General features: G+C 46.5%; 1 protein-coding gene across 10 annotated transcripts; it reads left to right on the top strand.

Moving 5' to 3' along the window:
* Positions 1 to 26,792: 26,792 nt before the first annotated feature.
* On the top strand, positions 26,793 to 70,122 carry Rgs8 (regulator of G protein signaling 8). Of its 10 annotated transcripts, none has more exons than XM_057770674.1 (7): positions 26,942 to 27,005; positions 38,711 to 38,784; positions 40,646 to 40,774; positions 43,124 to 43,225; positions 44,096 to 44,160; positions 63,359 to 63,525; positions 65,083 to 70,121. In XM_057770674.1, the coding sequence occupies exons 3-7, from the start codon at positions 40,749 to 40,751 to the stop codon at positions 65,263 to 65,265; spliced, it is 543 nt and encodes a 180-aa protein (XP_057626657.1). In that variant the 5' UTR covers positions 26,942 to 27,005; positions 38,711 to 38,784; positions 40,646 to 40,748; the 3' UTR covers positions 65,266 to 70,121. The 10 variants fall into 10 exon arrangements, with proteins under 10 accessions (XP_057626655.1, XP_057626657.1, XP_057626656.1 ...); XM_057770676.1 differs by lacking the exon at positions 26,942 to 27,005 and adding an exon at positions 37,696 to 37,741; XM_057770677.1 differs by lacking the exon at positions 26,942 to 27,005 and adding an exon at positions 38,060 to 38,372.
* The last annotated feature ends 1,067 nt before the right edge of the window (positions 70,123 to 71,189 follow it).

The following is a 71,189-nucleotide window of genomic DNA, read 5'->3' as shown; positions in this document are numbered from 1 at the left end:
GGGCGAAGCAGCCATTTCCTTATTCCGTCCGTCAGACTAAATGAACCAGAAAGATGCTAAAAATCCTGGATGAAGACAAGCCTGGCTATTTCCATGTCCAGTACAAATGCAGATCATGACAGGCAAGGAGAGGGTGATGTGGTGTTGGGCAGTAACCGGGCTGTGGAGTTTGCTCTGGAGGCCAGGGAAGGACTGTCTCGAATGAGACATTTAACCAGCAACCTAAGCGTGAGTGGGAGTGGTGAGATTGCGTGCGGGAAGATGAAGGGGAGGAAAGGTAGGAAAGTCTTCTTATAGGAACTGGCATTTGCACTGCCTCAGAAGTCGAGCTGGTGTGGTAGAAAATGTCTCTGTATGTGAAAATTAAGATGAACATAAGGCATAGGTCAAAATGTGAGCAGGACCTATCTCTGGGAAATGGGATTAGGTGTATTTCTAATTTCCTTGTTTGTGTGTGTGTTTTTACACAGCTTGCTTGTGTAGTTCTTTTTTAATAAATAAAAGTTACCTTTAAAAAGTAACCATGGCTAGAGATGCAGTTCAGTTGGTAGAGGGCTTACCTAGCATGAACAAGTAAAAGCTTTGGTTTGGTCCCCAGTACAGCATAAACCTGGCATGGTAATGCAAGCCTATGATACTAGCACTGTCTCGAAAAAAGTTCATAAAAGGAGGAGGGGACACACACACACATGCACATACACACACATGCACACACACACGCACACACATACACTTACATATATATATATATATATATATATATATATATATATATATATAGAGAGAGAGAGAGAGAGAGAGAGAGAGAGAGAGCACGCGCGAGAGATTGACCCAAAAAGACTTCCTGGCCAAGCCAGGGTTGGAATGTATGCTGTAGGGGAGAGGTGATATTTCCAGGCAGAGGAAGTGGCTTGGACAACAGCGTGTATGTTTAAATAACTGCTAGTTGCTAATGGCTTGTTATAGCTACAGCATGCCCATGGGGGTTGGGTGGGAGATGTGACAGGAAAGTGGGCAAGAGAGCAAATCCCAGAGGCCGTGTGTCAGCAGGAAGTTTCATGTTCGTTCCATGGTCAATGTAGAGTGAATTGATCAGATCTGTCTTCTACAGATGTCCTGTGGTGATAGTGTGAGGTATGTGAGACAGCTGTTCTCACCGAGGGGAGTGACACGGAGCAGGCTGGGGAACTGTCCTCCTTCCCTCCCTCCCTCCCTCCCTCCCTCCCTCCCTCCCTCCCTCCCTCCCTCTCTCCCTTCCTTCCTCCCTCCCTCCCTCCCTTCCTCCCTCGCTCCCTCCCTTCCTCGCTCCCTCCCTTCTTTCCTTTTCCTTAGAAAATAAAGCCAAAAAACAATACACAGCTTACATTTTTTTAAAAAAAATTATTTATTTATTTATTTGGGAGATAGAGAAAAAGAGAGAGAGAGAGGTGCAGTCAGAGGATGATTGTTGGGAGTTGGTCCTCTGCTTCTACTATGCTATGTGGGGCCTGCGGAGCTAGCTCAGGCCATGAGACTTTGTGGCAGACATCTTTGAGACAAGTTCTTTGTCTGCTGAGCCACCTCACCAGTCCTTCTGCTTCTTTTTTTTTTTAAGGCAGCAAATTCAAGAATGTGACCTGAGACTTAGTCTTAGTTGCTTTCTGATTAAATATTAAATTTAAATGATTTGTATGACCACTTTGATGTCAAATAATGGGGGCAAGAGGCATCCTTTATATTTCAACCCCCATTCTAGAGAATCACAGGCCATCAGCCCCTTCTGTGCTGGAGTCCTATGTGCATCTTCAGACCAAGAGAGCACGTCTACTTCCTACCTTAGGGCAAGATCAAAATGAGGTAATTCCTGCAGCGTGATTGACATTCTGAGACACAAACAGCTGAGCCAGACACCATCCGCATTATTCGCCACCAACTTTTTTATGCAAGTTTTAATTTTGTCTGTTCATTTCAACCAACTCTGAGGTCTCCATGACTACAATAGAGGAACAGAAGGAAAAGAATGCTTCTGTGTTGGAACACCCTAAATGGTATTGTTTATTATGAAATGTGGATATTTTAAAGGATGCCCACAGCTTTAAAAGGTGTAAATGCTATTCATATGGTGTTCTAAGCCTCAGGCATTTTTATGTTCAAGCTGTGGGTGATATGGGAACACACTGAGAAGATGTGTCAATAAGGGCTCTCAGAGGAGACACGGGATGGATGGAGCTGGAATCAAACACAAATGGAGAAAAAGTTTTGTATTTTCTTAGCTGCCAGAGTCACGAGGTCAAGTGTGGTCAAAGGACTGATGTAAAAAAAGTAACAGCAACCTGAGTAAAACAGTCAAGAAAAAAAATTCATAACACCTTTTGGGGCTTTTATGGGAGTATGGCTAACCTTCCCAGCTGATCACTAAGACACGATGGCAGCCCGGCCACGTCCTTTTCCAAAGGGAGCAGATGCGCCTGAGGCTTTTGGAGTTAGAGCTAAAGTCCAGCTCTTCCACTTACTGTCTGGGTTTAGATGCTGTCAGTAGAACACGAATCCACTTGCAAAGGGACTATAGGGGGATGCCAGATGTATTCATCAGGTTCCCAGAATTTAATAACCTCCCCCAAACGGCAGACATTACTGTTGCTCATCCTCTACGACCATAGAGACCTTGCGTGCGCCTCCGCAAGAATTCTGATTTCTGAAGAAGTATTAGGATAGGGCTGGGATTTTCTGTGTTCAAGGAACTGAGATCCCAGCTTCGGAACGGGGTTTGGACGGCTTGGCATCACACCCAGTATCTGAGGCCATTGTATTTATACGGATGCCAACGCTCAGGCTTTCCGCAGGCAAGGGTAAGGAGACAGGCGTTCACCACTGAGCTGGGCAGTTCCCCAGCACGGGTGGGAGCAATGCTGACTGGCGCTGGCCCACTGACCATTGTCTGGATGTTTGTCAGTGGCGTGGGCCCCCAGCCGTTTTTCATTCCTCCTTTCCTACCTCCTGGGTCCTGCCCTAGTCAGGTGCTCCGCTTCCACTCAGGTACCCAGACTGTGTCCTATTTTATTCTCCGCTAAGGAGAGCAAACCGCAGCAAGGTGAAGCGCTTGCTGACAAAGCAGGGCCTGTGCCATTTGGAAGAGGACTCTTGAAATCTGGAAGAATGACATTTTAATGACAGAGTGATGGACAACAGATTAATGCTTGGGGTTAGAGGACTCCGCCAGTCACCGTGACTAGAATACAACAGCTGCACTGTCGACTAAGAAGGTCATTCCTTCCCAGAAATAGTTTTTAATTTATCTGGAGGGCATAAAACGTCAGGGCAGTGTTTAGTAGAGGGGCTAACCTCTTCCCATTCCTCCTCCTCCTTGTCCTCTTCATCTTTTATCCCTCTCTCTCTTTCCTTTCCTTTCCTTTCCTTTCCTTTCCTTTCCTTTCCTTTCCTTTCCTTTCCTTTCCTTTCCTTTTCTTTCCTTTCCTTTCCTTTTCTTTTTCTTCATTTTTTTTTCTTTTTTTGAGGCAGGATCTCACGCAACCCAATGTAATTCCATTGGAGATGGGGTGGGAAGGTTATGGGGAGGAGGACAAAACATAATCCGTAAAATGAAAACACAGCAGGGAAGCATCTTCCCACAGACTTAGCTGATTTGTTACAACAGGGTATAAAGAGTAGCGCTACGATGCAACATTAAAAAAAATTAATCACTTTTAGATGAGTACATGCCTTTAATTTCAGCACTCTGGAGGCTGTGGTAGGAGGATTGTAAAGTTTGAGTTCAGCCTGTACTATAGAGTAAGACTCCATCTTAAACAATATAAAACAAAGAACAAAACCTCAAAAATCTATGGATGCACGTCAAGGACACTGGCTGTTTTCCTGGTCCTCCATTCCCCCAGATCTTCCAATAACTACACCTTGATTTTCCTTTGGGACACACAATCTTCCCATGTGTGTGATCCTGTGGAACTTCTGGCTTTCACCCTATTGGTGAGGGAGAGATCCCTGATTTAGGGCCTGGGGTAGCTGAATCTGGTACGGGAGAGATGAGATCACCAGTATTTTATTATTCATGCATAGTCACAGCCTTGAGGAGGAGGATGCTGCAGGCCGCACAGGGTCATGAGGCAGGGGCGGGATGGAGCCGGGGCTAGGGAATAGCATGAGCATGAAGGGGCCCGAGGAAGCAGACTTTGTAGATGAAGAGGGTGAAGTGTGCCTGTGACATGCCAGGGTGTGGTTGGATTATGTAAATCATGTCACAGGCCACCAGGGAGGTGACACCCACTCTCAGGGACAGGCACAACTGTCCTAGTTTACTTGATGAGGGGGGCTGTTTATTTGCAGGTATGGCGAGAATTTGAGTTTAGCTTGCTTAAATCCTTATTTTGTTCCTTAGATGGCATTGAAATGCCATGGTTTATTTTGAAACAGGGTTTCTGTACCTATCTCTGACTCTCCTGGGACTCTCTTTGAGGGTCAGGTTGGCCCCGAAACTCACAGAGATCCTCCTGCCTCTGCCTCCCTGAGTGCTGGGCTTAAATGTGTGCACCATGATGCATGCCTGACTCTAGGCCTTATTAAATATTTTTACTTGTGAATCATAGTTCTGTGTCTCCCACTGTGAAGAGAACAAACCAAACATGCTTCTTTTCTTTTCTTGTAAATAGGAATGGGGGAAATGGGGGGGGGCAGTGACTGCATTGTATTAATCCAGACAGGGCTTCAGAAATTGCCTAGAGTCTCCCCTTGTCCTGCTTTTCTGAGCATCCCGCCTTTCTTTAGAATATGGGAAACGTGTGATTGGTTAAGTTGTCTGGAGCAACAAGCAGAACACTGAGTTGTTGCGCATTTGTTTGACATACCGGCTCTGATGGAGAATTTCAAAATACTTTTTAAAATTTGTTCTTTAGGGACTTCATACACATATACAATGCATTTTGATTGTATCTTCCCCCCATTTACCCTCCCCTGTCTCCCAGAACTCCACCTCAAAGTATCATCTTCCCATCTTCATCATTTCTTCTTTTTCTCCTCCTTCTCCTTCATTTCTTCCTCCTTTACCTCCTCTTCCTAATGTTTAGTAACTCATTAAGTCCAATTATTGTTACCGGCATGGGTATGGGGCCATACCCACAAAGACAATTAAATCTTATTATCAACTGCTAATAGTTCCTTAGCTAAGGATGGGGCTTTGGGAGCCCCTCCCCCATTTGTGCCAGATTGCTGACTAGTTTGATCTTGTAGGGTCTTATGTGGGTAGCCACAGGTGCTGTGAGGTCAGGAGTGCCACAGCCTTGTTGTGTCTAGAAGACAACACTTTAAGCACTCCTCTCCACTCTCCAGCTCTTACATGTTTTTCTGTGCCCTCACCCCTGGCATTCTATGAGTCTTGGTGGTGGTGGGTTAATAGGGATGCCCCATTTAGGGCTAAGTACTCAACACTCACGTATTCTCAGCTCTTTGACCAGTTATGAGTTTTTGTATTAGCTGCTGTTCAGTGCAAAATAGAAATCTGGTCAAAGTTGAGATAAACACAAGTCTATGGCTATAAATATTTAGAAGGCAGTTCAAACATTTCAAAAAGAAGCAGTAGTAGGTCCCCTCCCAGGACCAGGCTTTTTGACCAGGTTTTCAGTATCAGACATGTTTCCTCCTGGAGAGCTGGCCTCAAACCTAAGCATTTGGTTACCCTCATACACTCGTTCCACTATTGTACTGATGGGCAGATCTTGCCTATCAGCTCACTGTTATATATTATTGTATACTGGGTAAGACTGTTGATGACTTTTCACCCCCAGAAGCCTGCACTGTGAATGAAGACCAGCCTGCAGGGAAGAAGTTTCCCGTCATTTTCAGCTCCTTTCCTCTATGCAGTGCAACCAAGCATGTAGTATCTTCAGCAATAGGTTCTTACCATGTAGCTATGGTGGGCAATGAAGGGCAGTGGTAATATTCTGTGTTGTTTGGCCGGGGTGTGTGTGGCTCTGTGACCTCCCTGACTAATTAGTTATATAACATACTTTGTACTGAGCTTTTTATTTAATAACTAAGCCATGCCTTCTGGGAGCAGCACTGTCCACCCATGCACGGTACCTATATTCAGATGCCATCTTTATATATGTAATCTTTGTATATTATATGTTAAAATTAAATTACAAAATAGTGGGTTTTCATAAGGATTTCCAACATGTCATTAGTTTTAATTAACCCAGGCCCATCCCTCTCTCTCCCAATAGTTTGCGTTATTCCCACTTTACAGATGAAGGAGATGGAGGCAAAGAGGTACCAAGATCACATAAGCAAAGACGGGAAAGTTAAAACAATTAGAAGTAGCTTTGTAATCATGAACAGCTCTGCATCCCTTTTCTTAAAAACGGTAAATGGAGACAGACTCTTAAAAATCCCAAAGGCCCCCTAGAAAGAGGAGGATCAGTTTGATACACTGTCCTTCACCATTTGATACATTGTCTTTCACTGTTTGATACATTGTCCTTTATTGTTTGATACATTGTCCCTCACTGTTTGATACATTGTCTTTCACTATTTGATACATTGTCCTTTATTGTTCGATACATTGTCCCTCACTGTTTGATACATTGTCTTTCACTATTTGATACATTGTCCTTCAGTGTTTGATACATTGTCCTCCACTATTTGATACATTGTCTCTCACTGTTTGATACATTGTCTTTCACTGGCAACACCTGTTCTTCCCATTGGATACTCATGGCCCTGTGGAGTCGCTTGCAACCTACCCAGAGCTAGGGGATCTCATTCCTTGAGTTCTGAAGACTATTACGAGTGAGCCACCTCATCTACGTGGAAGCTATAAGCAGAAAATGAAAGGCTGTTATCTTTAGTAGGCTCTGGTATTTGGGGAAGAGGTTTCTGGCTTGAGAGGGAAGGCTACGTGCATGTGTGCACTTCACAGCTCAGGTGATTCAGCCCTTCCTGCCGGTCATGACTTAGGCCTGGGCTTTGGTGGCCAGATAACCAGACGGAAGGGGAAAGGGGAGTTAGAGCAGAGAGCGCGGGTTTTCCCGTCCACAAGTAAGGTCCTGAAAATGGAGAACGTGAAAGCAGGATGGATAATGTTCTAAAAAGGATTTTGATCTGCACACCTAAATAAAAGCACATGTATAGAAACAGGAAGAAAACCAAGAGGCAGAAGAGCCTCTGAAAGCGAAGATGGAAAAGAGATGTTGCAGAAACAGAAACTGCCCTGCAGTGGTGAGTTTCTGGGACAAAGGTGGCTTTACCTGGGCGTCTCAAATAGACACTTCTTTCTCTTCTATTTCCTGCCTCCTCAGAGCTGAGAGCTGCTTCAGAAGGGAGCGTCACTGAAATAGATAGACCCCAGGAGCAGCAATGTCTCCTCAGAGCTGAGAGCTGCTTCAGAAGGGAGTATTACTGAAATAGATAGATAGACCCTAGGAGCAGCAATGTCTCCTTAGATGGTCAGAGGTCACCATCACGTCCATGGTTAAGGAGGGAGTATCTTCCTACAGACGCAGCAGATCTGGACTATAGGGTTACAAGGGGCGTTTGCCCCAAGTCCTACTCCCCAGGAGACCCACACTCCTTCTCTCCACTTTGAGGTCAGTGGCTCTTGGCAGGGTCTAAGGGCTTCAGCGCAGAGGCTGTAGCAGAAAGACACACTCCAAAGTCATAGCTATTAATTATACTGTCAGTTAATCAATGGCCTCAAGTCCCTTGTCAGAACCATTATTTCATCTCAGGAATGGGTGGGGCCCAAGTCTGCCTCTGTCAAGAGGGCAACTTCTTTGCACCAGGGTTAACAGTAGCTGAGTTCTAGGTCTATCTTTCCTCCAAGAATTTGCTTAATGGGCACAATAAGACCCTGTTCTGCCCCTTGCTACCTTGGAGGGAGCAGGAAGGAATGCTGTCAGGTCATATCATAAGGGATGAGGCTGAGGGGAAGCCATGGAAGGAAGCAGATGCTTTCCTGCTCTTGGGCTGCTCTTCATCCTATGGGTTGCTGCTGCTTAGCCTGCTGGCTAAGAGCCCATGTTGCTCAGGCTTAATTCCAGCTACACTGGTTCAAGCCATGTGACCATACACAGTTCCTAACTTCTCTGTGCCTTTGCTTTCTTATCTGCTTAGTGACAGACGTAGCTCCAGAGCTGTGATGGCTGAGGAAAACAATCTGGTTGTCTTAGTTACTTTTCTGTTGCTGTGATAAAACACCGTGACCAAGACAACATATAGAAGAAAGAGTTTATTTGGGGCTTACAGTTCTAGTAAGAATCCATGATGGTGGAATGGGAGAAGCTGGTGGCAGGTGGCTGGAACCGCAGCTGAGAGCTCACTTTTCAAACCACAAGCAGGAGGCAGAGCAAACACCAGAGGACATGGTGTGTCTTTTGAGATCTCAAAGCCTGTTCCCAGTGACATACTTCCTCCAGCAAGGCCACACCTCCTAGGTCACCACATATGACTACCAACTGGAGATCAAGTATTCAGGTGCCTGAGATTAATGGGGGACATTTCATTGAAATCACCACACCCTGAAAAACAAAAAAGCTAAGTGCCATGTTGGCATATGGAAAGTACCTAATGTGTGATATTTCTCATGATGACTAGTTGTCTTTAGCACCTCTTCCCTTGGACTTTTCCTGACCACACCACAGGGATCCTCTGGCCCCAGGTTGGGCATCTTTGAATGCTTCTCTAGTGGTGAGATGGCAAGTGGGGTGGCAAGGAGCAGGAAAAGGGATAAGGATGGCTTGGCAGATGTTAATACACAATCTTGACTCTCTGGGCACGCTCTACCCTGTTTTGTGCTTGGGTTATATTCAAAGGCACATTCCTGTGGCCAACATTCTTAGAAAGCTGGCTTGAGCCATGCTTGGCTCCAAGAATTTTCGTGGGCAAGAGGCCACATTCCTCAGCTGGACCTGCTCCAAGCAAAGTGAAGTGAAACAAGATGCCTTGGGCTCTCCAGTGTCTGTTTCTGAGGCCTTTTGGAAAGACCATCTTTCAGGTACCCTTCTTTTCTTCTTCCTATCAACACCTTGGTTGAGAAAAAGAACTAAAATCAATTCATCCTGAGGTGTGAGGTGTAGTCTGCCTTTGGGTGTGACTACTTCAAGGGAATTTAGATTAGGACACGAATGGATTTTTATGTACTGACATTAACTGTAGGAGTCAGCCCATGGGGAAAGGCATTCCTGGAGGCTCAGGACATTCTGGAATATCCTACTTAGGTGATTAATCACCTTCTGCACCCTGGTCTTCAAATCTCTTCTCTGAAGCTTCCCTAGCTCCAGTTGAGGGCACCAGTTGAGCAAGAGACTGTTCTCGGGATGCAGGGGAACCGAATCTGGCACTAGGGAGACCCCAGCATCTGCCGCTCCTCACTCAACCTGCTCCCAAACCCTTCATGTACAGGAGAAGCTGCTGAAGTAGGAGGCTGTTGACGCCCCCATGCAGGGTGGTGAGAGGAATTCTGTACCTCTGAAATCTGCTGTCATAGAAGGTCTGACAATTCCCCAATACAGAGCATTCTTTCAAAAGGAACTTCGCCTTACGCATATTGTTTTATTTATGCTTGTATATACTCTAAATATGTACTCCTATCTTAGTATTGATGATTTGAGTATTATGGGATCAATGTCAAGGCTCTCTTTTGTCTACTTACTTACCTCAATGCTAAAGCAGCTTTTGCTTTTTAAATAATTATTATAGTGGTGGTTTTATATGTCAACCTAACTGGGAATGCCCAATTAGCTGGAGAATCATAATTTCTATGGTCTGTGGATTAGTTACTTCTTGTCTTTATGATAAAATGCTTGACAAAATGTAATGTAAGGGAGGGAGCTTTATTTTGACTAATGGTTTGTGGGGAAAGCCCATTGGACTGGAAAAGGATGTTAGCAAGAGCAGTTCAGAGCTGTGGTAGTGGGTGCTTGCTCATATTTGCGTAGATTAGGAAGGAGGGAGAGGGCAGGAAACAAGGGTTCCCCAATGTGGCTCACTTCCTTCAGGTAGGCCTCACCCCTAAAGGTCTACTGTCTCTCAAAATGCAGTCAGCTGGAGACCAAAGATCCAAGTGCAGGGTTCTGTGGGGGACACTCCACATCTGAAGCAGAGTATTCTGTCTGGATGCTCTGGATGAGATTAGCATGTGGGCTGATAGTCGATTAGAGAACTCGCCCTTGTTTGAGGAGATGGTACACACCTTCAGTCCCAGAACTCAGGAGGCAGAGGCAGGCAGATCTCTGACTTCTTCAAGGCCAGCTTGGTCTACACAGTAAGGCTATGTCACAAATAAACAAGAAAACAAAACAAAATGGAGGTAGAGATGCAAAGCCTTTATCCTAGTCCCTTGTGGGTCTAAGTGAGCGATGTTTTTGAGCAAGAACAGTTTTCTTCCTCCCTCCTGCCCTCATTTCTGTCTTTCCTATTTTCCTTCCTTTCCCCCTATGCTTTCTTTTTGTTGGTTTTTTTTTTTTTTTTTTTTTGAGACAGGGTCTCATGTAGCCTAGGCTGGCTTTGAACACTGATCCTCTTACCTCTGCCTTCCAAAAGTTGGATTTCAGGCATGTGGCTCCACACTCAGCAACAAAATGATGCCACCACAGTTACTGGAGGAATGACTCTGAGTTCTACAGGATCAGAAGCCACTTGTATCACATGGGTGTTTGGGTGACACAGCACTCTCTGGACTCAGTTACATCTCCAGGGAAATTTCAGTTGTAAACTCTTTGTATGCTCTCCTCCTGTGGTGGTTTGAATAAGAATGACCCCCATAGGCTCACATATATGAATGCTCAGCCACCTGAGAGAGACACAATTTGAGAAGGATTAGGAGGTGTGGCTTGGTTGGCACAGGTGTGGCCTTGTTGGAGGAAGTGTGTTCACTGGGGGTAGGTTTTGAGGTTTCAAAAGCCCAAGCCAAGCCTAGTAGTTCTCTTTCTTCCTGCTGCCTGTAGATCCGGATATAGAACTCTTGGCTTCATCTCCAGCACCATGTCTACCGACTCACCACCATGCTCCACGTCATGATGATAATGGACTAAGCCTCTGAAACTGTAAGCCAGTCCCAATTAAATACCATCTTTTATAAGAGTTGCCGTGGCCATGGTGTTTCTTCACAGCAACAGAGCACCGACTAAGACACCTCCAGAGAGGATGGCAAGCTCGTCCACAGTGAAGATGATCTCACTCATTACATCTCCTGGGAGACCAAGTGCTGTGTCTTGCCGTTTGTTGATGTTCAATAAATATTTGTTAAACAAATGATGTAATCTGTAGCTTAACTCCCACAAAGTTTTATTTCAAAGTAGCTTTTCCCAACACCCAGCCCACTCGGTGACAACCACAATGCTCCCCCCCCCACTTCTCCGTGAGAGTGTGCTGAGGGAATGCAAACAAAAAACTAATTAGGAAGCTGAGTGGACTCTGAGATGCGCTCGCATAGGTGAATGTAGGGCAGAGGCAAATTTAAATGATTTGCAGAATCATCCGAGGTTATTATCCATGACCCTACACTGTCCCAGTTTTTTTTTTTTTCAGATAATCAGGTTATAATTGGTATTGGTTCTGTATTCCTCTTTAGAACAGAGGGAGAAGGTGTGAGGATGCTATGAGCATGAAATAGGAGAAAACATAACCATACAAACTCAAAAATTGTTGTGAGTTGACACAAAACCAAGAGATGCTATTTTTCTTAGCTGAAGTCTATGCAAATATTTCCTTTGGCCCCACTCCACATTAGAGGTGCATTAGGGCGAGGCCACCCTTCTGTCTACTGTCTCATCTCGGGTATTGGTTGGCGGCAGGATTTTAAGGACATTAGCAGTTTGGTATCTCCAGTATGTATTCTTTCAAGTTAACACAAGTTTCCCAGCTTTCGCAGGGAAGGTCTTGGTTTTTAGCTTTTGCTATTACACAGAATTTGAGTGGCAGGAGAAAATACTTCTTTCCTTTCAGAGAGAGTTGGAGGAAGATAGAGGATCTTTGCATAATCTGGGTTAGAACACAGGCTTGGGACTGTACCTGTTACAAGTCAGGTCACTAAGAACACCCTGTCTTGACCAGGTTGCAGATTGTCCTAAGAGGATCAAAAGGACAACTAGTTGGATGTTTGAGTGAATGGAAAGATGAGCACGACCCAAGTGCCCTGCCCTTCTGTCGCTTGCCTACATATTCCAGTGACCCGCTGGCTGTGCTCTCCACAGAGGTGGCTCGCTGGGCTATATACTTCTGTGCACTGTGATGTAAGGACAGTAGCAATGAACTCATTTGGTTAAAATTGAAGAGCTGAGTTTCTAATCTCTTTCAGCATGTTGAATCATCTCTTAGTGACCCATGCATCTGACTTGGAACGCCCATCTTTGCTATCAATGAGGGGTTCAACAACAAAGTTAAGGAACTGACTTGTGAGCTGGGGAGACAGCTTTGGTTGGTCAGATGCTTGTTTGCGTTTGGATCTCTAGCACCTCATGAACTCTGTGTAGTGGGAGACATGCCTCTGGAACCCCAGAACTTTGAAAGAATTCATAGGCCAGTCAGTCAGCAGAGCCAAATCATGAGCTCCAGGTATAGGGGACTGTCTGTATCAAAATATAAAGTGTGTGTGTGTGTGTGACTGAGGAAGACAACAGACATTGACATCAGGCTTTTACACCTACATATAAACAGATATTACACACACACACATACACATACACACACACACTTCTCGCCCCGGTGTGGTACTAAATTTTAGCACTTGGGAGACTGAGGTAAGACGATCAGGAGCTCATCTTTGACTACACAGTAGATTTGAGGCCAATTTGGGCTACGTGAGATATTTTCTCAAATGCTGTGTTTTACATTTCTGTAGGAAGTTATCTTAATGATCTCCTATTTGTCAGATTAGCTGGGTTGGGGCCTCTTCCTCTGAGACACTAAGATAAATATTTAAAGAATTCATTTATGTTTGAGATAGAATTTTATTATGTAATCTTTGTTGGCTTGGAATTCAATCTGTAGACCAGGCTGGCCTCCAACTCACAGAGATCCACCTGCTTCTGCCTTCTGGAATGTTGGGAGTAACACAAATTATTCAAATCTGAGAAATACACAGAACATTAAGGAAGATCTGAGGGCACCCTAGGAACCACCCCCCCCAATGGTCCATCATGTACTTTAAGGGACACATAGCTGCAATGATCCCAAAGGTCGATTGGACATGAACATAGTACAATGAGCTGATAACTTGAATTTGCTTTCCCTGCAGCTGACACCTTGTTGACTAATGGAGCTTCTTAAAATGCTTCTGCTGTGCGGTTCCAATTCTGCTCAAAGATAAACAATGCTTGTCTATGGCCAATCAATTCAAATGGCCCCTGCCTTTTGCTACTGGTTTCACTTGTTTGCTGTGGGGCAGAGCTACCCCCAGGTGAAAAGGCCTAAATACCATGTTTTGACAAGGAAAATTCAATGTTTTTAGGATGGATTTGTTATGATGATATACAGTGATATTCATTCATTAAAATTGAGGAGCTTAAGCTGAGTCAGGTTTGCCACAGTTAAGGTGAGCCTGGGATAGATAGTAAGTTCCATGCTAGATAGGGCTGTAGTGTCTCAACAGGACAGACAAAAATACCATATATATAATATGGCATGTGGTAAATGCACACGTAGAAACACTTGTAAACGGAGGTGCCTGCAAAGAATGCTGGGCTAGGATTTGGAAAAGTTGACCCTGGATCCCATTACTCATTATGAAGCCTCAAATAGTTATTTCTTTCTGGTGTATCAATTTTCTCCAAAGACAGTAGTACTCTGGTTGTTTCCATCAAACCGAACGATTGTTGAGTCTTTTTAAATGCAAAATCCAGAATTCAAATAACTCTCAAATACATTTCGCCAAGAAACAGATAGAGATTCCATCAGCTTGTGGGTGCGTGTTTGGCTCCGTGCACTTACTGAACCGAGAAAGTAAAGAAAAGCTCCGGATTTCCCGAAGACTCCCAGCATCTCAGCTATTTCATCAAAGTTCCGAGGATTAGAGAATGGGCAATCCAACCTGCACCCTTGAAGCCAGGTGTCGCTTGGAACTCTTCCCGGGACCACACTTTCTTTCCTCGAGAGAAAATCCAAGAAAGATACTCTTGCTTACTTTTGGGAGGAATGTTGAGAAGTCAGGAATTGCTGGGCTCACGGAGACATAAAGGAACAAAGTAACAACACACCCGGTAGAGGAGGCTGGGCGGATGTTTGGGGGGGTCAGGTTGGGGTGAGTGGTCACACCTGCTTCTTTCCATTTTCCAGGGCAAATGGCTTCAGCTGCTTCCCGGCAACAGCAGTTTCATAAAAAGCTTTTGAAAAGGTGTCAGCCAATAGCAGGGAGGGACCCGGCCTAACAGCTGGGGCCCTCCCCCCTCCTGGCTGGAGGAGAGAATTGGCAAGCGGCAGATGGAGGCCTTTCTCCCCTCGGCGAGCTCCCGGGGCTCTGCTGCTGTGCCCCCAAGATTCAGGATCGCAGGCAGAGGCAAACCCTTCACAGGTTTTCCCTTGAGTGCCCTCCGCCCCCCACATCCCCGCTGGCTTGCAGTCTCTTAGGTGGGGTGTGAGGCACCAGATCTCATCCAGAGCCTAAGGGTTTTGCTTAAATGTTAAATTTGCCTCGAGAGTCTTCGCATGTGACATTAATCAACAGCCGAGCTGTGCCGGCCCTGCTGGAGTAGAGCATTCATTAGAGTCCCCAAGGGACCCCTTTCTTTAGATCTGGGAACTTTTTGCGGCAGGAATAGAGATATCGGCTCTGCCAGGAAGGCCCCAGGCTTGTGGCACTCCTAGGGCCACTCCTGGGCTTTCCCCGAATGTTTCCCGGGACTCCGAAACCCCATGGCCATCCCCAGGGTTCTGTGACTCTCTCTGGATTCCTATGAACCCTGCAGCAACCAAGTCTCTTGGGGAGCCGCAGCCCTGGGATCTGCATGGAAGTTTCTGAGGACACAGCCATATGGCGCATGTCTAGACTGCTTTGTGAAGTGTTTTCAACTTTCCCTGTGGCAAGTGTCAGTCCCTGGGGGCTGGGAGTGAGGAGAGTCCTGGGTCCCCTGCCAAGAATGCTTGGCACCCCTATCTAATCTCTGCTCTCAGGAAGGAGCTGTTTCCAGAAACCCTTGCTTTCGTCTCTCGGCCCCACCCCCTTCCCCACACACCAAGTCTTTCTTGTCTTCCAAATACAGACCGGTGCCAGGAAAAAAAGCCCTTTCGCGGTGGCTGCCTGGCCAACTTTTCTAATCCCAGGTGGGAGGAACAATGTGAATGAAGGCTTTGGTGGCCTGCGCTGTGAACCCTCTGGCCCGGGGATGGAGATCTGAAACTACAGCCTGAGAGGTGGCTTCTGATACAAAGATGAATCAACGGGCGCGGTTTAGAAACTCCTCGACTATAACCAGCCTTCTGCTTTAACCTTTTCAGAATTATTAAAAAAGAAACGAAAAGCGAAACTAACCTAATTTCTTCCAGGTAGTTTCATTTTTTTTTTTGCCACACCCACCTCCTTTCACAGACATAAGTAAACCTCAGCATAGGTTGACATTTGCACGCTCACTACAGAGATTTGTGTGCATTGATCTAAACACGTTTAAATCCTATTTTATGCATTCAGAAACTGAGGCAAAGCAGGGTTGGGACACTTGCCTAAAGAAACACTACTTTTTTGTTTGTTTTTTGAAGCAAAGTCTCACTTGCAACCCAGGCTGGTCTAAAACTGGATAGCCCAAGGTGACCTCGGACTCACCCTGGTTCTCCTGAGCTCAGGGACCACAGGCATCAGCTGCCACAGCTGACCCTCACACCAGCCGGTCACCCCCACTGTGGGTTTTGCATGGCTCTAGTTTTCTCCCTTCTCTTCAATTGATTTTACATTTTTCTTAATCCTGCTCACTAATAAACCCTATGACCGAGTGACAGGGAAGAAGAGAGGCAGAAGCATTCCAGTCTGTTCGCCTTTGACAACCTTCTGCCATCCTAGTGTTCATTCGAGTCACCCTTCCCCCGGGGTTACCGGTGTCACAATGGATTCTCTGGTGTGTGGTCACCACATTAAAGCTCGGCTAGTTACCTTCCTTTCTCCCAGTTCACTTCAAATCATTTTAATTAGCACACAAATGGCTTCCAGCGGCAAAGACTTGTATCCCCACTACAGTTATGACATCCTATCTACGGAAGGTTGCATGTGCATTTGCTACAGCATTACATTTTCAGGAGGATTGACCCTGGGAGGGGTTGTCACCAACCTTACCTCAGTACAGGCTCACAAGGGGGCAAGACTTCTTGGCTATGGGAATCTTAAATGTGTGTGTGTGTGGGGGGGGGGGGTTGGGGGGAGGGAGAGGTTTAGATTTGGGAAGATGGAGTCTTTTACTTTTGTCTTTCCACAATGATGGAGTCATGTTCTGGAACCTTTGGAAGGCTTTTCTCATGTGGTCTGCCCTCTCTGGTATCTGAGTTTTGATTCCAGTTGCCAGTGAGAGTTCAGTCTTGCTCAGATATCTATTGTAATAGCTGAAGGGGTTCTATTCTTTCTCCAAGACCGGGGAGAAATTGTTTTATAAGGAAATCGGCTCCTGTATGGGTTCTTATTTATTTCTCAAGAGGAGAGGCTGACTTCAGGGGCTGCCTCCTACCAAGTTAGAAATTGCCTGAAGAGTCTTGTATTATCCTTTGAGAATTCTGTACATGTAAACAATGGAATATGATCATATTCATGTTCCAGTTTCCAACTGCAGCTCCCCTCATATCCCCTCAGCACCTCCTCCTAATCTCATGTCTTTTTCTTCCTCTCTCTCTTCTCCTTTTCCTTCTTTTTCCTCCTTTTCTGATGCTTCCTTTTCTTCTTTCTAATTTGCTAAATCCAGTTAGTGCTGCCCGTATATATGTGGGTGTGGGACCATTCACTGGAGCATGGGAAACCTACCAGTGGCCACACCCTCAAAGGGAGAAAAAGAGATTCCCCTCCTCTCAGTAGCCTCAGTAAGGGGCAGAGCTAGCTTGATCTGGGGTTGGTTTTGTGCGGCGGAAACATCGGGTGTGAGTTCGTGAGTGTGACAGCCATGTCAGGCCAGAAGACAGCATCTCATAGCATCCCTCCCCAGTCTCTAGCTTTCACATTCTTTCTGCCTTCCCATCTGTGATGTTCCCTGCGTAACAGGGGTATGGGCAGGTGGGTTGATGTGAGATTTCTCTCTGTATGCTGTGAATATCATTGGTTAATAAAGAAGCTTCTCTGGGCCTATTGCAGTGCAGAATAGGGCAAGGTGGGAATTCTCAGCAGATAGAGAAGGAGAGAGTAGGCGGAGTCAAAGAGAAGCCATGTAGTTGCAGGAGGAGAAAGACACCTGTGCGCAGGTACTGATAAATCACAAGCCGTGTGGTAAAATATAAAATAATGAAGATGGGTTAATTTAAGATGTAGGAGCTAGCTAGAAATATGCTTAAGCTACTGGCCAAACAATATTGCAATTAATACAGTTTCTGTGTGATTATTTTGGGTCTGGGAAGCTGGGAATGAACAAGCAATCTTTGACAACAGTGGGTGTTGGTGTTTGTCTAGGGGACTGTCAAATTGGTTCCTGGCACAAACAAACACTGAAATGACCAAGTAAGACAGAAGACCAAGCTACAGAGGAAGGAAAAAATATCAACTCTATACAAAGAAACTCTCTTCCTGCTGCCTGTGGATTCAGATGTAGAACTCTCAGCTACTTCTCCAGGACCATGCCAGCCTGCATGCCCCCATTCTCCCCACCATGATGACAATGGACTAACACTGTGAAGCTGTAAGCCAGCACCAGTTAAATTCTTTCCTTTCTAAGAGTTACCATGGTCATGGTGTCTCTTCACAGCAGTTGAACACTGACTAAGATAGGAAGTAATAATAGCTTGAGCTACAGAGTTGAGATTCCATCTCAGAAAACAATAGCAACAAAAAAATCAACAAAAATCAAAGCAAAACTGGAGAAGAAGCTGTTTTACATTTCTGGGAAATGCACACTATGGCTCTCTGGCTCAATATATCCACTTCCTGTGATGCTGACGCTCAAAGCCTGCTCCAGAGTTAACAGAACAAGCCAGTGTAAAGACCCTCCTGAGACCTACTTATCAACATCACCTCTGATTATAGTCCCTTGGCATTCTAAGGATTGATGATGGATGCAGTGATGTGGTCTAATTTCCCAATATAAACTCCTTATGAGCATCAGAGAAAAAGTTAGCACTGACTACAGAAAAATTAAAGAACCCTTTCCCCTGCAAAGCACATGTGTGTTTCATCATAACAATTTTTATGCACGAATGTGAGTAAATAGTTACCCTTCATTGTGCTATCTTTTATTCTTTTGGCATTAAAATTATCTTTATTTTATAAAATGATAGCAGTAGTAAATAGGATTTTTATTGTTTTTGTTTGGAAATGAAAGATTGTGTTCTGTGTTACTAAGTGAGAATTAAGAAAATTTTGCTGGGCTATAACATAAAAATATGGAAATTTTATGGCACAAAGTGCCTCCCAAGCTGTGTTTATTAATTGGAATATGTATGATAGGTAACTGAACAATACACATATAAAAGAAAAAAATTAATCACTTTGAAGAAAAGAATTGATCAATATTTTAGAGGACATAGTCACAAATAAATTTTCTAGTATAGACTGGGTTTCTTTAGGTTCCTGTGTCAAATTACATTTTTGATATTTAGAAAGGAAGCTGATGTGTATAATAAATTAAACATAGTTGGTAGGTGACAGAGCCTTAATGGAAACATTTCAGGGTCAGTGTGGGAGACAGTTCTATGAATAGGCCAAGGACTGCCGTGTCAATCATCTTTAGCACCTGCTAACACCCCAGTGATGGTCTTCCTGAATCACATGTCTTTTGTTCACTTTGCCTTAATTTATCTCAGGTGAAGCTTCCAGCTGGCAGGTGAGGAATGGAACACAGAATTATAAAAATGGAAACAAATCCATAGATAAGTGAGCGAAGATGGAGGTCCAAGAAGCCTAGGATTTGTTCAAAGATGAGAACTGGGAACTGATTGCATATTTTAAACATTTGTGCCTATCTGCCAGCAGGTGTAGAACCTGGTGTCTTACTCACTGGCCTATTGCTGGGAAGAAACACCATGACCATGGCAACTCTTAAAATAGAATGCATTTAATTGGGGCTTGCTTATAGTTTCAGAGGTTTAGTCCTTTATCATCATGGTGGGGAGCATGGCAGTCCGCAGGCAGGTGCTGGATCAGTAGCAGAAGGCTATGTCCTGATCTGTAAGGCAAAGGGGGAGGAAGACAGACAGAGAGGGGAGCAAGGGAAGGAGGGAGGGAGAAACAGAGAGAGAGAGAGAGAGAGACAGACAGACAGACAGACAGACAGACATACTGGGCCTGGCATGGGCTTTTGAAACCTCAAGCCCACCACCAGTGACATACTTCCTCCAACAAGGCTTCACCTTCTAGTCCTTCTAACCCTACCAAACAGTTCCACTCCTTGGAGACTAAGCATTCAAATATCTGAGCCCGTGGGGCTGTCCTTATTCAAACCACCACACCTGACGAGGAACAGAGTATCCTTTCATCACTGAGATTTTGATAAGACAAGGAGAGCAGGGTGAAACTAGAGATTTGGTTCTTGTCTTCATGGAATGTTTAGTTTAGTGGGGGTGCCAGAGACAAGAAAACAGGCAATAAAGGACAGTATGTCCACACTTGAGGATGGCTTTGTTCTCTGTGGGGCCCAAAACGGTGAGCCTATCTCCACCTTGTCTGAAGGTCAGAGAGTCTGAGGTTGCTCAAAATTGTTGACAACAACCAGGGCTACACATCCTGACCTAGGGTGCGGTTTCTTGGTCCTTTTGACATTAAGATGGCCCACACAGGTAGATCCACTCCCCACTAACCAAGGGTTAGGAAATGTAAGCATACTTCTGCTTCTTTTGAAATAGGAGGTTTGACCTTGGGAGTGACTGCCTACAGGATACTTGGTCTAGGGTAGGTTCACCGCCTGAACAACAGAAGGCTAATAACTTGATGTCTCAAAGTATTGAAGCAAGTAACAAGTAGAACTGAAGTTCTAGTTGTCCTTTGTGTCGTGTTAACACAGTCTTTTTCTTCTTCCCCCTGTTGTATTGGAGTATAAAGGTGTATGGAAAGTTAAACATGGGTGAGTTTCTGTATTCACTGGAACTCCTTCAGGGTACTAGCCTATGTTTTCTGTTTTATTACTTTCACTTGCGTCTTCACCCTCTGTGCTTATTTTCTAATCCTCATTCCCCTACCCTGGTAAGTGGTGTTTTTGTTGAAGCTGGTCTCCGACAGTTCTCCCACACAGTATTTGTTTATAGTACTAGGTCAAAGGTAGGGTGTCAAGGGGGAGTGTGGATGTGTAGAGGGGGTATTATCTGAACACATTCATTCTCATCAGGACCCTGTGAGGACCACATGGGACCCCCATTTTACAGGGAAGGACAGCCATGTGGTGCAGAGAGACTGCATTATTTTAGGTCACAGAACCTGTGAGTGACTGATCTAGCATTTACACTTAGACTCCAGGGTCCATCCTCTCCGTCATGCCCATCTGTTGCCTATGGAAACAGGAAAGGGAGAAATAAAGGCTGGAAACAGGGTTCCTGGATAGATACTTTAAGTTCTATTTGCTCCAAACAACCTTAAAATATAATATTTAAACCCACAGGTAATGCAAGCACACGAGTGTGCCATGTGCACATGCCCCCATGTGAACCCCTGCTTATAGATGCTCAGGTACTGCTTAGGTTGGACTCTCATGGATTTCTGCACTAATGGGTCCATCTGAAGAGCTCAGAGGGCTTTTGTTGTTGATGTTCTTTTGACTATGAACTATTTCTTTCTATCTGTCTATTGATCAGTCCATTCTATTTTCTTTCTATATGGAACTTTCTGGCTCTTTTGTGTCTTAGGATTGGGCTATTTTGGTTAGATTTCTGCTGTTTCTTTTCTCTCTTTTCTCCAGTTGGCAGGCTCTGCTTTCTCGTGGTCAGACATACTCTTCTTGAAAAGAAGGTGGCCTCCTCCTTTTCTCCGCTCAGTCCTTAGGCATTAATTGTGTTTCCCATCATAGCTTACTGTGTGGGACGAAATCGTTCTCAGATGTGGCTAGTTGATTAGAGCTAGAGCCATTTTTACTAGCTCTGCCTGGGAAGGGAAGAGAAGGAAAAACAACCTAAGGAGTTGTTTAAAGGCAAGTGCAGACACTCACCTTGTATGTGGGGAGAGGGAGATGGAGACTTTAATCTACCAAAAAGCAGAGGCCATCTGCTTTCTGATTTTGTTTCTTAGCAGCCTTCTGCGTTTCTGCATGGTTAGTGTTCATTGCCCTTACCTGAAGGCAGAAACGGCTCTTAACCTAAATTCAGAAATGTCTTTACTAAAGCCGTTGCTGCCGTAACAAATCATTATACACACATGCACATACACACGCACACACACACACATACATGTGCAAGCATGCGCGTGTGTGCGCGTGCACGCGCACATACACGTAGCAGCAACTTGACACAAATTTATTATCACACAGGTCCATTAGCTGGAGGTTTCTTAGGAGTCCTAATGGGCTAACATTAAGGTGTTGATTGTGTTGGTTCCTTCCTGTGGCTTCAGGAGAGATCTGTTTTCCTGCTCTTTTTGCTCCTTGGGAGGCATTCACTTCCCTGTGCTTCCAGACCTCACATCTTGTGACTTCGAGGTGGTTTTCCAGCTTTTCAACTATATTCCTTGGCTCTTGGCTTCTTCCTCCATTTCAAAGCCAGAAAAGAGGGGTCAGGTCTCTCTTATGGGCTGACTCTCTCCTACCCTTCATCTGTTTCGTCTCTCACCTTCCCTTCTGTTCCGTTCTTCCACTTAAAAACAGATTTATTTTCATTTTATTTGGGTGTGTATGCGCGCATGTGTGCATGTGTGCATGTGTGCATGTGCTTGTGTGTGTATGCGTGCCCTTGCTTGCGGGAGCCCCTGGAGAGGGTGACAGATTCCCCTGCAGCTGGAGTAAAGGCTGTGATCTGCTGGCACGGGTGGTGGGAAGACAACTCGGGGTCCTCTGCAGGAGCAGTAAAGGTTCTTCAGTGCTGATACAACTCCCTGTTCTTTCACTCCTAAAAACGTATGTTATGGGGCTGGTCAGGTGGCTCAGTGGGTAAAGGTGGATGCTACCAAGCCTGGGAACGTGAGCTGGCTCCTAGGAACCCATGTAGGAGAAGGAAGAAACTGACTTCTGTAAGTTGCTCTCTGACCTTCCCATGCGCCCTGTGGCATACACACCTCACCCCAAACAAATAAAAATATAATAAAAAAAGAATGTATGTTCCTGGAATATGTTAGAACGTCACTGGCCCAGACAATCCAGGATTGGATTCCCATCTCTAGGCCTTTCACCTTCGTCAAATCGGCTAAAGTCCCTTTAGCTATGCTTCACAAATCCCAGAGATTAGCCTGGGGTATCACTGGAGCATCTTCTCCCACCATTCACACCTTGGTACCTACCTTCGCCAGCCCGATTATATTCTGCCTTGGTTTCTCACCTTCCTCCCTAGGTCCTCTGTCATTCTCATGTTTATTTAGTTTTTTTCTTAAAAATAAAGTTTTATTTTGGGGGCGGATATTCATGTAACTGGCACAGCAGGGGACATTAGTAATAAAAATGAGGGCTGAGTTGGTAGAATGTTTGCTTAGCATTCACGAAGCTCTGGATCCCACCCCCAATGCTGCATAAACCCCATGTGCGGCGCACAGGCCTAAAATCCCAGCACTTGGGTGGTGGGGGGGTGAAGGCAGAGGCGTTAGAAGTTCAAGGTCATCCTTGGTTATAAAGTGAATTAGAGCCTGGGATATCATGGCATCTGTACTCAGCTTACGATTGGATGGAAGAATTTAATTTAAAAAAAAAAACCCCAATGCATTAGAGCATGCTTCTTATATATCAAGCCTCTGTAATGTCCCCCTTTACTGCTCAACTCTTCTTATGCTCAGAATAAATATTGTAACTGCAAATAGAAAAGGCTACATCTGCAGATGACTGTGTATATCACTTAGGAAAACACTTGTGAGTCTATGTAAGTTCATCACGACTGCTGTTTCTTTTATTCCTCTTTACCCAGAAAGGGTGAGATTTCTTGAGCAGGGATGTTCCTCCAGCCTTTAACTTTGATTCTTTCCTTCCTTCCTTCCTTCCTTCCTTCCTTCCTTCCTTCCTTCCTTCCTTCCTTCCTTCCTTCCTTCCTTCCTCCCTCCCTCCCTCCCTCCCTCTTTCCCTCCTTCCCTCTCTCCCTCTTCTCTTTCTTTTTATTTGAGACAGGGTTTCTCTGTGTTGCTCTGGCTGTCCTGGAACTCGCTTTGTAGACCAGGCTGGCCTTGAACTCACAGAGATATCTGCCTGCCTCTACCTCCCCAACTGCTGGGATTAAAGATCTATGCCACCACCTCCCAGCTTGATTCCTTTATTTCTTGTTGGTTTAGTCTCTGTAGGCAACAGTTCCTTCTCCCTCCAAAAACCCCACCTTAATATTGCCTGCCCTTAAAGCTAAACTTCTTCTTACTCCACAGTCTCTGTTCTTGATTCAATTTATTCCAACATATATAGAGTTCTTACATATTCCAGGAACTTATCTGGTGCTGGGGATACAAACATGAAAGAGTTCTGTTCTTTAAAGCAAAATCTGTTTTTGTGGCTTTGAGAAGCTGGTCACATTCTGCTATTTGACCCCTTTTCGTTTCATTTTTTTAATGAGCCTTCCCAATCCATTCACCGCACAGATCCTACCATTGTTGAGCTATTCCTTCTCTCAGTCTTATAGGGCACCTGGCTGAATCCAGTGTCCCCTACAGAAATGACATTCTGGCAAGGCACTCGCAGCACTGGGAGACAGGGGCAGGTAGATCTCTGTGAGTTCAGAGGCCAGGGTGGTCTATGTATTGAGTTCCAGGACAACCGAGGCTGCAAAATAGATATTCCATCTCAAAACAAATAAACAAGCAAACAAACAAAAACAACAACAAAATGATATTCTGCTTCTGTGACAGAGTAAAAATCTGTTGTGTAATAATACTCTTGAATCTGATGTCCTCATGCAAGACCTGCATAATTTCCAGCATCTCTAGGAATCTGTTTGATTATTTTTCTTTTCTCTTCCTTCATTTCTTTTTCTTTCTTTCTTTCTTTCTTTCTTTCTTTCTTTCTTTCTTGTCAAGATTTCTCTGTGTAACAGCCATAGCTGCCCTAGAACTAGCTCTTGTAGACCAGACTGACCTCGAACTCACAGAAATTCACCTTCCTCTGCCTCCTGATACCTGGGATTAACGGTATGTGCCACCACTGCCTCTCATGCAGTATTTTTAATGTAAGTAATAAAAGTGTTTTGAGAATTTCTGGGATGGTAGTTATTTCCTCCCAACTCAAGGAAAGGAAAAACACTGTTTGAATCCTGCTGGACCAAGAGAGAGAGGAGAAAAGTCATTTCCTCCCAAAAGGTTGGTCTTTAGTCTCCTCAATCCAAGAAGGTTCAAGAAGACAGGTGCAGGGAGCAGAGGGATCATCTGATGACCCTGGGGTCCAGGTGAGATGCGATGAACCTCCTAGCTGGCTCCTCAAACACGTTTACTTTCCGTGGGTGCAGCTCTTAATGGACATGCTCGTTTCATACTCTTAATGAGGCCGTTATTTCCCCTGGGGAGACTCAGAGCTAGAGAGGCAAATTCTTAGCCTCCATCCCAGCTCTACTGAATTGGAAACCTGGGGTGTTCTCTCAATTCGTATTACAGTAAACACTTGAGGAGGATGTTTTTCATCTTGAGCTTGAGATCTCTTGCTCCAAGCCAAGGTTCAGGGGCCCACCGAGAGCTTCAATTCACGGTTACTCGTGTGCGTCTCCTCACCGACTTGACTCTGCTCTCTCTTCAGTGTTTGGCTCTTGTCAGCGTCCATCTTTTCTGACTGCTTCATTCGCCCCACTTTCTCTCTATCAAACAGGTTTTTTTCTCTTCAATCTTCGCTTGGCTTTTATTTCCCTTAAATGGGTAATTTCTTCCGGATCTTCCCTGAACCCCTCCCTCTCTTCTCACATTGGTCAAGGGATTCTATTTATGGTCGCCAACTCTTGGTTTCCAGTAGAGAGCTCCTGCTTTTCCATCTCCTCCCATCTTCTACCCTGATAGAGTTCAACTGGTCCAGCCCCAACCAAGCACAGTGCAGGGTTTACCAGGCTGAGGCTGCTCTTCTGCCTGGGTCTCTCAGCAGGCTCTGTACTTCACCCAGGCCATTCCTTAGCCTTGGGTTCTCCATCTCAGCCATTTTTGTGGATCAAAATCCACCTGCAGCCATTAGTGTGCAGGAAGGAGTTAGCAGGTCGTCTCAGAGAGTCTCCTTGACTTTCCAGTCGGAGGCCTTCTGCCTCAACTCCCTCACGTTTCCTTAGTGATTTGAGTACTTAACTCATTTATGTACACATTAGCTACCCGAATCACTGTCCCTTCCTCCTATCATCTGGCATGACAAGGATCTCCAGTCCCTCAGCAGCCCCTGAAGCACATAGCAGGTTCTCCACAGTGGTTGTTCTATTGACCTGTGTTGAAATGGAGCAATGTTTTAGGCGGCAGCAACTTGACCATATGAGCATCTACGGAGACAGGAGCCTGACGGGTTGTGGGAGAGGGGTTCATCTCTAGGGTCAGTGCTGGTCCCATCCTTAGGAGAGAAGTTTGATTGAGGAGTGGTAGCCTGTGGAAGGAAGGATGGTTTCTTACACATCCAAATCAGTCACTTTTCGCCCTCTACATCCTGCCATCTCCCTCCCGAGAAAGCCCTTGTTTGAGATCTCTTTTTCCCTTCATTAGCTGTGCATATTGGAGTATTTCCCAACTGCAGCTTCCCCTGGTCTTTTCTCCTTCCACTGTTTATTTCCCTGTCACCCTCTCTCCTTGGCTGTGGTTGTAAACAGAGCCAGCGACTGTCAGCCTGAAGCTTGTGCAGTGAACCCGTTGCATGAACACTCTAGGATCCTGTGAAGGGCCCTCCCTGCTGCTCAAAAGCAGCTCTGGGCACTGACCCAAGTGAAGCAGAAGGTTGTGCTCCTGGCCATCAGAATGGAACTTTACAGACAAGCATCACGTGGCACATCCTCGCTACTCTTCTAACCCTGGCTCTTGATCCTGTTCTTGACAGCAGAAGCCCCTGGTACCCAACCCATTGTGCACATGGTAGGGGAGCAGTCCGGCTGGTCTCTGCGTAGGGTGACAAAGGACCCTGAACATTTCCTGCCTAATCCCTACCTGTATCTGATATTTTCCTTATCTTTAGGAAAGTTGGAGTAGTGCTTGACACGAATTGCCTGCCCATTCTAAATCCTATGTCTAAATGGCTTTTCTAACTATGGGAGGGGAGATGGACAAGCTTGACGCTAAGTCAGGAATGTGGGACTGTGTTTCCCCCTTCCCCACATCACCAAGCATGCTCGTGTCTTGGTGTGACCGTCAGCAAAAGCAGACCACCCTCTCTCTCCCTCGTTGGTGCCCTCAGTCACACCCTTATGCTTTCTGCTCCTGACTGAACTTCGCAGGGCCACCAGCCCTTCGGAGGTAGTTGCCTGTGTTCAAACCATCAGCAGAGAGCCACACAGGCATTGCCATCCTGCTGGAGCCTGCGGTCCTCCCCCAACTGCGTGGCTGCGCATCATCTGTCAGAGTGCCCCTCTCCCCTCCCTCTGCCTCCCCGCCCCCTCCCCTGCGCTCGCTCGCTGGCTTGCTTGCCTGCTTGCTTGCTCTTTCCCTTTTCATGAGATGCAAAGCCTGGCGCCGAGCAGAGCGCTCCCGAGCAGCATGTTGCAGGAGCTCTTCTAGGGGCCCGAGGTGAGGCGGCCACGGTCCACCACCCTCACCCATGTACCAGGAGAGGGCTGACTCTGTCATTCAGCGCTTCACTGAGCCATGCCCAGTTGGAGCCGACACCAGCCACATCTTCCCAGCTGCGCTGCCCACCACCAGACAGGTAAGAGAGAGCGGCTGTTTCTCCAATGGCGTGATGGGTCCCTGGACACCAGCGTGATGAGTCTTACCGGGAGACGCAGGACAGACAACAGAGAGCAGAAAGGCACTTTTGTCGTAGTCTCCACTTATCCTGTATCGGAGCATCCTCGGAGCAGGGCAAGCCTGCCACACTGGTCCAGAACAAGGATACGGGAATAGCCTCTTCTTTCTAGTTAGTAAAGGATGAGCTGTAAATGCTCTTTCTTTTTCTTTTCTTTCTTCTTTGGCTTTCTATCTGTCTCTATCTCAACTCCTCAGGACCCGTGAAGTCTGCTTTCTGGCAGACAGGCATCCTGTTTCTGGCCTCAGATTTTTAGGGGTCCCTGAAAATATTGTCAGTTGATGTCAGCACGGTGCCACAGGCTCCTTATTTTTAGTTCCATTCATGTCTTGCTCAGCCGCTGCTTGGAACTGGGGTCTCCAGCACAGCAGCTTGACTGCACATAGCATCTGTCTTGTTTCTAGTCAGCCAAGCAGGTCCGCTAGGCTCTGCTGGTGACTAACACTAGGGACACATTCCAATGCAAAGGGACTCACAATGACAATGAGTTGGAGGGAGATTAAAATGCACCTGAGGCTACCAATGCTTAAGTGGCAAGTGAAGGGTACATATCCCAGCTACAAGAGACGATAGGTCCCTGGCACGGTGGCTGGTGATTTTTTTCCGGAGGGGGGGGGTTTGTGCTGGGGGAATGAGGTTGTTAGTTTTTCTTTCTGTGTTAGAACTGCTTGTCATCCATGCACTGTCTGTGTACTGAAGACCGGGCCACCCATGGTTCAGGTCCCAGTGTGCTCTGACTTGGGGAGGCCTCTATCTGCAGCAGTGCAGAAATGCTTAGCCTAGCCTACAATGTGGCTTACTTTGGGGCCACTTGTTCTAACAGACTTGGAAATCTTTAGGGTTTTCTTAGAGGATATAGGAATTTCTGGAAGACAGGGAAATGTTTGCGAGGTCATATTAGTGATTCGGAAAAGTTAAACCTCAACAGGCAACATTATCATTGTGCTGATGGGGGCTGTCATTATTCTTTGGGAAACCACGGCCACCCATGTAGTCGTCTAGTCTTTATTAACTGCTGTCTGTCTGCTCACTCTCAGCTTGATTTTATTCCTATTAATTCTTTTTAATGTAGTGTTCGGATTAGCCATTTTCCTCTTGCTGGGATAAGATGCCTGACAAAGGCAACTTGATTTGTTTAGGCTCACGGTGAGGGTGCTGTCCATCATGGTAAGGAGAACATGGCAGCAGGGATATGAAGCAGCTGGTCCTACTGTGTCTGCAGCAGATAGCAGAGGGAGATGAATGTGAGCGGTCAGCTCATTGCCTCCTTTTTATTCTGTCTGGGACACCAGCCCGGAAAGATGCCACCTACAGTCAGAGTCAGTCTTTCTGCCTCAGTTTACCCAATCCAGACATGCCCAGTGGTTTTTCTCCTAGATGATTGTAGGTCTTGTGAAGTTGACAATATCACTTATCACAAATGGGACAGGAAAACCTGTGCAGGTTCTGTTTATTAACCCCTCATTAATGGTGGCAAAGTCTTTTTCTCATGGGTCAGTGCACTCTGACCTGGAGATGGGTCCTAGCCACAATAGCAGTCTTAGGCATGGCAGGTACTCACGGCAGGTGCTCAAGAGTATGGCTGATTGCCTAAGCAGAACATGCTTTACGAAAACCCTTCTTCCCCAGATTGTGGCTCTCAATGATGGGCCAACAGGTGGACATGCAGAGAATGTGCTGGAAGGATGGCCATCCTGGATTGTAGCCTTCCTAGAGCCATTGGCTGAATTTCCTGGAACCTTCACTGAGCAGCTTCACTTTGATAACCAGGAAAATGGGGATAATTGCAAGTGCCCACTTATTCCTGAAGGTTTTTTTTTTTTGCAAGATTGACTTAAAATGGATAAGAAAAATCAGCCTCCTGTGAAGAAGATGTACTGAGAAACTTTGCTAGGGACTTCCTGTTTATTATGCAGTTTAACCTCCACTTTCTCAGGACAAGCCAGGGTCCAATGAGGCTAAAGCCACCTGTGAAGTTGAGAAGAGAAGTGTTTTTGTTTGTTTTGGTTTTTGTTTGTTGTTTGTTTTTGAGACAGGGTTCTTCTGTAGCTTTAGAGCCTGTCCTGGAACTACCTCTTATAGACTAGAGATCTGCCCGCCTCTGCCTCCTGAGTGCTGGAATTAAAGGTGTGCACCACTACCGCCTGGCTGTGAAGTCACTTCTTAAATCTTGACCGTACTGCACAAGTGAAAGGTTTGTTGTCACATTGTAGCTGCAAATATTTTTCTAATTTTCTTTTTCCTGCTGTTGGGATTGAACCCAAGACCTCATTCACCCTGGCCCGATGAGCTACATCCCTAAAGGTAGAACATTTTTCCGAGTCCTATCATAGACTCTCTGTTTTGTAGTTTTTCATACCTTCTTCATTTAAACACCTACACCCCTGGAGATGTTGACAAGGCCCCATCGCTCTCTCTACCACTTCTAGGTTAAGGTTTCTACCATCTAGAAATACCAGCACTCTCCGCAGGGTCTTTGACCATGCTTTCTGATGCAGTTCTTTTGAAATGTTCAATAAGATGTTCTAGGAGAAGGAGTGTCTTGGAAAAGCTGAGTGGCTTAAGGATTCCTTTATCTGTCAGGACAAAGAGACAGTGAGGATCTGCCTAGCACCCCTGTTCCTCAAGGGGCACCCACACAGCCCTGTCCCTCCTCCCGCCTCCAGGACTAACACTAATGTGAGCCGGGCTTCTACCTGGAATCGAGGTATCTCAGGGAGATGAGTGTTCTACTCATTTCTCAGAAGGCTCTGGATTCAGGACCACACCCAGAGGGAGAACCTTTCCAGGGGCCCAGCCTGCACAGCGCTATTTTCTGTGGCTACAGCTGCAGCAAACCCCATTCCACATCCCAGGCCCAATGGCTGTGGATTCCCCGTCTGCTGATTCAGGTGGTTAGCTAGGACGATACTGGGAGGGGAGACAGGAAAGGCATTGCCTGAAGCCAGTAACACAGAGGCTTAGAAAGAGTTTTACTTTATATTCGTGTGTGTGTGTGTGTGTGTGTGTGTAAACCTCTTCTGCCCACAGCTGTGGACCCCAATGGCGAATGGGGATGCTTTTGTTACTGTCTAAGCAGGGGAAGAAATCGATATTCTGGGACCAATAGACAGGAGTACAGAGTCACATTTCGCCTGTGGCAGCGCCTCTTGCCCATAGGCCTTGAAAGCCAGGTCCCCCTGTGTCCTCATCCCGGGCCCTACTGCCCTTCCTACTACTGCAGCCCCCACCTCTGTCCCTACTTGGTGCTGGGCCTCTGCCTTGTCTGCTGTGATGCTTATCATGAGGCTTCATGCTTTCTCGGGAATGAGTAATTTCCAATCCAGTCTGCTTTGACATTTCTATGAAATCTTATACAGTGATATAAGAAGTTGGCCTTGCCTTAGTAACTTTAATTTCAGAGGGTTTTTTTTTTTTTTTAGATCCTAAGGAAAGGTGAATAGGTAGAATTAGAACTTGAAGCCATATCACTGATGCCTGGAAAGCCTGTGTCATTTTCGTGACTCCATGTTGGCCAGCACCCTGATCCAGACTAAGACATGGTCTTACTCGCCTTCCTACTCACAGGCTCAGGCATGTTTGACACTAGAGTATTTTTATTGGTGTCAGGTACCATGCTAAATTTGGGGGAGGGCATAGAGATGGAAATATCTTTGTCTATGTAATGCCATGCATGGGATATAGCGTGCCGTAAAAGAGATTCTTAAATGTCAGTTTAATGGAGGAATAAGGCATAAGTAATACATTTCTGTGTCCTGGATGTACTTGGGGTCATATAAGAATAAGAGAATTACAGGTAATGAGTTAGACAGATATTCCCTGGATCCTCAAGGATATGGAATGCACTTGCTACCCTAGGTGCATAAGGCAGTCTTCCTGAAGTTCAACTTGAAGGATGAGTTGGGTTTAGGCAAGTCGAAAGAATTCTAGGCAGATGGAATGGAACAAATAAGGTCCAGGGACACAGAGCTCTGTGCTCCAGAGTGTGAGTACTGGAGGGTGTGTGGGAGGGGGGAGTGTGAAGCTTAAGGCAGGGGAGTGATGGGCAGTTCTCAAGGGAGACAAGTCCCGGGTCTGAAGGAGTTTGTGTGTAAGTTCTTTATAAAGCTTGAACTTTATGCTTAAATTATGGTGGCTTATAAGTTGGGAGAAAAAGGGACATAACCATATTTGGGACTTAAACATATGATTATGGCTTCAAAACAGAGCTGTGTTTAAGGCCACAGACTGGGATGCACAGAGCAGATGCCGTGAGAACATCAGCTGGGCCCGTGAGGACATGAGTCAGGGTAGCGGTAGTAGGGATGCAAGGCACGAAATAGATTTGAAAACTATGGAAGAAATTTAATCAGCATGATTTGATAATTGGTTAAAGACAGGAGCTGAGAGAAAAGGAGTTACCTCTAATTACTTCTCTATTTTTGGCTTGACTTACTCAGTAGATGGTGGTATCAAAACCCGATCTCACCATTGCCGGGGGGAGCCAAGGGCTATGGGGGTGAGAGAGGGTGGCGGAAGAGGATGGTGGCTAAAATAGGTCAGGAAAGGAGGATGCAGTGTGCTTGGGTTTTAGGTATATATTTGTATTGTTGTGTCTGTGGTCTGCCTGAGGACGCTGTCTGGTAATCCACAGGTTATAGGAATCGGCATGGCTGAGAGAGGGGCCGGAGTTGGAGAAATGGCCAGTGTGCCAAAAGGCAGTGAGGATGAGATTAGCCAGGCAGTCTGCCAAAGCTGCAGGGCAGGAAGTCATGGTTAAAAGGTGGCATTTATGGGATGGGCTGGAGCAGCTAGCCAGAGAGCCAAGGAGAAGGGCGGTCACAAGATCATCAAATATCCAGCCAGTGTCCACATCTTCCTAATTGTCTCATCAAATTTTTATCATTTTTGACTGGAATCAGGACCAGATATAAGATCTGTGTATTGCAGAAACAACAACAACAACAACAACAACAAAACAACAACAACAACAAAAAAAAACACTGACAACCATTGTCCAAGAGATGGGATTGTATAACCACGTCTCCCAATTTTATGTCATTTCCTCCGTGTTCCTCGTTCCCCAAGAAGCATTTGCAGGCTTAGGTACCAAAGCCTCCATGGTTCAATTTTAAAATTCCATTCTAGACACAGTTAGAAAGAGTAATGCAAAGACAAGAGAATAAAAAGAGTAGAAAGAAGAAAAGTGTGTGGTGCGTAGCTAGGTGATAAATGGAAGCCCAGGAGGGACAAAAAGAAGTCATAAAGGCAACAAAGGCCAGAGGCTCCAAAAACCCCACACACGTATTATCTTATATATTTTGTATCACCTTAGTGAGCTAGTGGTAAAAAAAAACAAAACAAAAAAAAACAAAACAAAAACGAGTCTTTAAATAATAACATTCTATTTCTATAGCACTTTCCCTCAAATCGCTTATTAAATAGCTGAACAGGCATCTTCCAGGTAGTTCCTGTGTCAAGCAGGGAAGTGGCAGAAATCTAATTCCCATTTTAGCTGGCGAAACGTTGTTGATAAGACCAACCATAGTACAAAGGCGCTTCACGATTAAGGGCTACTTGCCACCTGTCAAGCCTTGTGGGAAACACCCTATGCCATTACCTCAGTTAACCCCGGTAACAAGCCTGTGACATTGGTATGGTTGTTGTCTTCACTGTATCCCACAGCGATTGCAACATCCAGGATGAATCACTTGCCCACAGACATGTCTGCAAAGTGATGCTCCTGGGATTGGCACTCGAGGCTATCAACTCCACTGGGCTTGCCTTTAGTTCTCTATCATCTCCCCAACTCATCGTCCTACCTTTCTTTTGGTATATACTGACTCACTGGCAAAGTTCTATTCAAAAAGAAAGCCACGACCCACCCCCCCCAGTATAATAACAGAAGATGTGCTGGAACTTACAAAGCACCCACAGAATTTTTCACTTACTTTTTATATTCACCCTGGAAAATAAACAGGCAGGCGTGTTCATCAGAGTTTTACAATGAGAATTTTGGGGAGTGTGAAGGGTATGGGGAGGAAGTTTAGCTCCTGGTCTTCTTGTCTCCCCTTCCCCTGGGCTGGGCTTATGGGTCAGTACCACTAAGCCTGGGTCAGAGAATAAATTAAAGTTCATGAGTTCTTGCTCTTGTTAGTTGGTGATCACGGAACTAGTGCAGGCTGTTAGTGTTGCAGAACCAGTTAACAAGAGTGATGTCCTCTGGTCCTTTGTTCTGTATGCCCATGTTTTCCTGCAAACCTCATGGGTTCTTAGCGTGAGCTACTGACCCTTCTCCCTGACCCCATGATGTCCCTTATGGGAGCCCAGGAAGGTTATTACAAATTAAGTATCTGGATGCTTGAACTGATAGGAAGGGGGGCTGCTAGTGCTCAGAGGAATGAGCATGAGATGCTTGTTTTTGTTGTTGTTCTAAAGTAGAATTTTGGGTCAGGTGTCCTCTTTCTGTCCTGCCCTTCCCTGTGTCCTTCCAGTCTCCATGGAAACCCCAAATCAATGCAGCATATGTTGATCCAGGTTTCTACTGTTACCGGGAAGCCGAGCAGTGGAAATTGCTTTTAAAAGATTTGTGGAAGAGCTTCAGCGTGCTGACCAGAATCCAAATCTGATATCCAAATGACTTTTATTAAAAGCTCTGAATGTGGTGCTATCTGAGGTGGCATGTTGATTAAATAAATACACAGGGGGCATTTGGCAATAAACCTCTTCTTCTATCGTGGCTTTTTAAAATATTATAGTGCAGATTTTAATTCCTTTTATCATCAATTTAATTATACTCTCAGGCCTGTATGGCAATGCCAGGTGCCCCCTTTGCTCCTGATTAATTCTGCCCTGCACGGATCGGGCTGTTGGGATAGTTTATTAAAGCCCTCTGTACCTGTGCCACTGTCCCCATGCTACTGTCCCCTGAAGCTATTAGTATTCTGTGGACTTCACTCCTGATCGGGAGACTGCAGAAGTCTTAACACATTTTCTCCATAAGGATGGCTTGGTGATTTTTCTTTTGCCTTTTTTCAAGAATTCAACATAAGGGCTGGCAAGATGTCACTTGTCACCAACCTAGATGACCTGAGTTTGATTCTTAGGACCCACATGATGGAAGGAAAGTATGAACTCCTGCAAATTACCCTCTGACCTTCACATGTGTACTATGGTACATGCCTACCACCTCCCTCCAAATAAGTAAATAAAATCAAAACATTTAAAAAAACTCATAAATGAGAGTTAGCCAGAGTGTCATACACTCACTCCGCATGAAGCGATGAGAGTTGGAAGCCCAGGGAGTCAGTCAGAGAGGCCGTCTTTCAGGAGTGGAAATCAATTTGGGAGGATTGGAAACCACAAATGAAATGGATCAACTCGATTGTGATTCAAGCTGTCAAAATCATACTGCAAGGTGGTGGGACTGGGATAGAGCAGCTCCTCTAATTGAAGTCCTTCTGAAAGAGCTCAGAAGGAGAGATTTCAGATCAGAGGTAAAGGGGTTGGCAAAGGAGCTGGGAGTTAAGACGCAGATGCGGGGCAGGATCTGAACGGAGGGAGCAGGTGCATGGGCGTGTACGTACGTTTTTGAGAGAGCAATAAAACCAGACAGAGAAGCAGGACCGGCTCATTGTCAGGCAAACAGGGGAGCTGCAACTGAGCCCATCAAAGATTATTATATAGATGATCTGCTTATGGTGTCTGTTCAGTGGGTAACTGAGGTTTGTGGGTGCGGGGGGAGGAGTTGGGCAGGGAGATCTGCCCTGGGAGCTGAATAACCTCTGTGCCAGTGGCTGGGAGGGAATGAAGCTAAGGAATAATTCAGAAACACGATGATCAGATTGAAACACCAATTTAGCAAGAGGAATGAAGAAGATGCCAGAAATATCTGCACTTGTTACCCCAGGGATGAGGATGCAATGATGTCATGAGCAAACACAGGGAGCCCTGTGGGAAGGAAGGGAGGGCTGAGGACGAGGTTGTTGGGGGCTACCTGGAGTCTGTGGGCTTGGGGTTCCTGGAGCTGTCCAGCAGAGCCCTGCTGGTGCAGCTCTAATTTCAAAGGGGTGCAGGCTGATCTGTGCCTGGAAAGATGGTTCCCAAAGGGACTGCTTTAAAATGGAAAGAGCAGAAGGGTCGCTGCATTGCCTATGGAGCCAAATCAGGGCTGGTCACCTTTGCTGGGAAAAAGCAGGAGCTGGGGCCAGTTTTCAGCCAGGGAGTCCAGAGCAGTAGCCACAAAAGCTTGACATTCCAGTCATGGCTCTAAGCCTAAGAGGAACATGGAGTCTAATTGAGTAGATTCTGGCCTTCTAGAACACTACAGTTTTTGTCCTTTCCTGCCCCATTCATCCAGGAAAGAAACCCAAGGTAGGATGCTCGACGTTGGAGTCAGCTTAAGGTTTACCCTGGAGATTTTGTTGTTGTGTCTTAAGACAGGGTCTTCCTCTGTACCCAGACTGGCCTCAAATGTGCTTCTTCTGTCTCAGCCTTCCTGGTGCTGAAATGACACCCCATTTCCCTCTGGAGTTCTTTGGGAACTTCTGGTGGAGTCTTCCCATAGACAGACTGCATTAGGTTTGCACTTCTCAGACTGGGCAGTCTAAGGTTCCATATTAGTGCCTAGGAGTATTTTGGTAGAAACTTTCAGACAAGTTTTACTGTCTTCTTTTCCTAACGTTCTCCATCCCCTTCTGTTCTTTCCATTTCACCCTTTCCTTTAAGATTTGTTTATTATGGTGCTTTTCCCTGAACAATTGACTTACTGCCTTTCGAGAGCACATTATTTCTAAGGCTGATGGAAGACTCTGATGTCTGGTTAGTATTGAACAGCTCCTGCCCCAGACTCAGGTCCTTCAGCAGCTTCATAGCCATTCCCTAGTGTATCAGACAACACAAAACTCTGGGAAAACCTGTGCCCCATATTAGCCCGGGTGAGGAAGAGTCTGCTAATGACATCTGTTTCGTGTAAGAGGGAGGGGCATGGCAGCACCAAAGTAGATGCCAGAAAACAGTTCTGCTATTTATGAGTGACTTGTCTCTGTTTTTCCACCTGAAAGGGGGGCTGATAAAGATGTTGGCTTTGAAAATTTGCTGTGAGCACTAAATTAACTCAAGTGCAATGCTGGGCACAGTGTTTAGCACATACAAAACAATCCTTAGACATTAGCTTTGTGGACTTCCCCTTAGGGTGTAAACATATCTTGGGTAAGAGAAGTATTTATCCATGAAATTTTTTTTCTTATGGCACAAAACACCAGGGAAGGATCTAGGAAGTGAAAAAAATCTTTCAGCTTGACTCTGAATTCTAGCTAGCATGGTGTTTGAAGACATTTCGCTTGGTAACATGAAGGCACCTCTATCTAACGGAGGGACGCTATGGGCATTATTAGAGAGGGAGCGAGAGACAGAGTGAGTCACTGTGGGGGCAGGATTTCTATTTCATCCTAGCACCAGGCAGTGAATGATTACAGCACATTAATTTCACTGTCAGAACAAGGGTCATACACCAAAAGATATGCTCAGAGAGACCATGGCCCAGCATGACATAGGAGCAAAGAGCTCCCCTGTCAGAGTCATAAGACACAAATTTTGGTTCTTATGCTGCCATTCTGTATTGTACCACTTTAGAAAAGGAACTTTATCACCTTTAGCCTCAGTTTTCTGGGGATAATAAGCTTCCTGATCATATTATGCAGAATTGTTGAATGACGAGAAATGAAAATGTTTTATACTGGATCTGTGAAGGTGCAGGTAGTGCAGGCTGTCCTTGAACTCTTGATCTTACCGCTTCAGCCTTGTGGGTGCTGTAGCACAAACCTAGTTTTGCTTTAAACATGTAATACATGTTAAAGGAGCTAGACCTGAAAGCACAGGCCCACAATCCTAGCTATTTAGGAGGCTAAGATAGAAGGGTAGCAGTTTCTGCCTGGGCTACAGAGTGAGTTGAAAGTCATTCTAAGCAACTTAAGGAGCTCCTGTCTGGAAAAGAAAAAAAAAATAAGAGTAAGAAGAGGGGCTGGGAATATAGCTAAATGGAAGAGCACTTGCCTAGCATAGGTAAAGCCCTGGTTCAGTCCCCAACATTGAACAAGTCAAATAAATGGAATCCATTACCTTTGTTACAAAGTCTCTACTTTCTATGGAAACATTTTCTAACTTCTGGCTTGAGAAATAACTTGCCGCAAAGGCCAGGTGTATTTGGAGCTTGTTCCTGAACCAACATGCGAACAGCCATAGAGACTGAGAGTGTAATGAAAAAGAGAAGGCAAGCTTTAGCCCAGAGGAATACGCAAACTTCAGTGTGCATCAGAATCCCTGGGCAAGCTGGGCGACACTCGTAGTTTCTGTCACCAAAGGTCTCTGCATGGAGCCTGAGCAGTAGCGTGCCCAACACATTCCCAGGTGATGCTCAGACTGCCAGTCTGGGTACCACTTTCGGAGAACTAGGACAAACAGGAAGAATCTTCCTTCTGGAACAGCGGCAGACAGTGTGAAGATCTCTGTGGGTATAGAGGTTTGGAAATAATATTGAGGGAGGAAGAAAGATAGAAACAGAGATGATGAGCAGATCGGGCAGAACAAAGGAAAAAGTCTCACTCCATCACAAATGCAAGTCGGGGGGAAGTTGCTAGGTGATGGATGAGGAAAGAGAGGTGAGTTTCTACTGTAGGAAAAACCAGGTGAGAGGCAGGAGCATAGGGTTGGAAATCTGCACGTTCCAGGAGGCAGAGGAGGCGGGAATCTCTCCTTAAGGAGTGGGGAGCGGTGTGGTTGGTCCTGGTGGGGTGGGGGGTGGGGTGGGAATGGATTAGGGGGAGAGGTTCCTCGTCGAGGAAGGGGACAGCTGAGACTTGGCAGAGAGGAGTAATTTCAGGGCTGTGTGGTTTGGCTTGGGAGCGCAGTGCAATAGAATTGGGAGAAAGGGGGTGGAATTTAGATGTGCGACCTGCCCCGTAGCTTTCTCGCTCTCTGCATTTATCACATCACATCACACCCAGCAAGACAGGCCCCCTCCTCCTGGCTCATTAGGAGATTTGATTCGGCTTGGCTCCTGCTGTCAGCAGCTGTCTGGGGCAAGATCTTTATGCTCCCTGCTCCCCAGCGCAGCCACCAGCCTCCAGCCTCCCAGGCGGCAGCGGAGCTCATTAGAAAGGCACCCTTCCCCGGATTTTCAGCTACTTGGTGGCCTGAAAAGAGTTAATACCTACTCTTGGCTGGGGGGCAGAGCAGCTGCTGTGGGCTGGGGAGAGACTTCTCCCTGAGCTGCAGCCAAAGGAGCTGCAGGTTAGTGAGGCCGAAGGAGGAAGGCGCAGGATGCGTGCCAGGTCAGCTCTGCTTGGGGGCATCTCCTGTGTCCTGCCAATAAAGATGGGCGTGCAGACTGTGCCCGGGAGCTGAGCCGCCGTCTGCTGGGTGTAGGCTGCTTCAGTATTTACTGGATGTGACAAGCAGAGAGGAGAGCTTTTGGGGCCGCTTGCTGCCTGGCTCAAGTGGTGGGAGGTGTGTTGTGCATGCATGCTTATGTATATGTGTATGCATGCGTGAACCTATGCGTCCCTGCAAACATGCCTTTCACCTGCCAAGGATTTCACGGCTAAAAGAGAGATCTACTCTTTCCTCAGAGCGCCTTAACCCGCAGCCTCTCTGACCATCCACTTGGCAAAGACCCGCAGGCCATGAGGACCGGTCAACGGCAGTAAGTATTGGCGCTGCCTTTCTCCTTCCTCGCTGGGGTGTCGGAAAACTGGTCGTATTATACATATTTAATTAACCTGCCTCTTCATGCATATTGATTGCTTTCTCCCCGCTGAGCTTAATTTCTCTCCTCTTTATAAATCTTTTTTTTGTACTTATTACCCCACCCCCCCACCTTGAATGTCATCTTTTTCTACCCTGTCGGCTCCAGTCACTTGTGACTTGGTGCCCACTTCCAAGGATACTATGGAGAGGGATCGCGTCACACTGTTGAACTTTCCAGGCTCTGGGTGACCCCTTATCTGTCCCTTATAAGTCTGTCTAAAGCTAAGTAAGAAAAGAGCCCCAAGGGTTCTGGATCCTGGAGCGGACAAGGCAGCTGGGGCAGAGTATCCTGTGCGTTTTCATTTAGGGAATCAAAAACTGACCTCACTCAAGGGGTGATTTTGGAGGTGCTGGGGGCGGGGGAGGAGACAACTGGATAGCACCAGCAAGCCAGGATGGGGTGGCCGCAGGAAAGGGAGGGAAGAGCCACAAGCAGGGGCAGAGCCCAGGGGTCCCCTGCCCTGAATGACCTTGCCTGTGATGTATAAGGGGAGTGAGCTCTGACCCGCTCAGCTGCAGAATAATAGAGGCCCCTGGCAAGATCTTCTTCCTACCCTGGGGACAGGTTTTTATAAGCAAGAGGAAATGAGGCGTAGGTGCCCGGACATGCTTTCTGGAGACCCTGAGAGCTGGAAAGGGCCTTGATGGCTGACTTCTGAAAAGCAGGTGCTCACCCACTTAGGGCAGTGATTAAGAAAATGTCCCCTGTTGTCAGGGAACATGACCCACTGGGATGAACCTTTACATAAAAACCTGATTCCCCGCCCCCCGTTTTCTGTCTTCTTTTCAGTGTTAATAAAGTCATCCTTCTATTTTGTTAATGGTAGAATTATTCTGCAAGCGATTTTAAGAAAGTGTTTGTGAAATGTTCAGGGTAATACCAAGACAATTTAAATGGCGCAATCACACAGGAGTCTTATCTATCTAAATTAGGTTCCTTTTTTAAAATGGATCCTACGTTTGGTGGCAGGGTTCCCCAAGGGAACCTTTTATGGATAGGTAGGCAGTTCTTCCTATCAGCGCTCTTTTGTGGGAACAATGGTCTGAAACCCTGCCAGTGACACTCATGGGAAGGAGCAGCTCCAAGCCAATCAGCCTTCAGCCTCCACATCTTCTTCCTCCATCCCCAAGTCTTCCCTGCCAAGAATGGGCCAGGCCGAGGAAGGCTCACCTCCTTATGAGCTCTGAAGAGTGACTTGCATATTCATCGCTGTACCCCGTGTTTGGGATCCCTGCCCAGGAGCATGCCCAGTGGTGAGGGTGTCTGGTGGCTCACCTCCAAGTCCCTTCAGCCCCCCTCCTTGCTCCCTTTTCCTCCATCCCTGGCTCATTTCCACCTGGGACAGGTGCCCTTGGAGGGAGGTGGGAGCCAGAGCAGCATCCAATCAGATTATTTTGGAGCAAGTGTTGGCCTCTCTTCTGTGGTCCCTTCTGGACTGGTCACTTGGGCATCAGTCTAGTAAGATAAAGAGAACAGTAATTTTTGGCTTGCCAAGCCCATGCCTCCCTAAGGGTGCATGTCCCAATTTTGACAGCCAGTGGTTGGGGAAGTAGGAATTCCTGACCAGCAGCCAGCAATGTGAAGCCTCCTGCTATTTGTTTCTGCCTGTCTTTGATTGGCTACCCTTGCTGTGAACAAGCCGACATTTGTGGGTGCTGTGGGGAAGTACTCTGACTGTGGAGAGCCAGTGGAATGGTGTATCTTACAGACAGATGTGAGAGGGTGAACCCTCTTACAGCAGACTCTTTGATTTTAGGTGAGAGGACCAGAGAGGGTAAACCCTTGAACCCCGCAGTCTTATTTCCTGCTCTGACGTCCCTGCAAACCAGCCCAAGGGGTAACTGTAAGCGGATGCCTGTATGGCTGCCTTGCTGATGCCACGCAGGTAATGGATTCTTGTCCCTGCCCCTCTCTTCTTTGCCACCTTCTGGTCTCTCACCTGTCGTGCTGTTTGGGCCTGGCCCAACTGTTAAGCTCTGGGTGTCCTCTTTGCTAGTTCTACTGGACCTCCAGTGCACAGGGCAGTAGTCTTGCCTTTGCGCTTCTTGCAAAGTGGGATCTGCCTTAGCTCCGTGCCCTCTTGTTGACTTGGTAGAATGAAACTCTGTGAGTTACTGGGACAGGGGTTTATAGAGAAAAGGCAGATGAGAAAATGATCCTCCCCCTTTTCTCTTTCCCCTTTCTTCTCTTCCTCCCTCCCTTCCCTCCCTCCTTCATCTTTTCCTTCCTCCCTCCCTCAGTTCCATCTCTTAGCCTTTCACTCCTGTGTCTGCTCCTATCATTTTCCACCTAAGCAGATTATGACTCAAGTCTTAACTAGAAAGATAGAAAACCATTTTGTTCCAAAGTAAACTTGCTTTTGTGAACTATTTGAATGGCTCAGAGTTGTCTTGAGGGCAACTAGCCTGTGCCAAACCTTGGCATACAAAAGCTTGTGTGGATTTGCCACTTTCCAAGAGTCCTGCGTGTGGCTCTTGAGGGTAGTCAGTGGCTTGACTGTTTTTATGACTGATGATCTTAAGGCACCGAGTGGGCTGCAGGCTGGGGCCTGACCTGTGGTGTAGCCTGAGCAGGACCTTTGCCTGAATCCACAGTAGTGATGATTCAAAGGGCTTTTAATCAGATGCTTGAATGGCCTGGTGCTGGGTACCCTGTGATTTGGAAGAGTGAACAGACACATAAGATGCTCTGTTTCAGGAGAGAGAATGAGTGTAGCAACTGTCTTGAAAATGCCACGAGATAGATGGAGGCACAGTGCAACCTGCCTGGGAAGAGAGGTACAGGCAGCGTGGTTTCCTGCAGGAGAGGGTATCTCTGGAACCTTGGATGCTTCAGCTCTCAGGGGCTCTGTGGAGATGTGCTGCAGAATACAAATGTCCATCCCTGCCCAGCACAATACCATCTCCATAGACAAACGCCAGATAAGATTTCTGTGAACAAAGACAATGAACAGGCCGGGGAATGGAAATCCATTTGAAGTCAAGGGCAGTGATTGAATTGGATGGCCTCTGACTCCCGTATCTAGTTTTAGGGTTTGTGAAAAATAGGGACAGGAAGCAAGGCCAGAAGGACTTGCTGTCAGCTTGTGAGAATGCCGTGTCGTAGGGCTATTCCATGACAATATCTACCGTGGCACGCATGGCAATTTCTCTTGTAAGCCAGACTGAGGCCCTGGTCTGATTATACCTTTTCCCCCCTCCACTTACTTTTGCCCTTAATGTGAGGAATGGTCATGTTTAAAGGTCAAAGGTTAGCAAACTTCCTTTGCATTGAGCCTAAGAGTAAATATTTTCAGCTTTGTAAGCTGTGTGATCAATGTTGCAACTGCTTAAACCTTGCCCTTGAAGTTGAAGGCATCTTTAGACAGTATGTAAACAAATGGGGTGTTGTGTTCCTATGGAACTGTGTACACAGGTACCTCATAGGACTGTAGTGTGCCAGCCCCCGGCTGAGGGTAAACAGGGCAAGTGAAGCATGCAGAAGAACTGTCACAGGGGACACTGGGTTCCCTGTTGACGTTGTCTGTCACCCTTCAATCCCCACGGTCCATAGCCACCCATTCACACATAGCCTGTCTTGGTGAGGTGAGCCGAGAGAAGCCGATTGGGAATGGACTTTCCTTGAATTTCCACACTGTGTGTTAGGACTCGCTCTGCTGTGCACCCCTGCCTTTTGAGGTTCCCCTCTCTTCTGTGTGAAGACCCTGCTTTCATGGCCCTGTAGTTTGGGATTGCTGCTCTTTGCCCTTCTATTGGGAGAGCAAAATTGTGGATTGCGATCCTGTCACTGTGTTTTCACTCCCTACAGAGAATCCTCATTTAGAAATTCTCCCAGGCTAGTGACCTCCACTGACTTATCATCAACTTGCCTGCCAGGTTTTTTTTTTTTTTTTTTTTTTTTTTTTTTTTTTTTTTTTATTTTTCGAGACAGGGTTTCTCCGTAGCTTTTGGTTCCTGTCCTGGAACTAGCTCTTGTAGACCAGGCTGGCCTCAAACTCATGTCAGTTTTAAAAGACCTTCAGCCTCTCCGAGAAGGGCAGAGGAAGGGCCCCACACCTATTATCACTATGCCTATAGTGACACAGGGCATGAGCACAGCCCTTGCCTCTAGTCCAGCTGATTGACTCTTCAGGAGCCACCTGGGGTGGGGAGGGCGGCGGGTCCAGATGTCTTTTATAGACCTGGCAGTTGTGATCACGACAGCCTCCTTCTTTCTGCCTCCATATCTGCTGCAGGAACAAAGGTATGAGGACTCGACTGGGGTGCCTGTCACACAAATCAGACTCTTGTAGCGACTTCACGGCCATCCTTCCCGACAAACCCAACCGTGCTCTCAAGTGAGTAGTGTGGCTGCCTTGCATTCCTGGGTACCCATACTGCGGGATGTCTCTGGGACCTTTTGTCTTTAGTGAGTTTTTGAGCAGATCACCCACAAGACGATATGCTCTGGTCTCTTGGCAGCTCCTTTCCTACCACTGCACGTGAGTGACAGGAAGGCATAGCTTGGTGACATCAGGTGGGAGCCCTCATCCTCCTGAGAAACAGTATCACCATCAGTGTCCAAAGCAGTGGGTGGGGAAGTACAGTACAGTTCTTTATTCTGCTTACTTGCCCGTCTATAAACATCCAAAGTTATTCTAAAAATACGCTTAGATTCAGACTGCCCAGATTCTGCACCTAGTCTGTGCAGACACTGTATTCAATGATGTCACAAATGTCACCTTGTTTCAACCTCACTCACCTCTGAAAGGGGCATCGTTGTCTCCATTCCAAGGGGTGACGAATTTGAGGTGACAGTAAGAGGTAAGCTGAGCCTCTTTTATCTCCAAGACTAGCCCCGCCCCCCACCCCATCACCCTGACATCTCGAAATTACACAGCTCTATATACTTTTATTGTTCAGACCAAGAGTAATATACGGGATTCTCTGAACTCCCATCCAGGGCGATTCTTTTCTCTGGTATTGGGGGACAAAACCCAGAACCTCATTCGTGCTAGGTAAGCACTTTGCCACTCAGCTATAGACCACCCCCCTTGGAGATTTCCCCAACTATTACTTGGAAAGTACCAATTTACAGCAGAATCGCAGAGACCCAGGTATGGCATGTATTTGCTCTCCACCAATCTGAGGAATCCTGGGCAAATCTGAGGGGTGGCTGGGGGAGAGGAGATGTCAGAAATACTCAGAGAGATGCTGTTGCTTCCTAGGAGACTCTCCACAGAAGAAGCGACGAGGTGGGCAGATTCCTTCGATGTGCTCCTCTCTCATAAGTGTAAGTAGAAATCAGGTCACATCATGCTGGAGCAAATCATCCATGTGGCAAAATATGCAGCGAACTCCTCCTGGGCTCAGTACACTCTGCTGAGACCCCAGCCCTCTAGAATCCTGTACCCAGCAGGAAGAGCAAAGAGACAAGCAAACGCATTTTTAATGTAGTGGGGTTAGACTGTATTCAAACCATAGAGACCCAAGGCTCTTAATTATTATTTTATATTACATTACATTATACTATATTACTTTTTATTTATCAGATCTATGCTCTCACTGTTGACCCGTCTTCGTTATTAGATATTTCTGTAGGCATGGTGGAGGGCCAGGAAGGTAACTCAGTGGTTGAATACTTTCCTAATGTCTGTGAGACTCTGGGTTCAACCCTCTTCAATCCTGTTTTTGAGCTGGGGTCTTTTATAACTTAGGCTGGCTTCAAACACGTTAGAGAGCCAAGAACTCTGGCTTCTCCTGCTTTCACCCACCACCTTCCAAGCACAGTCTCACTGTGACTGGCCAATCAGCAATGTTAATGAGACAGAAGTCAGCTTAGGTAATGGGAGTTATGGACCGACCTGAATGAGAAGAACCAGGCTAGATCTCACACAGGGAACTGATTCTCTTCCTCCAAATCACTGGGCTACTTAGTCAAGTGAGTATTCTGTGTATTTTAGCAATCCCTTGGATTGACAGGATTTCACTCTTTATCTCAAGGGATGACAATCTCAGCTGTATTGTGCCCCCACTTCCTGGCTAGAACATGGCTTTGCCCTCCCTCCTCCTCTTCTATTTCCTCTCTGTTCAGCTGTTGTGTCTTTTGTTTCCTGCAAAGGCAGGAAGAGTTGTGCATATTGCAGTGTTTAGAGGGCAGTTTATCATTACTCAATGCTTCAGCTCTTTTTTTTTCTTATCATGAGCAAGTCCAAATTTGTTGGGCTTTGAAATCCCTGCGGCATTAAGCGCATGGAAGTGGCAGGGCAGGGGCGGGAAGCAGAGAGGGGGTGTTCTGAGGAGACAGGAAGGCTGCAGACAGACATTCGGTGTTCCTCCTCAATTCGTCACATCAGTGTGAGATCTGGGAGCAGAAGGGCTGCTTGCATTTTGCTGTGTTGTTCCTATTTAATCGGGGGATGTGTTTCTGGACAATTAAGTTGAAGGCTGTGGGTGGGATTGAGATCTTGGCTTTCACTGTCGACCCGTCTTGGTTACTAGATACTTGGGCAGTCATGCTGGAGTCCCTTGGTTTTCAGCAGACGCCATTAAATGTGATTTTACTTGTCCAGGTTTGGGAAGGTGGCTTGGGGGTTCAGTACTTGCTTAGCGTGTGGGAGGCTCCAGGTTCAATCCTCAGCATTGTGTCATGGTCATCTTCATCATCATCTGAAAACGAGAAGTGATTTGGCTTTTAATTTGATGACATTGCTTCCTCTGACTTTGCCTCTTGTTGTTAATAAACAAATCAGCAAATACTTCATTCATGGAGGGGTATATGCAAGTATGCATTTGCATGTGCATGAACCTGTGTGCACAGGTGTGTGTACGCACATTTGTGCATGTGTGAGGAGGCCAGAGGTTGCTGTCAGGTATCGTCTTCTACCATTCTCTACTTTATTTATAATATCTATCTATCTATCTATCTATCTATCTATCTATCTATCTATCTATCTATCTACCTATTATCTATCTATCTATCTACCTATTATCTATCTATCTATCTATCTATCTACCTATTATCTATCTATCTATCTATCTATCTACCTACCTACCTACCTACCTATTATCTATCTATCTATCTATCTATCTATCTATCTATCTATCATCTATCTATCTATCATATACTTACCTATCATCTATCTATCTATCTATCTATCTATCTATCTATCTATCTATCTATCTATCTTTCTATCTATCTAGTGTGTGGGAGGGTATGGGCTCATGCATGCCTCAGTGTACCTGGTGAGGTCAGCAGATAACTTCCAGAAGTTGGTTCTCTGCTTCTACTGTGAGGGTCTTGAAGTTTGAATTCAAGTGTCAGGCTTGGTTGCAAATGCCCTTACCTGCTGAGCCATTTTGTCAGCTATCCACCTTATTTTATTGAGATGGTCTTTCAATAAACTCAGGGCCTACCAATGAGGCCGGACTAGCTGGTCAAGGAGTTCTAGGAACCTTCTAGTCTCCCCTTTCCAGGAGCATGCACATTGCACTTATCTTTCTATGTGGGTGCTGGGGATCCAAATCCAGGTCTTCATGGTGGCACCGCAAGCGCTTTGCCAACTGAGCCATCTCTCCAGCTAAACAAATTCTTTTGAATAGATTTTAAAATAAACTGCAATATCTAAGAATAAGTGCATACTATAAAAAATTGTGACTTTGGTATTCCATGGAATCTACTTAGGCAGGAAAATAATTCAGTGTGGGGATACAGCATATGTACCAAACCGTCATGCCCCAATAGCAAGCTTGCATAGTGAATTTGCCAAGGTAGTGACATATATACGATATTTAGAATTGGATGGTAATGCTTTCCTAAAAACCAGGTTATTGATTATTTTTTGGGAGTCATATTCTGCCGAACAAGTGTCGCTGTCACTTTATATCTTCTGGCTGGCTTTGATTCAAGGTCATCCTAAAGTTTGGTTTCTATTTCAGCCTCACATTGATTCACTCAGTTCAAATCCCTGAGGCGGTTTCCTCATTCTAAAATGGGGTTAGAGATGCCTGCTTGTTCACTGCCTCCTACAGACAGGAAACTAACCAAGTGGACACAGCCAGCACTCTGGGCTCTTTCCTCAAGATGCAATGTAATGATACCGTGGGTTCTTTTTTTTTCTTTAATGATACATTTATCTATTAAATGCAAAAATGAATACCTTGACAGTGAATTTTGTATCCAGTTGTTAACATTAAGTCAGTGTGAGATCTAGAGATTCAGTTTTATCTGCTTGATTCTGTGACTCTTGGATCTGCAGCCGTTTGGTCCTCCTGTCACGGAAGTGTTTCCCAGAATGCTGTAACATTCCCCCAAGATGGGAATCCCAATAACGGGTCACAGCTGGCACCAATTTGCTAATTTGTCAAAGTACTACCAAAAAACCTCCCCCAAACCTCCAAACAAACAAACAAACAAAAAATCCAGGCTTTTTGAACTCTGAAGTTCTCTAATCCTTCTTGGAGTCTGAGGTTCTGCTTTTATTTCTGTTTAATATAGAAATAAAAAACCTGTGGCATGAGAGTTCTTAGGAAGAAAAGGATATTTAGGGTAACTGGTAGAGGAACTTGAAACTTTTAGGATTTGGGCATCTATTCCCCTGTGAGGGCTGCAAGGCAATTGGAACCCAGGCCACCTTAAAAGATGCTGACAATGTTCTAAGAGTCTAATTAAGTTGGGTTGGTACCGCGAGTCAGTCAGGCTTGATTAAACTTCTCCAGTGGGATTTCACATGTGCCTGTCCTTGACAGCACTAATGGGATGTGTGCAGAGCTTCTGATTAAGACATGTGCTACCCCAAGGAGTAAAGAGTACAGAGTTTCTGAATGACTGGGACCCAGAACCGTGGGTGTTAGTCTGGAACCTGCTTTTCTGTTGTTCTTCACACCAAGGTCTCTGTCCTTCCCAGCTTTTTTTCATTTCATGGGATCAGGTAATTATTTTTTTCACCATTCTCGACCTCTGGAGCATCTGCTCTTAATGCTTATTTATTTCTCAAAGATGTGCTTATTCACTATGCACAGATTCTGTGCAGCTGTGGAGGGGGAGCACAGGCGAAAGAAGCTGCGGTCTGTCTCTGATGGAGAATGAAGGTCTTTGAGAAGTCAGGTGAGCTCACAGATAAGGCAAGGAGAAAACTAGTGTTCTTATCACACAGCAGACGGGCTTGGGATTGCAAACACAATTCTGACTTTCCCTGCTGCTCTCCTCAGTGTCAGAAGTCCTATTGGTCGGGGAGGACGGTTTCCAGCAGTCGTGGAGCAGGCTTGTGGATGCTGAAGGGCAGAATATTAGCTGGTAGTCAGATCTATGGGCCTGATTTTGTTACTGGTTTACTCTTGGATGCTTAGGTGACCTTCATGGGAACCTTGGCTATTTAGGAAATCAGATTCCTCACTTGTCCAACAAAGGAGCTGGAGCAGGAGGTGACAGAGGCTGGATTTAGTTCTACCTTTGTCCCAGGGTGCTCTCTGGAGCAGACGTGAGGCTAGGTGATAGCCAATCACCTGTGGCAGGTGGTTTGCCTAGGCACTGCCTGGAGGGTTATGTAAGAGAGCTTTTCAGCTGAAATGGCTCCAGCAGCCAGAAGGGGGACCAAAGCACCTGTTTTTTTCTTTCGAGCACTACATGGTCTCAAATCTCAGGCAAAAGAAGGCAACTTTGCTATCTTCAAAACCCTAGAATTAAAAAAAAAATGGTGGAAAATATTTAGAGTTGTCTTTATTTCCCATTGTATTTGTTTACAGATGAGTGCAGAGGAAAAGCTCTCATGGAGGCCTGAGAGCTAATCACTTGCTAAGTGCTTTTCTTAGACGCTAACAAACGCACCTGAAATTGACACAGCTGATGACTTCATTAGCGAGAAGGATGTCTAATAGGTGCTCATTTGGAAGCTTTTCCCTGTTCATCCAATTACAATTAGACTCGATATCTGAATCGTGCATGTAGTCTGCCCTGAAGGGGGATGTGAACGTGTGTGGTGTGTGTGTGTGTGTTTGTGTGTGTGTGTTGTGTGTCTGTGTCTGTTCGCATGCCCAGAAGCCTTTCTGCACTGAAGCTTACACCCAACAGAACCAAGCCTCCTAATTTGTGGGAGATCTGCTAGGCAGCTGGAAGACAGGAAAAGCAGTGTGCTTATCTTTTGTTTTATTTTTCATGAAGTTCAGGCATGTGCTTGTCTGTCCTGCTTTTAGAGGGATATTTAGCCCTGAGCTCTGAAGAAATATTCTCTTTCTGCTTTTCCTTCCCTTATTTCCTTCCTTCTCTCCCTCCCTCTCTGTCCTCTTCTCCCCACCCCTTTCTCCTTTTCATTCTGTTTACCCCCTCCTTTTGTCTTTGTCTTGCTCCCACATCCTTCCTACCTTTGGTCCCCCCCCCCCTTTGGACATAGAAGTTGAGTTACAGTTTTAAGTATACCTTCAGGCTGCCTGTTTCCTCTCTCTCTCTCTCTCTCTCTCTCTCTCTCTCTCTCTCTCTCTCTCTCTCTCTCTCTTTCTCTCTCACTTTTATACTCACTCCCATCTGGACCACCCAGCACTTCCCTCTGGGCATTGAATGTGGCAGGCACTCTTGTTTGATAGCTTGTGTGGAACCTGGAGAAAGGCTTCTGTTCACTTGGCCCCATGGGGCCCAGGGAATGCTCCGTTAGGGGAAATAGGCCACTGAGAGTCCTTTCACAGTCATGGCATTGCCTGTCTCTGCAAACCAAGACCAGTGGAGAAGACTTCACTGTTTAAACTTAGCCCCCATCAGATGACGGCTGAGATATAAAAACACATAATAAGTTGAACTGGTCACACAGCCACTAAGCAAAAGATCCCAAACAAACCATCATATAGAAACTAAATGACCAACTTGTGTAACACTCAAGAGTATTCTAGGTGATCTTTAACTCTGGAACAAATAGGCTTCCACTCACCATACAGCTCTCCTCATATGCTGTCTCTAAGCCAGAAAAGTCTAGAAATGTCTTAAAGTGTGAACCAAGGAAGGCAGCAGAAGCCCTTGGGGGAGTATGCAGGAAATGGACAGTTTGGGATCTTATCTGAAACCTGGGGAGTCAGAGTTCCTGGGGCTTGAGACTGGGGTGTGTTTTCCCTACAATGGGGAGCTCCGTGGAGGCACCAGAAGCTGTCTTCAAGCACAACTGTGCAAAACAGGAAAGGACAGAGTTCTGGGGGGGCGAGTGGCCTAGGCTTTTGGAGAAACAGGGTATTTTGTATTGCACGGAGGGCCTCAAATCCTCAGGCAGCACCCTTTCATGGCATATTAGTGTCACGGATTCCACGTGTGTGGTGTGGAGGTTTTCACAAGTAGGGGGAAAAAAGGAGAAGAAAAAGAAAACAAACAAACAAGCAAACAAAAATGTGTCTTTGGGTGTTGCAAAAAAACAGAGGCTGAGTTAGAGACAGATGTGTGAAGTAGAGCTGGATAGGAAAGACATGTCTCCGTTTCCTTGTCCTGATGTCAACATTGCTGTATGCTGTACCTGGGAACATAGGGGCTGCGTGTATCCTTGCTGGGAGGACTGCAGGGCTATAGGCAGCTCGTAAGTGCGTGTAAAAGGTCTGAACAGAAGCAGCTGTACAAGTTCCCAGCACCCATTCTGTCACTTTTCAGTGATGTGACCTTATGCCAATCACCTACTCTCAATGAACGTCACTTCCCCTCCGCTGTGAAAGGAGAATGAGTGTGCGGTGCAGGAACTCAATGCAGTCGCTGTCCCAAATGCTAAGTGGAGTGACTGGAGCATGGGGGACTGGACGAGGCATAGCTGCTTTGTTGTTTTTGCTTTAACACATTAACTGCCCTGAGAAAATATGCATTTTGTGCATCCCATGTGTGTGCCTGAGCTAATGTGAGCTTCCTAATCCCATAGACAGCTTGAAGCCACAGATCAGGGAAGAGTGAGAGACCCCAGGCATGTTTCCCCTTACTCAACTGAGCTTTTGGGATCCCCTCAGGTCTTTCTACCCACCTCCCTTGATGAATGTAGGAGAATCCACTGAGAGTGTGGTTTTGAAAAGCTTAGTAGGTAAAATAGAATGTGTTCTCTGCTTTGAGAGTCCTGGCAATATCCTTCTATTCAATTCAACTGAGAAATATTCTTTCGTACTGAATTTGGAGATCTTTTAGGCTATGAACTAGTATCTGGGAGGTTTATAGAACTTCTTTATTGGGGATAAGAGCTCTGGGATAGCCCAGAGTCTCCTTCCTTCTGCTCCCGCATCTTAGGAATAGGAAGCTACATAGCCTCAGAATGTCACTGCCTCTTTGTGTCCTGGATAGGGCGTCATCACAGTGTCTCTCAGGTCCTTTCTGACACACAGACTTACAGTCCTACTATAATAAGCCATCATGATACACATACACACACACACACACACACACACACACACACACACACACACGAGTTTATATGTCCGAGCAGAGATCATTTAAGGAAATCAGTAATCACAGGTATGAGACATAATTGGACACATATTACTTGCCACTAAATATAAGTGGCAATAGTTTGTTCCTGGAGTAAAATCCCTCCATAAGCCTTGATTAGACATAGTAATTTGCTTCAAAACCTTTATCTCCCAGGTGACACAGAGGAAGATGCTGCCCTTACTACAGAATTCAAGTCAGTGGCCTGTTTCTGAGTCAAACAGGATTTGGCTCACCTTGCCTTGTAGGAACATTTTTCTGTTCCTGTCTTCTCCTTAACTGGGGGTCCTATTCACTGGGTTATTTTCTCCCATTGATCAGGAATGCACGAGGGTGCTAGTCTTTGAGAGGGCCCTTTGGTAAACACAGAGCTTTCAGATATTTTTTTTTCTGGTCCTTTTGTGTTTTCCCAAGCCTGGGAACCGAGCGAGGCTCAGGTCTACCCTCGATGCCAGCTAAATCGGGCCTGCTGGACCTTGAACTGTTACCTAAGCCACCCTCCCTGCTGCACCAGCTGCACCGCTCATTCATTGTGACCCAATTTCTCCCCTTATGTAAGCACTCTGCATGAAAGAACCCGAGGGAGAAAGCCAGCAGCCGGCAGCATGTGCGGCCACGGCATGTTCTTGGAGGTTCTGTGGCTGTTCAAAAGGACACCAATATCCTGCCCACTGTTCCAGGAATCCTGGACACATGCCTGTCCCTTCCTGCTCCTGGCTAGGCACCAATCTCAAAAACTTTAGGCTGTTTTCAGAGCCTTGACTCCTGGGAGGGTTCTCCAAAGAAAACCCAAGTGAGATGCAAATAAAACTACTAGGAGGAAAAGCTTCCCCCACTTCCCTCCCCCCACTCCCCTCCCCCTACTACGCCCACTCCCCTCCTATTTTCCTGAACTGTGCACTGCCCGTCCACTGCCTTTAAGTGGCCAGGACTGCATTTGGCATTATCCATTGAGTTCTGGATCATGATCCCACCAGAACATGGAAATAGCGCTCATCAACATGCATCAAGCACTCTCTGTTTGCCAGTCAGGGTCTGCATGTCACTCGTGTGTATGAACTCATCACGTGACTCTCAGTCCTGCGGAGGAGGAGCTGGTGGTACCTGCATTTCCCAGTTGCACATCCGAAGAGCAGAGAGGCCACACCTCTCCACACACTAGCTCATACCAGCTTCTGTGGTCAGAGCCAGGACACCATAGCCTCAGGGGTTGGAGACAAGTTACCCCAAATGTGTGGGAGCTCAGGGGTAAGGTTCTGGGGGAAGGGTTCTAAACCGGAGCTCCAGTCTTCCACAGCTAGTGTGCAGAGTATGCAGGCCCTAGCATCCGCAGCACTGCTAAGGCAAACAAGGCCACCCCTAGAGATAACAGCAGATGCTGCTAAGCTGTTCAGCCATAAACCAATGCTCTGCATTTCGAAAAAACAAAAAACTACAGTTTGTGGACAAACAGAAGGCAGAGAAGAGGGTTCTGCTGGAGGGAAAGTGAATGATGGACAGATAGGGGAGAAAAATGGTAACAGACAAGAGACAGGAGAGGAGCTGGGGAAAGGTGCGGAGGAACAGAAGAAAAACTTGCTGGGAAGAGGCTCGGCAGGGAGGAAAGAAGCCAAAGAGAAGACACATGTCTGACTGTTTCGGTCCCCCAGTAATTTACTCTCTGGGTCACCTCAGTGAGAGGTGCAGACCAGGCCTGGAGCAAGTTAGTGGTCTACACCAAGGCTGGGGCTGCCTCCAACCATCTGCTCCCGGCAGGAGGCGGAGCTCCTGAAGCAGCGGAGCTCCTCCTTCCTCACAACCCCTATTGTTTCAGGGTGGAACCTCTCTTAACTCAGTGACCCTCCATGGCCCGCCTGCAGGGGCGCCTGCTCTGGGAGCATACAAAGGGTAGGGGGAGGCTGTGGCTGAAAGGCGTGGGTGAGTTAAGAAAAAGGGCTGAAGGCAGGTGCAGACGGGTGCTTTTGTGATTGTTGTTGAAGCATCTTTGCTGCAATCTGTTCTTGTTGCTTTTCAGGGCCAGATACCAGGAGAGTCCATGGGAACAGGGCCGGTCTCTCCCTTTTCCTGGCCCCTCAGACTCTCCCTTGGAATCTCTGACAACTTCAAAGTGCCTGGTTCCCTCTGATCTCACCCTGAACTGCAGGCAGCCAATCGGTTTGAAGCTTGAGAGAGCACAGTATATTTCTTAGGACACTTGTGGTCCCCGGCTAAAGGCTGGGAAAGTAGCCTGGGAAGGCACAATGGCATGTTGAGAACAGGTTAGCCCTCTTGCAAGGGGAGAACCTCTAGAGGCTGACAGTCCGTGCTGCAGGATGGAAAGAATTTAGGTAGATTCCAGGTTCTTGGTGCTACCTAATAGGCTCAGTTCTCACCATGGAAAAGGTGATGGGAGGTGTCCTCCAGCTGGACAAGCCCCAAGTCTGCGAGCCAAATGGCACCTTTGCAGGGCTGTGACACACATATGCTCAGTATGTTTGCCTGACTGGGGTTGCCATTTATCTCCTCTTTGGAGAAAGTGATTGTTAGGTTGGGAAGAGTGGCCTCTGAGGTCACCCAGATGTGTAGGCAAATCTGTTTTCCTTCCTTTACTGACTCAGTGAACAGAGACAATTCTATCAGATCCCACATTGTTTTTGTAAAGCAAACCTCTCTAAGGACTAGCACTATTGACTGCTCCTAATGAGTACTAGGCATTTTTGAATGAATTGCTTCATTTGATCTGCCAATAGTTCAATGTAGTGAGTCCTGGCATGGATTTCATTTCATAGACAAAATTTCTGTCTTGTGCTTCAAGATGGTAGGGTACTTTTCTAAGGTCACGTGGGATTCAAAACCAGAGCCCATGTTCTCTCTCTCTCTCTCTGCATATGTGTGTAAATGCACATGCACATGTGTGCACATGCAATAGGAGGTCATGTGTCTTTGGTCAGGGACAGAGTCTCTCATTGACATAGAACTTATCTAGTAGGCGGGGCCGATCAGCCAGCTTTTTGTTTTGCCTTACACAGAGTCTGAGGGCCCGAATGCAGGTCCTTACTCTTGTGCAGCAAGTACTTCATAGATGGAGCCATCTCTCTAGTCCAAGAACTCCTTCTGAACTACACTGATGTAATGATGCATTGACTTCATGAAGTTAAGATGACCAGACCTGGAGTGAGTCCTCTCTGTGTGGCAGTGATGGTGTCAGGGATGGGGACAAGGTGAATCAGAAGCAAGAGCGCTGTGTCTTAGTTAGGGTTTTATTGCTATGAAGAGACACCATGGCCATGGAAACTCTTACAAAGGAAAATATGTCGTTGGGGTGCTCCCTTACAGAGGTTCAGTCTATTATCATCATTGCAGGGAGCATAATGGCGTGCAGGCAGACGTGGCGCTGGAGCAGAGAGTGCTACATCTTGATTCAGAGACAACAACAAGTCGAACGGACAGTCACACTGAGGGAAGCTTGAGTAAAAGAGACAATAAAGCCCACCCCACAGTGACACACTTCCTCCAGCAAGGCCACACCTCCCAATAGTGCCACTCCCTTTGGGGGCCATTTTCTTTTAGTTGGCTAAGTGTCACGTCTGATGAGGACAGGTCTAAGCTGATGTGGAACAGAGCAGTAACTCTACCTGGGAAAGGTCTTCCAGCCTACCCTTCCTTCCGCAGTGAGGATGATGAGACCAGCCGAGCTGGATGTGCTGTGCAAGGTCATACAGAGTGTGGGCTTGGCTGTGCTCGGAATTGGTGTTCTCAAGTGAGGCCTATGCTGCCTCTACTTGGGGATAGGCTTGGTGATCTTTGGCAGACTGCCTTGGAAACCGCGGGTGCTGCCGAGCGGCCTGTGAGTTTACCACACACAACCCTTCAAGTTTCCAACCTGTGTAGCTGCTTCAGTTCTTGCAGGGCAATTCACCAAATCTGAGGCCTGCACTCGTCTTTGTTTCTATGTGTTGTTCTTTGAATTAGACACTTCTCTACCTAACTGACTTTCTTTGTTTTTTTTCCACTCTACCCTCTGCTATGACTCAGAAGAATATTCCATCCACAATGTTCCCTGTTGCTCCATGTCTGGCCTTGCATGGGGCTCCTCCCTATCTCACCTAAGCTGTTCTTAGGCCCCAAGTCCTACAGGTCTGGAAACAGCCCACCCACACATATACTAATGGTGTCTTTTTCTTTATTTTACATCTGTTTTATTTTATGTGTATGAATGTTTGCCTTCATGTATGTGTGTTCATCACGTGTGTGTCTGGTACAAGAAGTCAGAAAAGGAAGTCAGATCTTCTAGAACTGGAGTTACAGACGGTTGAAAGCCATCATGTAGATCACTGATGGGAATCAAACCTAAGTCCTCAGCCAGAGCAGCAAGTGCTCTCAACTGCTAAGTCATCTCTCCAGCCCCTAATATTTACTTCTTAACTTGACATTCTTGTCGCTAACTAATCACATGACTATGGTAAGTTATTTACCTTCCCCAACCTTTGTTTTTCTTTCCTCTCAAGTGGTAAAAAAAATCAAGATATATGCCATGGATCTACCATGAGGAAAAAATTCTGTAAGGCTCAGAAAGAACTTGGTGTGGTCAAGTAAGCACCCAGCAAATGCCTGCAGGGAGTATTTTAAGATGTGTATTGTTTTTAAGCTCCTTTGGCTCTTCTGCCTTTCTTTGTTCTAACTGCCAGCTCCGAAATTGATGCTCTCTAAGGTCAGGGTCTATTCCGCAGCCTGGACTGAAGGGTCCACTCCTTGAAGGATGGATCCATCCCTAAACTGAAAGTTCTTGCGCTCTTCTTTGTGCAGGTAAACTGTCTCCAGGAACCAATGCCCAAGCCTTCAGGAATGTTTCTCTTTTCTGTTGTGCATTCACTTTCCCCAAGGTAGTCGGCTGTTCTGAGTCTCTTCCTTCCTCTCTCCTAGGTATCTCCCCTTTAACACAGGCTGCACTTATGATGACATAATCCATTATTTGACATTATTCCCTAATGCTTGTTACATTCGACTGGCTGGAAAGTTCTGTCAGGTGGCGATTTTATTTGATTTATTTGCCACAGCTCAAAGCCTAGTACTTGAGTGTAGCCTCATTCCCCAAATTAGTAAAGAGCAAGGCTGTCCTGTTTGATGCATCTCGACTGTGCCCCATCGCTGGCTGTTTCTGTCTTCATCCCCCAGTGTTTTGTTTGTTTACTCTCTTCCTTAAGGAAGAAAAGCTCCCCCACTTCTTCTCAGTCTCTAAAATCTGCCTTCCCCAATACCAGCCTTTGCTCTCTGAGTTCTCCCTTTATCCCCCTTTTCCTTCCTGCATACACCTCCGGAAAGATCTTGCTTTGGAATCAGGTGGACCTGGTAAGGAATCTTGGTTCTTACCAGCTATGCAGTTGGTCCGTTTATTCAACTTCTCTAAGTTTTAGCTTATTTTTGCTTTTCCCCTTCCCCTTCTCTCAACTCCTCCTTCCTTTTCCTCTCTCCTCCTCTTACTTCCTTTAGTTCAGGCTGGTCTCGAACTCACCATGTAGCTGAGCATGACATTGCCCTGATTGTTCCGCCTCCGCCTCTCTTGTGCTGGGATTACGAGATTACAGGTGGGTACCACCACATCTAGTCTAAGGCACAGCTGGGGAAGATAGGCTATGAATGAATGAAGAAATGATATCTATTACCGATCAGCACTGTGGTGCAGAGAAATTGTAGATCTTAGACAAAAAGCCTGAGATACAGTAAGTAAAGTTCTGTGACCCAACTCCTAAATGAATAAAAATAAAAACTCTTCCTCTCATAGCCCCATCACCTCCCACAACTGCTACCAGATGGGAATCCTGCTGCTTCCCACTGTAAAACAGAGGCCGCCCTGTGCTCTCCCTCGTTCGTCTCTCTCACCATCATAACTCTGGGCTCAGCCACTTTGTCCACCTTTCAAGCCTTTCTTGAACTTCCTCTTCCTCAACACATCTTTCCTGTTCATACCAGAATTTAAAATTCAAAACTGTCTCGAAAGCAAAGAGAAACTTTGGTCTCCTGGTTCCCTTTAGCTGTGCTGTGTGCTTTCCTTTCTGTTGCCAGACATATCTGAGCGAATGCTTCCCACTTCCTCTTCTCCATTCACCGCTGTCCCTACCACAGCACACAGCTGATGCAATACCATCAGCCACTCACACCTCTGATGTCATGACTTCCTCGTGACGGACCCTTCCTTAGGATGCTTTTGCCAGATACTTTGCAAATAAGCAATAAGAAAAGTAACCAATCAAAAGGTAGATTGAGATGAAGAGAAGAAAATGTTAGAGGGAGAGAATTTGTTGGAGGAGGGGCCACTTGTTTGTTTGTTCCTAGCTGCTCTAGCTTCCTATTGGCTAACTCTTACATCTTAATTTAACCCATTTTCATTAATCTGTGCATCACCACGAGGTCTTGGCCTACCAGCAAAGTTTCAGCGCGTCTGTCTCCAGCGACAGCTCCATGGCTTCTCTCTGACTCTGCCTTTCTTTCTCCCAACATTCAGTTTGTCCTCCCCCCCCCCCAGTTCTGTTCCCCTATAGCTCTGTTATAGGCCCAAATCAGTTCCTTTATTAACCAGTGATATTCACAGCATACAGAGGGGAATCCCACATCAAGAAAACATGCAGGGGCTGCATCACACCTCGCATATTGTTCACAACAATAGTTGCGTCCAGTGGACCTTCTCACTTTCTCACTCTCTGTCTAGATTGACAGGCATTGCATGCAGCGGCCACTTCCTCCTCCGTGCAGAGCTCTCTCTCCTGGCCTTCTGCAGTGCTGTGCAAGCCCCTCATCTCTCTGGCCCTTTCACCGGTCTCTCTGTGTATGCTGTCTTAAAGGCAGGCCCATCTCTGGCTCTTCCACCGGTCTCTCTGTGTATGCCTGTCTGAAAGGCAGGCCCAGTAAATTGGATCTGTTTTCCTATCACCGACCGATCTTTCTAGAGCGTTTTCCCAATACTCTAACGAGTGTCTTGAAAGCTCTCGCCTTTGTGCCCATGCCTCTGTCTTCCTGTCACTATCTTCTCCATCACCCCCTTCCTTCTTTCGTGCTGCTTCCTTTACCTTCACTTCCCCCGGCAGTTGAGGAGCTTCTCCTTGCAGGCCTTCCTTCCCTCCTCAGACTTGGCTCAGGTGCTGACTTCGGGTCCCTTCTCGGCACCGCGTCCTTTCCTGTCATATAACTCATCCACCACATCGTAATTGTCACAATTATGTCTTCTTTTCGTCTCAATCTACCTTTTGATGGCATATTGGTCACTTCCCTTATTGCTGAACAAAGTATCTGGCAAAGGCATCTTAAGGAAGGGTCTGTTTGGACTTACGGTTTGAGGGCGTAGCCTAGCATGGTGGGAAGTCATGCCGTCAGAAGGGTGAGGTGGCTGATCACATCGCATCCCTACTCAGGAAGCAGAGACAACTGCTCCTGTGGAGTCCACGGTGTGCACAATACCTCATTGTGTCTGCTCCCTGCCCCTGGTGGAATGGCTGGGTCACCCAGCAGGGTGGACACACGATCAACAAAAATACAAAAAAAGTTGTTATTCCAGTGGTCTGGGAGTTAATGACCTTACTCTGTAATGCCGTGTGTTGTCAGGAATGAGGCCAGGCAAGTTGCTTCCCAGCTTCCATATCCTCCGAAAGCTGGAAGGAGGAGAACCACATCAGGGACCACACTGCAGGTGTGAGCTTTCTGAGTTGGAGAGGAGGACTGTGCCTTAGAGAGCTGGGGCTGTATAGATTTCCCTTAACAGAGAGCTATTGCCAATAGCATGCAGGAAAGCAGAAATGTAACATTCCTTATCTGCAGCTACATTTACTGGATTCTCAAGCATCTGTTTTTGTTTAGAGGAAAACAAAGCAGCAAACTTGAATTCTCCCATTTAAGGAATTTAGTTCTCTCTGGCTTAAAAAGAGTCACAGGCTCCTCTGAGTCACATCCCAGCTCTTCTAGACGAGTGGTTCTCGACCTGTGGGTCGTGGCCCTTTCACAGGGTCACCCAAGACACCCAGAAAACACCTATATTTACATTTCATTCATAACAGCAAGATTACAGTTATGAAGAAGCAATGAAAATCATGTTATGGTTGGGGGTCACCACAACATGGGGGTCACAGCGTTAGGAAGGTTGAGAACCACTGGGCTAGATAAATGTGCAGTTGAAGTCTTCCATGTTCACCTCTTTCTCTGGCTGCAGTGGGAAATGTGAGGATGAGGCAAATATCACACAACTCTGCCTGTCTGTGACAAGAGATCTTGTTGAGATGCAAAGTAGTACCCGGGGGCTGTGAAGAACAGGAAGGGAGGAAGAGAGGGACCTGAAGGGTTGATCAGAAGGTGTAGTTACAAAGGAGCAAGAAGTTCTGGGGCACAAGGACACAGCAGGGGGACTGTATATAACAATGTCTTATCCAGTCAGACATGATGGCTCACACTTGTAATTCCAGCACTTTCGAAGGTGAGGCAGGAGGATTGCCATTAGTTTGAGGCTGGTATGGGAACATAGTAGGTTCCAGGTCAGCCTGAGCTAAAAAGGGAGACTCCCTCTCTAAACCAGAACAAAACAAATGTGTTAGACATTTTTAAAAGTTAAAAGTATTTTGAAAAATTTTACCACCAAGAAAGGGTATTTAAATGTTTGATTTAAATATTATACAATGTATAGAACAAGTATCATCTCATTATCATCTATGATTTCCATGTTTTTATGCTCATTTAAAATAATTTTATTAAGAAAAATAATCTCAGCCAGGTGGTGGTAGCGTACCCATTTAATCTAGCACTCAGAAGGCAGAGGTAGATGGATCTCTATGAGTTCGAGGACAGCCTGGTCTATAGACTGTGTTCCGGGACAGACTCCAAAGCTACACAGAGAAACCTAGTCTCAAAAAACCAATCATCATCATCATCATCCCTTCAGGGAAAAATATGGGGGCATATGGGGAGACTCTGTGGTCCTTGGGTCTTCCTGTGTCCACCGGAGGTCTCTGCTCAGAGTCCTCCCTTGCTGACCCACCCCTTCTGGGCTCTTAAGGTCATTGATGCTAGGAGACTTGTAAACAGTGTCTCCTGGTGCACACACTTGTAAACAAATCTGAGTTTACTGCAGAGCAGTATGGGAAAACATTCATGTCTCCTCCGTGGGGAACTTGAGGGCATAGAATGTGGGAGGGGCCCCAAAGAGAGCACCTACAGCATGCTAATGGGCAGTGATTTTATGATGGTTCTCTGATGTATCCCATCCAACTTTTGCCTGTAGCTTGGGCCACAGACAGCATCTTGAAGAGAACAGTCTGAGATCCATATCCAACCGTGTGAGTGATTCTCAGACCTGACCATTGCTACTCACCGTTTCACCTCTTGGATTCCTAGCTTGCTGTGTTCCTGCTGTTTTCTTGAAGGGGTTTGACTTATGTCTGAGTGGGCATGGGAGGTACCCAGAACATCTCTCTCTGGAACCTAAATCATGTTACTCCTTCCTTCTCTGGCACAGGGAGATTTTTGTTTCCATCCTGCCTAGTGTGAAGGAGCCTTACGTTATATTTTGCTCTCTCCACTGGGTATGTCCTGGCCTGTGGCACTGTGACTTAAGCCAGCTTTCCAATGCAGTGGACAATGGTGTCCTTCAGCTCAGAAACTTCCAGGATGGGATGATAAATCGCAAAGCCACCTTCATTTCCTTAAGCACTTTAAGACAGCCTCCACGCTTAAACCTATGATTCAAAGCTTAGCTCTGGGAGCCCCAGGGAAATGCTTTTCTTTCTCTAGTCCCGGTTGTAGCTTCTGTGACTACTGTTCTACTGTGGACACTGAAATACCTACTTAGGGCAAGGCGTGGTGGTAGCCCCAGCACTCAGGAGGATGGCAAGTTTGAAAAAGGCCTAGGCTACAATGTAATAGATCTCTGTCTAAATGAATAAATATAAACAGAAGAAAGCAAAGATGTAAAATGATTTTTTTTTAATCAGGAGAAATAAAAATGTTTTAGAATAAGCATTTTAGGGCCAGTAAGATGGCTCAGTGGGTAAAGGCGCTTGCAGTACAAACCTAATGACCTAAGTTCCATCCCCAGAACCCACATACAAGTGGATGAAGAAAACTGACTCCACAAAGTTGTCCTCTGACTACCACATGACACATTACACATTACCCCTGTACATATCATACAAACACACATAACAATAATGATAATAATAAAAACATTAAAAATGCACCACCAGTCCACCGAGTCGCCTTGGCTAGTGCCCTCTCCTGGCATATACCAGTGATTTCCAGGTGCCCATGTCATTGATGACATAGAATTACAAAGCGCTGGTGCCTGGGAGACAGCTTAGTAGGTAAGACTGCTTTCTTTGTTGACAGCCTGAGTTCAAATCCCCAGCACTCACGTTACAGGTCCACCCTGACTGCACATGCCTGTAGTCTTAGAATTGGTGAGGAAAGACACTTGATTCCTGAGAGCTTGCTGGCCTTAGGAGTCAACTTAGGTGAAACAAACTTCAGCCTCAGTGAGAGACCCTCTCTCAAGACACCCAGCCTTCTGTTCTGGCCCCAGTATGCCCATTCACAGGCGTGTTCACCAGCGCACACACACACACACACACACAAAGAGAGCGGGTGGGGTGGTTGAGCTAGGATTAGGATTAGTTGTGCAAGCCTGTCCTCTCAGCCAGGCCTCACTCAGGAAGCTGAGGCAAAATTACAAGTTCGAACCCTGCTTGGGTTATGGAGTTAAATTAAAGGCCAACAACAAAGTAGCAAGGAGGAGAAATGCCAGCCACCTCAGTGGTAGATCACTCGCATAGTATGCTAGAGGATTTGGTTTAATGCCCAGTACCAAAAATGGTAACATAAATTTTACAAAAAACATAAAAATGGTCATTGAATCATTTTTTCCCTTCCAGTTTGGCACCTTATTCTAGGGTGCTCTTCACTTTGGGGACCCTTTCTGGAAAGCTGTCATTGTCATCACACCAAGAGTTAGAACAGCTGACTGCAAACTTTTTCAAATAAAGCACGGTTGGAAGCGCAGCCCATAATAGCTGTCATTTCCCGCCCCGCCCATCGGTGTGAACTTAAAACACTGTTTGGCAGTACTATGACGTTGACTAGTAAGAGGAAAGATTGCATTAGCCATTAGATAAATAGGCAGAAAAATTATTATCAACCTCAATTAAAGCCTATACTCTGGGTCAGTGAGAGGTTTAGCAGGTAAATGCACCTGTTTCACCAAGCCTGAATACCTGAGGACCATGTCCAGGACCCACACGGGAAAGGAGAGAATTGTCTCATGCAAGTCGTCCTTTGACCTACACACACACGCACACATGCACACACACATACACACATGCACACACACATGCACACACACGCACACACATGCACACACACGCACGCACATGCACACACGCACACACATGCACACACGCACACACATGCACACACATACACACACACGCACGCGTAATTTTAAAAACTTTTTAAAAATCTAATTTGATAGGCAAATTTCAAAGCAAAAACAAATAGACTGAAACACAAGATACATGTCCTCAAGTGTTTTCTAAAAGACAGAGAGTGCTATATATACTCGCAAAAGACTGTATTACGGGCTAAACTCCTGTTGGATGTGTTTCTGATAGCGGAAAAGGGTTGGCCTGAGACATCTATATTCCTGTCCAGCTGGTCTTACAATGGCCCATGTTTTCTCTCTGGTGTGGACTTGGCTTAGGGCAGAGAATGAACAATGCCTCTCATCTTGGCCTGAAGAGCAATCCAGGCTCACCTGCAGACCTCAGCCAGCTCTGCATCGATGGATGGCAGAGTTTGTCAGAAGTGACAGAGCATACCCACCGCTGTCATTACTATGGGATTTTAAACACTTCTGTCTGATACTTCATGCTGGTCCTTGGACAAGATGCACTGCTTGCTCTGAGGGTAGCTATGCGTCACGGGGGGAGGGGGAGCAGCAGATTTGGACAGTGAGGACAACATCACAATAGTGCTGTTTCTCCCTCATCTGCATTCTTTGGTCTTAAGCTTCTTTCTCCCTGTCTGCTTTGTCACCTCTTCTCCGCATCTGTAGATGGGGTGGCGGCCTTCCGTGCCTTCCTGAAGACAGAGTTCAGCGAGGAGAACCTGGAGTTCTGGCTGGCCTGTGAGGAGTTCAAGAAGACCAGGTCGACTGCAAAGCTGGTCTCCAAGGCCCACAGGATCTTTGAAGAGTTCGTGGATGTGCAGGCTCCACGGGAGGTGTGTTGGGCATAGCAACTGTCCCCTGAGGTCTTGGAGGGCACCTGAGCCAAGTCCCCAGGATTTCCTCCTGCCCCAGTGGGCCTCCCAAATCTGGTGGAGCTGATGAGAAAGGGGTAGCTTTGGAGGGGTGAAAGACCAGACTTTTCAGGAAAGGAGCCACATTAGGAGTGTTTTTGCTGTCTGCCCGACATGTGTTACCCAGGCTGTGTTGCCGCAATGATTCCACAAGGGTAAATTCCCTGGAGCCCGTGTCTGTTTTCCTATTAAAATCAGCGCAGGGGCGGCTGAAATAACTCACTGAGTAAAGACACCTGCTGCCAAGTCAGGTGACCTGAGTCTGATCTCCAGAACCCACGTGATAGAGGAGAGAAATGATTCGTGCAAATTGTCCTCTGACCTGTCCCCTAACAAACAAACATGCAATAAAAAGTTTTTAAGGGCAGCATAGCAAAAGGGAGTAAGAACCCTCTTTTGAAGGATTTTGCTAGCCGTCTCAGTCCTGCCACTATGTGCGATCATCCTGAATTCATTCAATCTCCCTGAGTCTCATTTTCCCCAGTGTAAGAGAGGATAATGCCATGCACCTTTCAAGGCTACTCTAAGTGTTAGAGATAAAGCACCTACTGAGTGTTTGCCATTGCTCATCAACAAATATTTATAGTCACTTTCATTGCTGTATTATAATTATATATAACCATTCTGAGTTTTAATATGGCGTTCCCCTAGGGAAGGGTTTAATTGATGAGTGGGTTGCTATTTGTATTTTGGTGGTTAAGAATGAGAGGGAAGGGCTGGAGAGATGGCTCAGTGGTTAAGAGCTTTGCCTGCTCTTCCAAAGGTCCTGAGTTCAATTCCCAGCAACCACATGGTGGCTCACAACCATCTGTAATGAGGTCTGGTGCCCTCTTCTGGCCTGCATACATACAAACAGACAAAACATTGTATACATAATAAATAAATAAATAAATAAATAAATAAATAAATAAATTTTTTTAAAAAAAAAGAATGAGAAAGTTTAGGGGAACCTTCATTAACAACTGGCTTGAGACTCAACTTACTGTGGTATGAAGATTCTTGATTAGGATCTGTCATTTTGAGGATTATTGCCATGGTTCTAGTACTAATCCACCTACTTTAGATAAACTTTGTAGTCTCTATATTATTATCATTATTATTATTATTATTATTAGACATGGTCTCTTTACATGATACTGGCTGTCCTAGAACTCACTATGCAGACCAGGCTGACCTCAAACTCACAGAGATCCTCCTGCCTCTGCCTCCTAAGTGCTGGGATTAAAAGCTTATGTCACCAAACCCAGCTGGTCTCTCTTCTCTTCACTCACCTTATTTTCAATTTAAGACTGTTTGGACTTCAGACTCCTGCTGGAATCCCAAGGAACAAACCCCATAAAATCAGTTTGAGAAGCATCCATGACCCTAAAATTGTGAAATACCACCATTGGTGGTTGTTCCGTAGCTTGGGCCCATTGTCTAGTAGGTGCCTTGGCCTCCGGAGGTCTGTGACCTTGCTCTCTCTGTTTGTATCTCCAGGTGAATATTGATTTTCAGACCCGAGAAGCGACGAGGAAGAACATGCAGGAACCATCCCTGACTTGTTTTGACCAAGCACAGGGCAAAGTACACAGCCTCATGGAGAAAGACTCTTACCCCAGGTTCCTGAGGTCCAAAATGTACTTAGATCTGCTGTCCCAAAGTCAGAGAAGGCTCAGTTAGACCTCAGATGGGGACTCTTGGAAGTCGTTGGCTTTCCCTTCCCCTTGCTGCCAAGACCATATTCTAATGTGAAACGCCCTAAGTGTTCAAAGGCGCTGGGGCTTGAGGTGGGAGGCTGGGGGTGACCAGGGAATGAAGGGCTGTTCCAAAGTATGACCCAGCTTCTGGAGCTGGGACGCTCTTCCATTTACCCAGATTTATGTTTTGGTTAGAGGTAGCAGCGCTGCTGACATCCATCTCTGGGTGGGCCAGTACCTGGCCCTTCATACGCCTTCCATCATCTCTACTGAGAAGGCAGATTCACTGTGCTGGGCTATTTGTAAATAATGCAAACGCAATTCCCATCACCTCCACACCATGCCCTCTCCAGCAGGATTGCTGATCTTCACCTGGTCCTCTACCCAAGGGAGGAGTAGCTAGAAGACTCAGGTTCTCACCTGGGATTCGCGGTCACGAACCGGTGGTCCAACCTGAGTACCCGGACCTCACAGTTTAGAAGAGAGGTCTCTTGGAATTTCAGATTCCTAGCACCATTGACAGGTGACCTCTGACAAAGGACGTATTCCCTGGAGTTGACCGTGTCTTCCATCTCCACAGGACCACTATGGGAGGAGTCTGGGGTCCCTGCTTAGCCTAAGGAATTCAATGAACTTCCCTACACTTGGAGCTCTAGAGAGGGTCTAGGGAGACTCCCCCCATGACTTCTGAATGGAGCTGTCCTTTTGAAAGAGAGACCTCGGGAATCTTCCCCAATTTATCGAGAACTTTTCTAGAAGTGGAGTGACCAGGGAATGTAGCATCGGCGAACTTCTGTGCAATGAGCCTCTGTAGAACCTGTCTGTTGCCTAACGCATTCTGTGCTCTCACCTCCCCATGGTGTCACACGTCCCTGATCTCTAGGGCAGTTTGGCGAAGGGAGGTGAATTCCCACAGCATGACAGCTTTCCTAGTGCTCTCCTGCCACGCAACCTCCTTCTTCCATGTAGGCCATGTGACCACGATGGGGGATAATGGGATCCTAGGCTGACACTCCCCTTGCAGCTGTTTTCCTGAGCACACTTCCTTAGAAAGGGTCCACTCTTGGCTATTGAGAAGTAGCTGCCTTCTTGGTCTGGCTTTTGGGACTAAACACGAACTGGAAAGATCACTGTGAATACCAGGCTGTGGAAACTTTCCTACAAGGCTTGTGTGTACCCTGGGATATCTTGGAAGTGCATCAGGATACACTTTCTTGGAAGAGCCAGGAGCAGCATGGAATCTCTGCGGTAATCCGGGAGAAATCTGACCAGGAAATGGAAGACGGGCCAGGAAGCTGCTGGTGGACTGGATCACAGAGATTGTTGGCGGAGGCACTACTTGGGATAATCCACAGCTAGTCAACGTGGGTTCACGAAAGAACCACAAACTTTTCAGCTTGAGCGAATGAAATAGTCCATGGCCAGGCTGCCCTGGATAGCAGGTGGAGGAAGGCTGGGCTGACACTCTGCTTTTGTGGGAACCTAGCCCTTCTGGGATATTCTAGAGTTTGAATTCTGGTCTTGGAGAATCAGTTCCTTCCTTGGTAGTAGCAGACAAGGCTAAGAAGTCACATTGTGTTAGTGCCAACTGCCCTCCGAGTGGCACAGTGTCATCTGTGAGTGGGTGTTGGTGTCTGTGTGTGAACCTCAAGGAGAGATAAAAAAAAACACCTGTTTCCTAGGCCCCACACTGAAGAGACCCATGGCAGGCACAGTAAGAACTATGAAGCTTCAGATGGCGTTCCTAGTTAGGTCACATAGATTTTCCCACCCTGATATACAAATATTCTTAGCTAAAGCTGCCAGAGTTAATGTAATGATTAAATTCTCTAACAGGGTATTTAAAACATTGTTTACATATGAAGTGAGCATCTGCTGCCAATGCTACTGTCCGGTATGAGGTGCATAGAAATTGGACCTGCAGTGATGGAGATGTCCTGGGGGAGGGGCTTCTCACCACTTGTGCTACCTTTATGCAAAAAGGCCCCACATGCATTGTGTGGCACCCTCATTTGGGGCTAGAGTTCTTGCCAACTATTGGTGGAATGAAGGCTGCAGATGGTGATGTCACGACACCCCAGTGACACCTTCCCACGTGGGAGGTACAAAGGACCAAGTTTGGGTATCCTGAATTCTGTAGCTAGACAAGGGCACATGAGTCTGTGTCTTTGTAGAGGAGTAGAGATTGTTCTATTTGTGTGTGTGTGTGTGTGTGTACGAGAGAGAGAGAGAGAGAGAGAGAGAGAGAGAGAGAGAGAAAGAGAATTGTGAGTCTTAGGTTGTACACTGCAGACATGATCTTCCCATGTGGGCAGCTTTTCACATGTCCTAGCTCCCCAGCTTCTCACAGAAAGCACCGAGTTTCTCGCTCTGTTACCTCCTCTTAGCCGCTTTGGTCATGCCAGCCCAGATTTTGGTTTGTGATGAAACAGAAATGTTTACAACATCTAGAGCAATATCCGAGCATACCTCATCTCTGAACTCCTGTGTCTCCCAGTCCCCGCCCCTCATCTCTTCCCCCACGAGCCTCATGCACCTCCCCAGCTTGTCATCACAGATGCCACTTCCATTTAATGTCTTCCTTTGCTCCGGTCATACAGAATGTGCTGATGACTGGCCCCGAACTCAGGCAAGTCCCCGCGGCAGCAGCAGGACACAGCTCTCCATCCCTGAGTGGCGTACTGGTTCCGCTGAATTCACTTACTTTGGTTCTGGTTTGTGGTTTGCTGTGGCTCTTGTGGACTAAGTCGATCTCAGTCATTGACAGCTTGGGCACTCTGGATGGAATGGGGGTTAATCCTCTGTATTTATTATTAAACATGAGCTTGAATAATAGGGATCACCTTGAAAGCCCCTTACAAATGCTAATTCCCAGGTTCCACACTCAGAGATGCTGATCCTATAGATTTAGAGAAGGAACTCATAAAGCAACATTTAAAAAAAAAAGAGTTCTGAGTTTGTGATGGCCTGTGGGCACTGGACAAAGATGACCCAAGCTGGTGGTTCTCAACCTTGCTGCTCACTAGACTTAGAATAGTTAAATCAGAGAGGTTTAGTAGGAGCCAGGTGGCGGTAGTTTTTAAATGTTCCACTAGCAGTTCCAATGTGCGGATGTGGTCAGGAAACAGCTACCTACGGAATGAAGAGGAGCAGAACTGAAGGGTAAAACACAGCAGTGGGGCAAGGCCTGAAGGCAAAAGGCAAATGACCAGCACCCCTTGTCTGCTTGGCAGCTGACTCTTGAGGGGGGTTGCTTTGCGCCTCTCAGTCTGACTTGTTCCTCTGAGGGCATGTTTGGGTTTACGCTACATGTACTAATTGGTAGTATGTCATGTTCGCCAAGGTGGAGAATAGGAAGGGCGCTGGGCTGAGAGCTGTTTTGCCGGGCTTCCCCTGCCCTTTTCACAGTGCTTCCTCCAGGCTTGTCTCATGAACCCTAACCTTGTTTGTTTCTGTAGACTCTTTATGTCTAGTCCTTTTGTGTCAGACTGTGTCTCTGAGTAGGGTAGTGGAAATACGGGTTGTGAGTGAGGAGTGTCTTCGTAGTGATGATCAGGATACAATGGCTTCCAAGTTCCTCTGTGGAGGTGTTTCTTCCCGGGGAGGATCAAATCTGGGAAGCTTTTCTGAGACCGCAGTAAGGTGTGTTTTCCCCCCTTCAAGCCCTGAACTTTTTCTCTTTAGTCCCATTTGGTTAGGCTGCTAGTTGGCTCTATTTTCTGGTGCTTTCCCAGACCTCGCTGCTCTGAGAAAACAAAGCTGTGAAAAGTGAACGCTCCGCCCAGGTGCTTGTCCTGGACAGGGGCCCCAAGCCCCGGACAATGGAGAAACTCTCTGCGTGAGAGCTGGGGGAGGATGGGCAAGGGGGCACCTGAGGAAAAGGGACAGGGCAGGAGAGCCCCCAGCTACTAGCATGGTAGTTGCATCTCCGTGTCCCAGAGGGAAAGCTGAAAAGAGACACATTCATAGGCAGGATGGTCTTCTAGCAAGGACAACCCTAGAACTCCGCCGACCCTGCAGAGGAGCTGCGATTTCCCGCCCTTGCCTTCAATCCACCAAGTGTCAGCTCTTCTTAAATCCATACCCATCTAGTTAGAACAGAGGTGGTGCAGTCATTACTCCTGACCCTGGGAGCCTGTGCCACCATGTCACTTGGCACGAGACTGAGGAGGGAGAAGCCAAAAGGAGAGATGGCTTTCTGTCCCTGTGGCTTCTCAAGGAGCCGACGAGATGCTGTGAGCCTACAAAGGGAGACCCCAGGATGGGACTAAAGGCCTCACCAGGTTTCCGGTTTAGAGTCCTCTCAATCAACTGTCCATTTCTTGAACTTAACCCCTCCTCTCCCTCCCCTCTGCCAGGTTAGAAAAAGGCGACTAGGTTCCGCATGTGCACTGACCGCGGTAGCCTTAGCTGGTCACTCACGGAGCACAACAGGTTTATAGCAACTCATCTGCCACACCGACCGCTTGGCTGACGGAGTCTGCACTGAGTTGTTTCATCACCATGTAAAGTGGAAACATTCAGCATTCAGCTTTACTATACACCGGCTGTGAGAACATAATAAACAAAACCTGAACAAGTGGCCCTTCGCTCTCTGCCCACATTTCTGGCCATCTGACTCTTTATGAGGCAACTCTTCACACAACACATGGATTCCCCAGGGGGAGCATGTGGCCCTCGCCTGCGGAGGCTGGCACGGGGCTGGCCACCAGGAACAGCATGGGTGTGGCTAGACACGGGTTGGTTGAGAATGGTCTGGGGCCGCGGAGGGGGGTGGTTCTGAGGGTGACTTTGAAACTGTGAAGTGCTATACAAATGCCAGGTGGTATTTTTATTTGTGCCACCCACGGCTTGGAAACGCAGGGAGAGAAAAGACTGGGGATAGCTTGGGTCTGTTCAGCTGGGGCTGTCTGAGAGCGCAGTGGGCTCACATTGCTTGTGGCTTGGAGCTTGCTTTGTGCAGTGGCGAGTCCCTAGAGGGTGTGGCGTTAGTCATCAACCCTTTGTGCCTGGTGCTCAGGTCCTGCTGAGGGGACAGAGGGAGAATGAGACACTGGCTCTGCCGGCAAGGACTTATTCTTCAGGTGGGGCGAAAAGATGGAGCTACATGAGACTTTGATAATCCAAATAAATTGAAATTAAATTAAGATCAGACCAGACAAGGTCTGGCTTTAGTGGAAAGTAGATTTTTCTTCAAAGGTAAAAACTTTCCGGGCTAAATGACAAAGGGATTATTATGCAAACGGTGCCCTCAGATCCCAATGTGCAGATCAGGAATGATGGCAGGGCAGCTGTAGAGTGGAGCCCTCCCCAGGAAGATATGTGACGGCTTCCTCTTTTCCCTGTTTCCCTTTCTACTCCTCTTATTGGCAACTGAGATCTCCATCTCCCGTCTTCAGGAGAGGGTGGAGGTGGTGGTTGGGGTGGGGGACAGAAGAAGAGATAAAGGAGGTAAAGGACAAAGTTCTCACGTCTGGTGTGGCTGCCATCTAGCCTGGGCTGTGAGCTCTAGGCCCGAATGGATTCTGGTGTGTCCTAGTTCACTGGTGACCCTGTGTCTCTGGGGACACCCCTTACAGCACCATCAATGAGAGTGACTTCCCCACTCTGGCTGTACCTGCTTCTTCCTGGGCTGTGCCCTGTGGTTTGGTGGCCCCCTGTGGTCTGCCTTCTTCCACAGGTCACAGGATGACCCTGTGCTGGCCTTCACGGAAGATGTTTACCACTGATCCTCTGGGAATACTTAGGCCTGACAAAGCAGGAAGTGGGCTTTGTCTGGCAGCCAGGCTCCTTAATCAGCATGACACAGACATCACTGACTTTCTGGGTTGAAATCAGACCCCCATTTCTGGGCTTCAAGTGTCAGGGGCACTTGCCAGGCTCTTCAAGGGACCATGGGACCTGCTC

The sequence above is a fragment of the Chionomys nivalis genome, chromosome 5 (assembly GCF_950005125.1).
Source record: "Chionomys nivalis chromosome 5, mChiNiv1.1, whole genome shotgun sequence".
In the NCBI taxonomy this organism is placed as follows: Eukaryota; Metazoa; Chordata; class Mammalia; order Rodentia; family Cricetidae; genus Chionomys; species Chionomys nivalis.
Note: the sequence above shows the minus strand (reverse complement) of the source record. Positions and strands in the feature narration are given on the sequence as shown.

What these genes read in the sequence shown, in the direction of transcription:
- Rgs8 (XM_057770672.1), top strand. Translation starts at nt 26,898, where the DNA reads ATGTACCAGGAGAGGGCTGACTCTGTCATTCAGCGCTTCACTGAGCCA. An exon ending in AAACCCAACCGTGCTCTCAA is followed by an intron (nt 43,226 to 44,095) that starts GTGAGTAGTGTG and finishes GTTGCTTCCTAG; the next exon opens with GAGACTCTCCACAGAAGAAG. An exon ending in TGTGCTCCTCTCTCATAAGT is followed by an intron (nt 44,161 to 63,358) that starts GTAAGTAGAAAT and finishes CCGCATCTGTAG; the next exon opens with ATGGGGTGGCGGCCTTCCGT.